Genomic DNA, 64,854 nt, shown 5'->3' on the forward strand with positions numbered 1-64,854 from the left:
GGGGGTCAGCTGAGGGTGACCCAAACAATTTTTTTCTTAGGGTAAAAAAAAAAAAACAACTGGAAACAAACTTTTTTTTTTAAATGGTTGCTGCCTAAGAATGGTTTTACAAACAATGGAAGTTTTTAACGACCTTGACTGGGTAAATTGGTTGATCCAGGGTGGGGATACGGGGGTTGGAATCCCCCCTTTTTGGGGCCGATCAAGGCATTTGAATGGGGTCATATAGTTGGAACATCCCCCCTTTTATCCTGTGTTGGGCATTTGATCGTGTATGGCACATGGGACTTCTATATAAGTTAAGAAAATATGGAATAAAGGATAATTTGCTTAACTGGTTCAAAAGTTATCTTTCTGATAGACAACAAAGGGTTGGAGTAAATGGTTTTTTTTCTAACTGGAATACTGTCAAGGCAGGAGTCCCTCAAGGATCCATCTTGGGCCCTTTTCTGTTTTTATTGTTTGTGAATGACATAGTAGATGTGGTTACAAACAAAATAAAACTATTTGCAGATGATACTTGTCTATATTGTGTTGTACATAATGAGAGATCAGCAGCTGAATCCCTATGACAAGATCTAGAATCATTAGATCAATGGGCAGGGGAATGGGGTGTAACCTTCAATGCAGACAAAGCCAAATCTATGTACTTTACGAGAAAAAGTAATATTGATGTCACATCACTATGCATGAATGATGCACCTCTAGAAAATGTCTCAGAACATAAACATCTTGGTATAACCTTATCATCTAATGCCAAATGGTCTAGTCACATACAGGATACGTATTCAAAAGCTTGTAAACGTCTTAATATTATGAGATATTTAAAACATAAGATTGATAGACAGCCTCTGGAAAGACTTTATATTGCATTTATAAGGCCTATTTTAGAATATGGGAACATAATCTGGGATAACTGCACACAAGAAGAATCAGAACTTATTGAGTCTGTACAACAAGCTGCTGCCAGAATTGTAACTGGGCTTCGAAAGGGAACTCCTAGATGGAGATTATATAAGGAATTAGGTTGGGATTCCCTCCAGAATAGACGTCAGAAAAACAAATTATTGTTTCTTCATAAAACTATTTCTTGAGATATTCCTAATTATATTGCTGCTGATGTCTTGTCATATACAAACACAAATGACCAGTATGGTCTGAGAAAAAAAAGGGAATTTAAAACTCCTCAGTGCCGAACCACAGCCTATAAAAACAGTTTTATTCCACATACTCTTGAAAAGTGGAATTCACTTGATGGAGAAGTTAAAAATATTTTAAGCTTTACAGGATTTAAAAGAAAACTGAATGAGGACATAAGTCCTTGTCCTGTTTTCTTTTCCACTGGTTCACGTAAAGTTAATATAATCCACTGCCAATTAAGAAATGAGGCTAGTGATCTAACAGATCATCTCTTCTGTGATCATTTGTCGGACAGCTCTATATGTGCCTGTGGAGATCCAGTAGAGGATAATTTTCATTTCTTTTATGTTTGTCCATTTTACATCTGGTATAATGTTAAAACACTTTGAATCTATCCTTGGAGATAACCCACCGGATTTATGTGACGAAGTTTTAACCTTATGAACAACTCTGTTTTTGAAATTTTGAATATAAATGATCTAGACACTGAAATATCTGAGGATGAAATTAAAGCCGCAATACATAAAATGAAGTCAAGAAAGAGTGCGGGAAATGATGGCATAATTAGCGAAATGGTATCTTGTTGTCCAATCTTATTTGCACCAATTTTGAAAATTTTGTTTAACTTTATTTTTTCATCTGGAATATATCCTGATCACTGGACAGAATGTTTAGTCATAGCGGTTCCTAAAACTGGTGATTTATCAGATCCAAACAACTATAGACCAATAGTTTTAGTTAGTGTTTTATCCAAACTATTCACTACTATTTTAACCAATCGTTTATTGTCGTGGTCAGAGGAAGAAGAAAAACTCATCAACAATCAATTTGGCTTCAGACCCGGACGATCTACTATAGATGCAATATTTGTATTGCATGGAATTATAACTAATACTCTTCAACAAAAGCAAAAACTGTACTGTTCATTCGTAGATTTCCGTAAAGCGTTTGACAAGCTGGACCGAAGCATACTAATGTAAAAACTCATTAAAAGTGGAATAAGCTCCAAATTTGTTACTATTGTAAAATCTGTCTATTCTTCTGTTAAAATGCGTGTTAGATCTGGTGGTATTTTATCCGATTCGTTCGATAATTTAATGGGAGTAAAACAAGGGGAGCCCTTGTCGCCTCTTTTGTTTTTATTCTTCATCAATGACTTGATTGAGGACATTCATATTGATATGCGGGATGATGCCGTTACTGTGAATAATATTCTAATATATCTTATTCTTTTTGCGGATGACACTGTGTTGTTTGGAAAATCACCAGAATTATTGCAAGAACTTTTAGATAAATTATTGAAATACTGTCATAAGTGGAACATTGAAGTTAATACTGAAAAAACAAAAGTTATAGTATTTAGAAATGGATGGCAACCAGTAAGTGCCAGATTCTAATTAAGAGCTAGATTTTTAAACTCAGTGAAAGATTTGTTCTTGTCAAAGAAGAAACAACTTGATCTATTTGACAGTATGGTGGCCTCTGTTCTTAATTACGCTTCGGAAATATGGGGTTTCAATCGAGGTAAAGATGTTGAGATTATTCACAATCGTTTCTGTCGATATATTTTAATAGTTGGCAAATCTGTCCCAAATTGTTTTTTATATGGAGAATTTGGCCATTTTCCTATGTACATTATGAGAAAATCTAGAATTTTGAAATATTGGTTGAATATCTTATCTAACAAAACACCTATTGTTTATGATGTTTATAAATTGTTACTTGATGCCAATAATGGCAAAAAAAACTGGGCTTCTAATGTACGTGACTTACTATTTGATAGTGGTCTCAATTATATATGGTATCAACAATCAGAAATAAATACTACTGGATTTTTTTATGTAATTAAAAATAGAATTATAGATCAGTATATACAAAGCTGGTTATCATATGTAGAAAAGAGCGAAAAACTTAGTATTTATAAGGATATAAAGTTAGAATTTAGGTTTGAGGATTATTTAGATTTTTGTTATAATTCACACTTTTTAGCTAAATTGCGAAGTGGTACATTTAAACTGAATATTGAAACAGGAAGATATACTGGCATGGCTAGAGAATTACGTTTATGTAAATGTTGTAACATGCAGTGTGTTGAAAACGAATACCACTTTTTACTAGTATGCCCTGCCTATAGATCAATTAGGCCTATATATTTGCCAAAATTCTATTGTTCTTGGCCAAACCTTACTAAATTACAGTATCTATTTAAATCAAAGTCTGTTTTACATATTAAAAAATTGTGTAACTACATAAAATCTGCGTGGTCAATCAGATCACATATTGTTACTTAATGTTATTTGCTTTCTTGTAATGATTTATATGTATTGTTCTCTGTTGTTTATCATTTGTCATGTTGTAAATATGTTTTTCGTTGCTATAGCATATATATGCTTTTTGCAATAAAGTATTCATTCATTCATCTATCAGAGATATGAGCTCTTTTGAAAAATAAGTAACTTTGATAATGTCAATCTTGATGTCCTACTACAGGGTTGCTCAGACTTGAATATTGATGAAAACACAGAGATATTTACATATGTACAACAATATATTCATGAAACTGGAAGATTTTTATAATAATTCATGTGATATTATACTGTTTAGAAATCAGCCTATAACCAGTGTACCACTCTTTAGTCTTAATTAAAGACAAACCAACTTTTACACAAAAAACAACCAATTGTGTTTAGCATCTTTTTGCAAATAAATTTATATATATTTTATTTTGTTTTTTGTATTAGTAATTTTATTTTCAAAAATCAAGAAATTAAAAGTCTTGTAATAAGATGGTACACTAAATTATTTATGTATTGCTAAGCAGTGCCAATCAATTCTTGTTATTCATATAAATAGAACAACTTTGTTGCAGTGAGTTTGTAAATTTGAGTAAAAATCACTTTATGATCTACTTGATTCCTTACCAACACTTATTAATGTGGTATAAAATTCGACATTATTTTCAGTAGGTCTTGATTTGACTTTGTTAACATAGTTATTTATATATGTATGTACACAAAAAATACTTCAAGAAGTGGGGGAATTGCCTCCCCTGACTCACTGCAACAACGTATGATCTATTAACATATCAGAAAATTATATACTATCATGCATGTTATCTAATCCATCTTGTATGGCACTGCCTTTTGTCCAATCCCTTTGTTTAAATGTACATTTGATATTTGAACAATAAAATATTTTGAATTGAATTGAATCCTGTGTTGGGAACCCCTTTTTTAAATGGCAGGATCCGCCCCTTGGTTATATAGCTCTTGCATGGTCGGTAATGGTTTTATGGTTTCTATAAAAATATTTATATCTGATTCAGTCTCAGACATTTATGATATAAATCAATAATATTAGGCAGTGGCTATTTTGCCTGCTCTGATTACAATATCTTAAGTAAAGCCGACTAAATAGTGTAACGTGTACACAGGGTAAGCGTGTCTGTTTCTATTTAGAATGAGTACGTTACCAGTTTGATACTGGATCCAAAATTGTTCTATTTACAAAACATATAACAAATAATCTTTATTCAAAAATTAACGTCAATGAACCAAAATATGTACAACTGCTCTTTGCAATCTTTAATAAGCTATCTATAAAATATTCTAATCAACATATATATACACTAGTACAAATTTGTACTCTTACAAATTTGTCCTGGGTCAGGAACAAACTTGTCCTCCTGGTACAGTAATGTACCCTACAAGTTTACACACTTGTCTTTGTTCCTCTGGTACAATTATGTACTTTACAATGTGGTCACACAGACTCACACTTGTCCTATACGGTACAATACGGTTCCGCTTGTAAATGTACAAGTCCGTATTTATAACAGGCACCAACCTGTTCTTTATTACTCTTAGTAATAAATTATAATATATACGAGCGAGCGATCTCAAATATCAACGTACCGTGGTCTTATGTCTCCAACGACTTCTAACAATCGACCCTGAGCTAGGAATCTCTCCTGCTTATATACCCCAATGGTAGCCGTACCAATATTGAAGAAGGGGTGTTCTACCAAAGTGTCTCATTACTCGTATCTAAGTTTCCTAAGGAACACCCCTTTACATTGAACCTGACCCAAAGTTTACCCGCGAAACATTTAACTCTTTTCTATGTTTATTAAACTAACATATACATATATAAAATAAGGCTTCTACTGAACTGTAACCAATATAAACAATCTAGCCTTAGATACAAAATCATCACATAACCCACGCCTCAAAAACACATGCGTCCCGCATGTCTAAAACTATCTTTTACATGTTTCAAACGGATAAAACATAGAACTACTATATACACATACTTCAAATAAATTTACAAAATCTATTTAACAATATAATCTGCCATCCAGGCTGGTTTTCGCCTTGTTCGACGCCCTTCGACACTAATTTCCTGAGTTTCTTCAACAGGCAACGTTGACTCGTGTACAGCTATGTCTTGCAGATATGGAGTCTCTATCATGTCCATAGGACCATCTTCAACACTATTGTTTTCAGTGTCTAATGGAACAAAAGTGTTATCCGATTCTGTCCTTAATGTCTGTTTGTTCTTTTTCTTAAGTCTGTCGACATGTATGACTTGTAGTTTCCCTCTGTACCCACAGTCAACTTTATATGTAAGGTCGCCATATTTGTCGAGAATTTTGAAAGGACCTTTCCAGAAACTAGTCAGTTTTGAAGACATCCCAGGTTTCTTTACTGGGAAATAGACGTATACCTCATCTTTTCTGAAATTTTGGTATGACAATTTGAGGTCGTGATAATGTTTCTGTCTTCGCATTTGCCCTTTTATTTTACCTCTGACAAAGCTGTGGGAGATTTCTAACTTTTCCTTAAGCTCCCAATCCCAATTATGTACGGGTATATCTTTAATAATCTCTTTCTGTAACATTTTGTCAAGGTTGTCATTTACTACCTTGTTCAAATGATAAGGTGTACGACGAGGTGGTTCTTTAAATGGCCTTGCGTTTCCCGTATTGATTTCGTGTTTTACGAGATTGGTCCTTCCCAAGTCAACATCAGAAGAAGCAAACATGTTCTGATTTTCTATCAACAAAAATTTAACTTTTTGTTTGTCTTTCGAAGTCAATTCATCTGATGTCCTGTCTAACAAATTTTGTAAATCTGGTCTAAGTCCGTCATGTTTCTGTTCATTTGAACTAATATTACCATCTAGTACTTGTTCAACACCAGACATTTGGGCTATAGTTGTACCAGGATAGATTGTCTTAGGATCTAGTTCTGTGTTCATTAATCTAACAGGGATTTTTTTTCGCCTGACCTTACCAACGTTCTAGCAGTCAAAATGTAGTCTTTCCCTGCATGCTCATTTGCTTCTAACAAAGCATTGTCAGCAGGTAATTTCTGACCTTCTGCTAAGCAAACCGTACCATTAATGACCATTTCTGACCTTTTTTTCCTCAATTCATGAACATTTAATAAATATGTGTTATTTCTGAATAAAAAAAATTGCGTATATTTTAGGATACTTATAAACTACAGATATTACCGATTATTTAACAAAAACAATTTGTATTTATCTTTTATAACAAAAAAGTTATGTCTTTCTTTCGAAAAAGAAATTACGGCCACAAATCTGAATTTTGAGCAAATCTTAAAAATTTCGACCTCATTTTACTCAAAAAGTAGCACATGAAGGTATATTTTTCATTACATATTTGAATTAATCAGGTAAAAAATAGCCTATATGCAAATGTTCATGAACTTGTAAATACAGGATCAAAACTGTATCGTATGCCCTTAAGATGGCATAATGATTGATTGTTGATTGCTTTACGCCGCATTAGCACAAAAAGGCTATATCGCGGCGAGAGCTAATTCGAATTTTTTTTACAATTTAAAGCACATTTTTGAAATATGACAAAAGGTCCTTCAATATACTAAAATTCTTGACTAAAGCATAATGATATTTTGGCTTTAATATCGATTTACTTATCATGTTATATGGTCATTTGCATCGGAAATAACACATATGTTCATGTATTCTAAGACCAGTTCAGTGTTGGCATGATTCGGGTCAGTATGTTCTTCCGTAATGATATATTTTATGAAAGTGCAGGGACCTTCCGCTATACTGGTTTTAGAAACACAATTTCACGGCCTACAATTAAGTCTTGGTATGATTTCATTGCAACAAATGCATGAAAGCTAGAATTGACAATATTATTTTTTTTCTTGTCATAAATTCCTATTTTCACTTTGAATGCAGGGAAGCTCAATATTAATTTTCAGTTCTTGTTATAAATTCCTATTTTCACTTTGAACGCATGGATGCTCAATATTATATTTTTTCTTGTTATACTGAATTCCTATTTCACTTTGAATGCTCAATAATGGTTTTTTTTCTAGTTATAAATTTCTCTTTTCCCTTTGACTGATGTCTTAGACGTTTATATGTATCTCAAATATTGTCACATTTTCATAGAACTTTTTAAAAGTAAATATAAATTCCCTCTTTACAAAGAACGGTCATCGCCGGGCAAAATAACAAGTTTGGTGACTATATTGCTGGTGCCAGTAAAACCATTCTTTTATAACCGCTTGATTCTTTTATTACCTACCAGGCCAACCAACCAAGATGGTCGCCATGGCTAAGAATAGAACAAAGGGGTAAAATGTAGATTTTGGCTTATAACTCTGAAACTAAAGCATTTAAAGCAAATCTTACATGGTTTAACTTGTTTATCTAATAAATATCTATATGCCTTGAAATTTTCAGATGAATTGGACAACTGGTTGTTGGGTTGCTGCCCACGTCCCCCCCACCACCCCCCCCACCCCCAAATTGGTAATTTTTAAAGAAGTTTAGCCTTTTGGGTTATTTTCTTGAATACTATTATAGATAGAAATAAACTGTAAGCAACAATAATGTTCAGCAAATAAGAATCTACAAACAAGTCAACATTACAAAAATGGTCAGTTGACCCCTTAAGGAGTTACTGCCCTTTATATTAAATTTTTACAAAATGTTTCCCTCTGTAACTTAAGGGCCTTGTTTATTACAGATAGAGAAAATTGTAAGTAGCAAAAACGATCAGTAAAGTATGATATACAAACACATCACCATCACCAAAACACAATTTTGTCATGAATCCATCTGTTTCCTTTGTTTAATATGCACATAGACCAAGTTGAGCGAAACAGGCGTCCAGGTAGCACAAAAACATTTTATTGATATTTCTAAAATATATTGCAAAATGTCACCAAAATATCATTCAAAAACATGTATTTGACGTGATTTGTCTGGCTGTACTCATGTGAATAGCATCTTTTCTGGAAATATTTGTTCTGAATGTTTAAAGAGCATTATTTTTAAATATTGATTTTATTTTGAAAAAAACATAATTTTGATATTATTCAGTGTCAATTGAAAATATCCAAACAGCATCTTTCAAACATCTGGACAAAATAGTCTTCTAATGTCTAGGATATGTTTTATTGTTGTCTAACAAATGTTTTTTTATACAGTGAGTCTGTAAACCATATTTTCATGATAAAAAAACCCTTGATGCATAGAATTGAAAGATTGTATGTCTCTTCATAACTTTTACTGGTAGATAATATAATACATATCGCAAATATAAAGACAAATGTTCAAATGAGCTGAGAACATTTTCAAAGCATGACACAAAAGGATTTTGGAAAACACTAAAAAAAATGTCTTACACTAAAAAAGAATCTCCACCAATAGATATAAATACATTTTACGATTATTTTAAGGATTTAAACGCGGGTGAAGAAGAAGATATACATGCACACGATCTTGACATTAATCAGATATCTAGTAACCCCATTTATGATGAAATATTGAATGGAAGTATTACTGAACTAGAAGTCTTGGAAGCTATGAAAAATAAAAAAAAAATAACAAGGCACCTGTTTCTGATAAAATACTTAATGAATTTTTGAAAAATTCACCACCTGTTTTTAATTCATTGTATTGTAAATTATTTAATATTGTATTAGATACTGGAATTATTCCAGACTCTTGGACAAATGGCATTATTAAACCTGTGTTCAAAAATAAAGGCAATCCTACAGATCCTGATAATTTTAGAGCTATTACACTTATCAGCTGTTTGGGAAAATCATTCACTTCTATGATTATTAATACTAGACTAAATTTTTTTGCGAATGAAATTTCGCTTATATCAGAAAATCAAGCTGGTTTTAGGAAAGGATATGCAACAACAGATAATATTTCTGTGTTACATGCACTTGTAGAATTATATTTTTCATTTGGAAAAAAACTTTTTTGTACATTTATTGACTTTAGAAAAGCTTTTGACACTGTTTTAAGAACTGGATTATGGCAAAAACTACATCTTAGTGAAATCAAGGGGAAATGTTTCAAAGTTATCCCTAATATGTATCAAGGTATTAAATCTTGTGTTCAATATAATGGTGAACAATCAGAATTTTTTCCATGTCTGATTCAGTGGTGTTAGGCAAGGGGAAAACTTGTCTCCTTTTTTTATTTTCTATTTTCTTGAACGATTTGGAACAATATTTTAGAAATTTAGATGGTATTCCTTTAGAACTTTTAAAGGAAAAATTTGAAAACGAACTTCATATATTTTTTGAATTGTTCGTAATTCTGTATGCTGATGATACAGTAATCTTTTCAGAAACTAAAGAAGGCTTGCAAAATTCCTTAGATATTTTCCAGTTGTACTGTGAAAATTGGAAACTGAAGGTGAATGTTAAGAAAACTAAAGTTATGGTATTTAGCAAGAGGAAAACTAAACAAAATCTGAAATTTACACTGCAGAATGATTTACTTGAAATTGTTGATACATATTCGTATTTGGGTGTCATTTTCAAATATAATGGTACATTTTTTGATACCAAGAAGAAACTTGTAGATCAAGCCCAAAAGGCACTGTTTTATATTTACAAAATTATACGGAATGAATCTTTACCTATTGATCTACAATTCAAACTCTTTGATTCTATGATAGAACCTATCTTACTGTATGGTTCTGAAGTTTGGGGCGTTGAAAACCGGAAAATTATCGACAAAAACTCACTTGAAATTCTGCAAAAGGGCGCTGAAAGTTAGAAACACTACGCCTATTTTTATGGTTTACGGAGAATTGGGTAGATTTCCTCTTGAAATAAAGGTGAAAATTAGAATGATTATATATTGGTGTAAAATTGTAAATAATGAATCAAAACTATGCAGTTTATTGTATAGACTGATGCTTGGTTTAAGGCCTAAATCTAAATACACCTTTAAATGGGTAAATTGTATAGAAGCAATATAAACGATACTGGCATTGGATATACTTTTGCCAATCAAACAGGCTACTGTGATAAAATGTACTTAAAACAGATACTTTGATACTGTGTGATCAATTTGTACAACAGTGGTTTAGTAATATTGAAAATTCATCACGAGGTCAATTCTACTCAATATTTAAAAAAGATTTTACTTTAGAAACATATCTGCTAAAACTTCCAGAATATTGCAGGCTTTGGATCACACACTTTAGGTGTTCAAATCTGCGTCTGCCTATAGAAACAGGCAGATGGCAAAATATCCCGAGGCATGATAGAATATGTACTTTGTGTACGAGTAATATTGGTGATGAATTTCATTTGCTATTAAAGTGTACTCATCAAAATATTGTTGAATTAAGGGAAAAGTTTCTGCAAAGCTATTACACAGTGAACCCTAATTATAAAAAAATGGAAGGTCTTCTTTCAATATGTAATGTACAACTGTATAAACGTCTTTCTGTTTTTATCAAAAACATTGCAAATATGTTCTGAAAATGATAAAAAAAAACATGTTGTATGCTATTGTTATATCTTTATACTTTGTCATTGATACCACATAATTACTTCGTCATGTTTTTATAATGCTATTATGTATGACCTCGTGTTACACATGTATCTGTGTCTGAGTGTTAAAATAAAATCTTGAAATCTTATATTCAGTATATTTACAACTGTTAATTGGAGAGCAAGAATATTTACTCGTGTTAATGATGTTTAGATATAAATAAACAGAAATAAATGAAAGTATATTCAAATTGTATTTGTTGTTTTTGGCTGGTTTTAAATATTTTTTGTTTGCGCATAAAATTATTCAATCATTTAGGTAAATACATTTAAATGACTACACAGATTCGAAAATGTTAGATAAAGAGAAGGAAGAGCACAATTTTTGTTAGAACATTGGAATAATATAATTTTCAAGTATGTGGTATAAAGTGGGAGATAAGTACTTAATACGTTGGCATATTGTTGGCACAATGTTGGCTTATATTTCTTTATTTGCATGAAATAGCAATGATATTTTTATAAACACTGTTTAAAACCACAGTCAGACACTGTCAGTTTCAACATCATTATATTAAATATTCAATGTGTAGCATACAAAACAGTGATTTTTCGTAATTGTGCTTTCACCCCACCGGCAATACGCCCGGATAACATACTTTTTGATAAGCTGTCTTGCAAGTTTGTCCACTGAGCAATTTTCTTACGTTTTGAACGTTTTCGATTCGGGACGCTTCACATAAATGTGTTTTCAAATTATTTCTAAAAATTTGTTCTTTGTTTTGGTGTTAAACACCACTGTATGTATATATAAGCAACATTTGTTGTATTTTATTGACCTGTCATCAAAGGAAGGAGAAGCCGGACATCAGGCGACCTTAAGTTAAAATAGTTGCAATAATTATATTAGGATCGAAGTTTAACAAATCTCGCCACGAGCGTATCTCAAAACCGCCATGATTTTTATCACTTTATATGAACTCATTAGGCCAATCACCCTCCTAGGCCATCAAATTTGAAAGCAGATCAGAGGACAAAACAAAAGAACCAAATAAAAAATTTCGAAAATAGATAGAATCATAGAAACCACGATAAGAACTGCAATATATAATAGTAGAAAATATAATTAAATAGAAAATGAATATTTATCTAAAATGAAAAAAACAAAACAAAATATGGTAATTTGTCAATAAATAGGTAAATTATAATTATAGAACAGAAGAATTTCATGACCGAGACAGAGAGGATTAAATATTGTAAAGAGATAATAAAAAAAAAAAAAAACTTAAAAGAAAAGAGCAAAAAAATTGTTAAAAAAAAGTTACAATATATATAAAGAAAAATTCAACACACGCCGAATCAGAAGTCCGAAAAGTTCATTTGCTTGCGTATCTACCAGTAGGAAATATTTCATACATATTCAAGACTTTGAAGTATCCATATCGATCAAAAATGATTTAATACAAACAAAACGAACAAAGTATACTAGATTACCGACGCAAAACGTCAAATTTTGACGCAATATCGTGCGTGACGTCTAGTATACTCCAATCGAATATTTTCTTGGATTTTAATTCTAAACAGCCCAGTATCATCGGCAAATATGAACACCTCTGATATCACACGTTGATAAAAATGACTATAGTATCAGACCCAGGACTTATTAAGTTGTGCCAGACAGTTACAGGTTTTGTGCTGTTTTACTTTTAGTTTTAGTAAAAGGTGCTCGTACCGTTGTGAGGTACCTTATGATATCAGAGGCCTTCAAAATGTCAATATAGTGAGATCATCATTAATGAGTGTATTATTCCTCCATTATGCACAATTTCAATCCATCTATCAATAGATATAGGAAGATGTGGTGTGAGTGCCAATGAGACAACTCTCCATCCAAATAACAATTTAAAAAGTAAACCATTATAGGATAAAGTGCAAGACCCTTTAAAAGTTATAATGAATCTCCAATTTATAAAACAAAATTGATTTTTACTAAATAAACATACCATGAGAGTTCACATATTCTAAAAAAAAATCAGTTAGTTTTGGCGTTTTCTGCTAACTGACTGTAACTGTTTCTCATCACGTTTTCTTTCGTTCTTAGTTACAGTAACTGTTTTAACTTTATTTCTGACTTTACCGCAGTATTTTCTTTATATTGTCCCTTGATAGTGTGTAGAGTGGGGCGCTCATTTTCGCCACATCTTTCCATGTTTTCTACAGTTTATGGGCAGGTCTAAATGTTTTGAAGTATACTGATATTTCTATATGAAGATAACTTCAAATGCAAAATATTCTTAAGCTTGAAAACGGGTTTGTTTGAAAAAAATCATCTGAAAAGTTAGATTAAAGGGGGTATGAAATTTCCGGATGTTTTGTCAATGGGGGACACATATTCGCCGTTTTTACACATCTATTTAAAACCAAATAACCGCAGCTTTCAACAATTTTTATCAAATCAATTGCATTACAGATGAATAGCAGACATTTCAAAGGTGTAAAGAATTCAAAATTAGGGCATTCAGTCAAATATTTACTTAGAAATACATCTTTGAACTCGTGTTTTTTATTCAGGAAACTGTCAGAAAATTGTCGTCCGTTTTTCGGTCATTTTCGGTAGGAGCCGCAATTTTGTTTTAGTTTAAAAAAATTTTGTATGTTTTATAAAAATATAATTTACCGGTACATTTCTTCCATTTCAGCCATCCTTTGAAGTTTTTACACCTCAAAATCCTAAAACGGCGAAAATGAGCACCCCACTTCTTACTGCTTCACTCGTTGCATATTTTTTTCGATCTGCGAAATCTTACGAATAAAATTGGTTGAACTGAAATGAGTACTACTATAGTATCTTTCGCCACTCCTTTTCTCTTATTCTGGATTTTTGGGTTTTCAATCAGATTTGCACTTCAAAGAACAAGGTAAAATGAATTGACTTCCGTTTCCGGCATTGGACCACACTGAAATTTTATTTTCAAGATAAACAAATTGTTAATACACAATGGGAGATCGATATAACATACATAGCCAGTTAGAACATTTGCAGTCTAAATACATTGGAACTGGCCATGCAGATACAAACAAATGGGAATGGATGACAAACCAGCATAGAGACAGCAATGCATCTTACATGGGACACAATGACATGTTAAACTATTTTTCTCTTGCCGAAAATGAAGCAAAGGCGCGTGTGCGATTTAATTTGATGGAAAGAATGTTGCAGCCTTGCGGACCACCCCCTGAGAGACCAGAGGATTAACTAACCATCTCATACAGCTTGAAAATTTATGAAAGACCTGTCACTGACTTTTTGGATTTTATCTGTCTTTGATATATATCCATCAGTTACATAAGTATTCGACTATTTGTGGTGCAAGGATATTATCCTATGCAATTAACACTTGAGATAAAAAAAAAAAAAAAACATTTCCAAACACTTTTTTTTAAACTGCTTTATATAACGAATTCAGTAATTGTTCAATTTGCATTCAATTTTATACTTTCTTGTTCTATATTATTATGACTCATGTTTCATTCAGTAAATTCATCATCATGTCATATAATTATGTTATTGTTTAAAAAGTAGGTTGGGTATTCTGTATGTGCCTGTCCGAAGTCAGGAGCCTGTAGTTCAGTGGTGGCGGTCTTTGGTTCATGTATGTCATTGTATGTCATACATAAATGTATATATGTTTTTGTTAAAGGTAGATATAATACTTGTACATATACACTGCAAGTCAGAGATGTTGTAGTAAGGAGGTAAACGATGAAACAACTGTTATATAAAAATTAACAAGATTTTGTAGGATTGATTGGGCGGCAATGAGACAACTCTCCATCAAAGACGAAATGATATACAAGTCTTCAACAATAAGCACAACCCATACCCTATAGTCTGCTATAAAAGGCCAAGAAATGACAAATGTAATGCAATTCAAAAGATAGAGGAAGATGTGGTGTGAGTGCCAATGAGACAACTCTCCATCCAAAAAACAATTAAAAAAGTAAACCATTATAGGTCAATTTACGGCCTTCAACACAGAGCCTTGGCTCACACTGAACAGCAAGCTATTATAGCCTATAAAGGGCCCCAAAATTACTGGTGTAAAACCATTCAAACAAAAAATCAACGGTCTAATCTATATAAAACAAGAGTGCACACGCTGAAATGTCTCTCCTTCTTTACTAATCATTGATATTATGTTGATAGACCTAAATATAAAGCTTTATTACTCAACATTAACCAAAGAAAATGAAACATTGTTCAATAAACCATGAAAATGAGGTCAAGGTCAGATGAACCATGCCAGGCAGACATGTACAGCTAACAATTCTTCAATACAACAAATATAGTTGACTTATTGTTTATCAATTAAGAAAATCAAACCAAAACACAAACACTTTACACTAAGCAATGGTCAAATAAAACCTGCGCAACAGACATAAAGATCATAAAATATTTCCATACACCAAATATAGTTGACTAATGCATAGAGTATTAGAAATATAGACCAAAACTCAAAAACTTTTGACCACTGAACCATGAAAATGAGGTCAAGGTCAGATGACACCTGTCAGTTAGACATGTACACCTTACAATCATTCCATACACCAAATATAGTAGACCTATTGCATATAGTATAAGAAAAACAGACCAAAACACAACTAGAGGCTCTAAAGAGCCTGTGTCCCTCACCTTGGTCTATGTGAATATTAATCAAAGGACGCAGATGGATTCATGACAAAATTGTGTTTTGGTGATGGAGATGTGTTTGTACATCTTAATTTACTGAATATTCTAGCTGCCTACAATTATCTCTATCTATAATTAACTTGACCCAGTAGTTTCAGAGAAGATTTTTGTAAAAGATTACGGTTAAAAATTGACTATAAAGGGCAATTACTCCTAAAGGGGTCAACTGACCATTTCAGTCATGTTGACTTATTTGTAAATCTTACTTTGCTGAACATTATTGCTGTTTACAGTTTATCTCTATCTATAATAATATTCAAGATAATAACAGCAAAATTTCCTTAAAATTACCAATTCAGGGGCAGCAACCCAACAACAGGTTCTCTGATTCAATTGAAAATTTCAGGGCAGATAGATCTTGACCTGATAAACAATTTAGCCCTTGTCAGATTTGCTCTAAATGCTTTGGCTTTTGAGTTATAAGCCAAAAACTGCGTTTTACCCCTATGTTCTATTTTTAGCCATGGTGGCCATCTTGGTTGGTTGGCCAGGTCAAAAAACACAAATTTTAAACTAGATACATCAATGATGATTGTGATCAAGTTTGGTTTAATTTGGTCCAGTAGTTTCAGAGAAGATTTTTGTAAAAGTTCACGAAGGCCAGGTGAGGTTAAAAAAAACATAACTCAAAAACTTTGACCACTGAACCATGAAAATGAGGTCAAGGTCAGATGACACCTGCCAGCTAAACATGTACACCTTACAATCATTTCATATACCTAATATAGTAGACCTATTGCAAACAGAATAATAAAAACAGACCAAAACACAAAAACTTTACTATAACCACTAAACCATGAAAATGAGGTCAAGGTCAGACAACACACACAAGTTGGACATGTACACCTTACAGTCCATCCATACACGGAATATACTTAACAAGAGTGCACACGCTGAAATGTCTCGCCTTCTTTACTTATCATTGATATTATGTTGATGGTCCTAAATATAAAGCTTTATTACAATGGTCACACCAATTTAACATTAACCAAGACAACTAAACATTTACCAATGTACCATATAAAAATGATGTCAAGGTCAGATGGACAATGCCAGGCAGACATGTACAGCTAACAATTCTTCCACACAACAAATATAGTTGACCTATTGCTAATAGATTGAGAAAAACAGACCAAAACACAAAAACTTAACACTGAGCAATGAACCGTAAAAAGGAGGTCAAGGTCAAATAAAACCTGCACTACTGACATATAGATCATTAAATATTGCATTACATCAAATATAGTTGACCTATTACATGTAGAATAAGTAAAAAAGACCAAAACTCAACTTAAATTTGACCACTGAACCATGAAAATGAGGTCAAGGTCAGATGACACCTGCCAGCTAAACATGTACACCTTACAATCATTCCATACACCAAATATAGTAGACCTATTGCATACAGTATAAGAAAAACAGACCAAAACACAAAAACTTAACTATAACCACTGAACCATGAAAATGAGGTCAAGGTCAGATGACACCTGCCAGTTGGACATGTACACCTAATAGTCCTTCCATACACCTAATATAATAGACCTATTGCATATAGTATCTGAGATATGGACTTGACCACCAAAACTTAACCTTGTTCACGTATCCATGAAATGAGGTCGAGGTCAAGTGAAAACTGTTGTGACGGCATGAGATTCTTGCAAGGTATGCACATAACAAATATAGTTATCCAATTACTTATAAGACGGAATTTAAAACTTTTTTTTTAAGTAGTCACTGAACCATGAAAATGTTGTCAAGGACAAAAAATCCGTTTTAAGATTTTGTCTCAAATATAATCAAGCTTCTGTCCAAATTTCATAGTTTCACAAAGGTTTGACATACTTATGGATGACTAAAATACTTTTAACTTCAGACTAAATCTTAATGCTAGCAGCTGTTTAAAAACACTGGCAGATCAAGAAATTGAATCACTGAAGTATGACTGGAGCAGGTACACTTTATTATCAACCTATGTGTTCAATTTATAGGAGAACTTTTCTTATAGTACATGTATCTAAGAAACTAACTTTACCATGAAATCTAAACATTGACCAATGAACCATGAAAATGAGGTCAAGGGCAGATAATACCTGCCAGACAGATGTATACACCCTATACATTTTCCTTGATTGTAGGCAGAAATTGTAATGGGGAGAAAAAGAGAGAAACAGTAAAAAGCAAAAATATTCTTCTTAAGCACGACTTCAATATATAAATTAGTCAACAAAGAATTGTTATTGGACTCCTTAAGCTTAATCCTCTGAATGATGGTTTTTTATCCATTTTTATTTTTTTTGCATTTAAGTCATCACTGTAGTGGAGAATCTATAAAAAGCAACATGTTGTCTAATTGTTTGTCAACATGGTCAAATTGTTGATTTTATAAACATATTTTCCAGCCAGCAGAAGACAATATTGCAAATAAAACAAGTTATTAAAGTATCAAACACCATCTCTTACAAAAATTAACTTGTTTGGAATTTTAACATTGAACTAATATCCTCAAAATCAATTGTGTTTTCCTCTCCCCATCGTGCATTATAAAACCAAATATGTTAATGAACTGATAAAAGCTGGTCTCCAAGCCAAAATGATTCACTATAATATAAATAAGTTCTTCTTCATCACAACTGCTTGTGATTTTATAGATATATCTTCACATATAACAAATAGTATCATGGAAATAGTGTTTTATTCCATACAAAAATGAATACTCCAAAATGGTCATTCACAAAACATTCCTCCTTAGACAACAACTATGTTAACATACATAAAACATTCATACATTTGACAGATACTCTTTTAAACAGCCTTTTGATAGTTAATTAACAATTGAAATATATAAATAGTACTCCATGTAAGAATCAGGAAATCAAAAAGACATCTTAAATTTAAAGATGTGCTATTCAACTTTTAATGTGTACATGTAGTTAACTAATATTATCCTTTTCTTTAAGGTTTATAGGGGGAAATAGAACATAACAAAGGAGTAGGTCCAGTAAACATTTTTTGGTCCCCAAAATATTGCAAATTTATAAAATTGTTAAAATGTAAACTTTTAGTTATTAATTGGACAGTAGAATGGTTCTGCTACATAAATATGGGCTGTTTTTGACAATACAATGCACATATATTGGGTACTAGCACCATTATGTCATGCTTAATTACTGAAATCTTCAAAATTCTAGCATTTTAGTTTAATTTTAGACAGCTTCCTTGTAAAGCGAAAGTGGCCACATTCGTGTTCATCCTAAATATTGTAATATAAGTTGTATTTGATGATAATATATAACATATATAAAGGTTGAGGATGAAAACAGGTGCCATCTGAAAAGTGACATTTTAGGCATATTTGGTAGATTTTTTTATATTTGAGATTGAATTGGATCATTCTTAAATGACTAAATTAGTAAAAATGTTTCATATTATTAATTGAATCAAATGAAATACACACTTTATAAGTGTTTAAAAAATGTCCAAAATCTTTCGTTAGCTGAACCTGAAATTTGAGGCCAAAATCAGCCCTTACCGAACTTACTCTTTTTATATAATAAGGAACTATTTCAATCTGCCTTATTACAAAAGTCTACAGATATTCATAAATCAGAAGAGGAATACACAGCCTGATTCTTAAATGAGGTGATACTTTACAAAATTTGTGTCAAATTTGTACATGGCAGATCTTTGAAATAATAAGATAATACTTCTTAATTGTTTGAATTCCAAGGTATAAATAAATTTTACCATTTTTTGCATAGTTAAGTTTTCAAACTGTACAACCTGATTTTTACTTGTATCTGTACAATTGAAACGATTGGTATATAATTTATATCATTTAAATCCAAGGTTACTCTCTACCTTATATAAATTATAATTAGATAATTTAAAGTGAACATAAAAACAACAACTTTAAATAACAAAGAATTTTTGTAAACTTACTTTGTTATGAAACCACTTAAACATATGTAACAATTTTGGAAAGATAGAGGCCTGGTAACAGCTTACTGGTAAATTCTCTGATAAAGAGGTAAACATTACCTGTCCGCCATCCAAAACCCTGACATTATAGGGTATCCAATAACCCTGACATTGTAGGGTATCCAAAACAGTATTTACCAGTTCTAACCATATATTTTTAAGCACAAAAAAATACAGGTATTATGGAAAAGGATTGTGTATACTTTGAAAATTACAACAAAACCCAGATCATTGACTATTTAACAAACATCCATAAAAAATAAAAGCAATTCAGGAAAATATACCTGACATAAATGTAGATGATGTAACAACAGCACAAGTGAATGTTTCTTACTGAAATCATTAAAGGTTATTAATCTTTTGGTTCCAAGAGTTAATAAAAAGATTAAGTGAGACACATTAATCCACATCACAACAGAACTTGTGATTAATCCACAATGATGTGCAAGATGTAGCAGTGAATAACATTTGTGGAGATAAATGAGACACACAGTAATCCACATAACTACAGAACTTGTGGTAAATCCACAATGATGTTAGATGTAGCAGGGATCTACATTTGTGGAGTTAAATGAGACACACAGTAATCCACATAACTACAGAACTTGTGGTAAATCCACAATGATGTTAGATATAGCAGTGATCTACATTTGTGGAGTTACATGAGACACAGTAATCCACACAACTACAGAACTTAATCCACAATGATGTAAAATGTAGCATTGGTAACATCTCTCTTCATGAAGGCATCTTTACAATTTAAAAACTAACGATCAAAAGACAAGAACGAACACAAAAAAGTAATGCAATAACTTCAGTTAAATTTGACTAATTTGCCCAAGTAGGAAAACAGTATCTAATAAACTTGTTTTTGTATAATATCAACTCGGACAATGGAAAAGCAAAAGAATGATTGCACCCAGCCAATATCAGAAAACCCCTACTTCCCCAAGAACATCTTAATCATGGAATGGGCGAACATAATAATGCCACATGAATAAATGAGGCCTTTGGTGGAGTTTATCATTACCTGACAACAGTAAACAAATCATCTTATGCTAATATTATAGGGTTATTGCATGAATATTGGGGAATATTGTTCAGAGTAGAATTTTATATTGCACAAGCTTGCGAGTGCAATATATGTTCTATGATCCATGCAATAACCCTTTTATTGTATAGCAATATAATATTTGAAAGTAAAAATAGGGTTAAACTAAGATTTTGTCGTTAATGACGTCATGAATTTTTAAAGATTTATTGCACTAGTGCAATAATAAAATTTATTGCATGCTAACTTTTGGTTACTTTCTCTTGGAAATATTGTATTGTTATGCAATAATATCAGATTCAAACTTATTTGATTTATACAAGACATTGAATTTGGCCCTTATAGGGCTGTTCCAGAATAAAACACATTGAGAGGCATGAAAGGCACTTATTTGGACTCCTACAACCCATAGAATAATCTTTTTTTTTATTTCTTTTAATACTTTAAAAATTCTTAAGAAAATGAAACATCCCTCCATGAATTTGTGCCTCCCATACTCCCACCAGGATTACTTTCGGAACAGTCCATATATCTATCTATAAGTGATATTGGAGAAGAAAAATATTTTGATTACAGTAATTATCTGTTTTTTGTAATTTGATATAAAAAATATATATAAAAAAAGATTTTTTTTTTAATTACCAGATCCTGATACCAAGCTTTATATTAGAAAGGATGTTTTTATAATTTGATTACAATGACAAAAATTTAAGGTTTGTTATTAACAATTTCCCCCCTTTATTGAGCCTCATAAATGCAATGATAATGTGATGTGTGATAATAACAATGTAATGTAATGCATGATACATAACAACAATGTAATGCATGACAAGTATCAATGTAATATAATGCATGACACCAACAATGTAATGTAATCATGATACTAACAATGTAATTTGATGTGTGATATTAATACCCATCATATTTTTTTTATAAAAAAGCGGATCATCTACAAAACATATTACAATTCCTAGACAAAAATCTCATACAAAAAATATACTATTATAAATACTAATTTGTATTGTTAAAGGGGTAGAACTTCCCAAATAATTCACTGTAGTACTCAATCTTATTTATGGACAATCTATGTCAATAATATATCAAATAATATCTGTAGATACATAGCCTTTCATAAAATAGTAACAAGTCTAGGACATTTATAAAGACCGGAATTAAACAAAAAAAGATAATTAATGAGTTTTGAGTTTTATTTTTTGGAAAAAAATAGCAGACTATAGAACAACAATTTACACAACAAAAGCCATTAGATTTTACTTTTTAATCTTAATTGACTAGGACTGCCCATCTTCATGCCAAATGTCAGTAATTCTCTCCAGCTTCCCCCACTAATAAAGAGAGGGGCCATAAAATAGCTAACAGAGGCAGATTCAGGGGGGCCCGGGGGCCTCCCCTTTTTGGGAAAAAATTTGGTTGCTTATATAGGGAATCACTGAAGTGTGACTGGAGCAGGCCCCCACTTATGAAAATTTCTGGATCCGCCACTGGCTAATAGTGCTCAAAGGGGATTTCAGACACCAAAATTCAATCAAGAGGTATACTGTAAATGTGGCCTTTACATACTTTTATCAGGTACATGCAAGAACAAAGATAAGACAGCCAAAATTATTAATCTTGAAAAATGTGAAACTCATTATATCTTTATTATGACTTTTATGATGTTTAATATATTCAGAAGCTTTAAAAGATTTTACAATATTAACCATGAAACATTTCCGTTAAAATTATTGTCCATGAGGTAGAAGTCCCTCCTAACAGTCTATAGATTTGCAGGTTTATATATATATATATTATTGCAGCGATAAATGACACAAAAATATCCAACATTAACAAACACCCACAATTCAACAATATCAATATACACATGTATAATCTATCAACCTCAAAGTTTTTAAATCAGTAATGCTTATTTCTTTGTTTATTGTTTAAGAAAGCAACAGAAATGATTGACTTCTACTGTCATAAATGAATTTCAACTCTTTTAATCCTGGTCTTCCTCACTATCAAAATCTTCTTCACTTGAATCTTCATACTCTAAGTCTTCTTCAAATTTAGTGATTGGACGTTTTGGTTTGATCACTCGGTGTTTCTGAATAAATTTGGCTTCTTTCATTAGAAGTTCGGCATTTACTTCACTTTTAACTGCTTTAAACTCAGCAACCAAAGGAAAAATATGTTCAATAGCAGACTGTACATTGTCAACACATGGAGCTGAAACAAATAGAAAATATTCATTAATAGAAAGACAGCTTTTCTCTATACATACCAAAGCTTTTACTTTGTATATTTCAAACTTTAAATATAGATATAAAACTCTACTTTCTCTGGATTAACTTATTAATTGGGAATCTTTGGAATCAGAAAGTGGTTATAATTCATGGAGTAAAAGTCTGTATATATTCAATTGAGCTAAAAAGACTAGAGACATAAAAAATATTCAGTTAAGGAAGTTTCAGCAATGAAGAGACATGCTTCAAATATTCCAATCTGATTAAAACACCTATAACTATTTAGTAACTGTTGCATTATACGAAACAGACCATTATTTGTGACAGCTTAAGTTTAGTGCAGTTGTTAATTGGGCTTTAATGCATTCAAAAACATATCATTGTCATTTTATTTATTTTCTTTGGTTACATCTTCTAACCTCAGACTCGGACTTCTCTTGAATTGAATTTTAAATGTGCGTATTGTTATGGATTTACTTTTCTACATTGGCTAGAGGTAGGGTTGAGATCTAATAAACATGTTAAACCCTGCCACATTTTTGCGCCTGTCCCAAGTCAGGAGCCTCTGGCCTTTGTCAGTCTTGTATTTTTTTTATTTTAGTTTCTTGTGTACAATTTGGAAATTAGTATGGAGTTCATGATCACTGAACTAGTATATATTTGTTTAGGGGCCAGCTGAAGAACACCTCGGGGTGCAGGAATTTCTCGCTACATTGAAGACCTGTTGGTGACCTTCTGCTGTTTTTTTTTTTTTTTTTTTTTTTAATTTCTTTTTTTTTATATGGTCGGGTTGTTGTCTCTTTGACACATTCCCCATTTCCATTCTCAATTTTATTTTTTTTATTAATTTTTCATTTTATTTTTCCGCATTTCAATATTAAACAATAAACTTAACAGTAATTATTAAAACTAAAAAAACTGTTATGTAAATAAAAATGCATATCACATTTAGAAATTATTGTTTTCCTCTAAAATAACTGCTACTGTTAATATTATTATGATGATGGGAATTTTAACGACCTTGACTGGCTATGCATGGTCAATTGGAAATATTACAAACAAATGGAAGTTTTTAACAACCTTGACTGGCTATACAGCCCTTGCACGGTCGGTGGAAATATTACTCGAGAGTGATCATTATAATGTTACAAAATAATTAAGCATTCAAAGGAAGTGAAAATAAAATAAAAACCTCAAAATATTGTATGAATAGTTCTTTTAAAAGTAGAAAAAAATAATGGGTAACTAAATTTTGAACTTACAAATTTGCCAGTATTTCAAAGGAATATCACCAAAGAAATCAGTCTACAGGATCAAGATTCTGGGTGTTAACAGATCATTTTCCTAATTGACAGGTAACTTGACGACCTGGCAGGTACTTAAAAATCCCTGGAATGGGGTGAAATTTGGGTGTGACCTGCAGGATGAAGTTCAGTTGACAGGTATGATTTTGGAAGGTAAATTAATTTGATAAAAGGTAATATTGTGAAAAACTTCTTAAAGATTTGTAATACCTGTAACAGTTATACTTCCAGTAGTAAAGATTTTCAGGGTGGCCTTTGGTTCTTTTATTCTGTATGTTGCCCCAGGATGCAGTTCTGGTTCATAACTGAAAATCAACAATTATATATTACAAGTTGAAGTACAAAATTCAGGTAATTCAAGTATAATGTCACATCATAGATTAGATAGTCAGTTGTATCAACAAGTGTATGTTAAACATATAAATAAAACAAAAATAATTTGTAAAAGAATTAAAAAAAATGTGTATTTTTATGCTTGTTAATATGTCTGTCATTTTGGGCTTTATTTTGCTGGCATTTCCAATTGATTCTCTTGGCCAACTGTACTGTTTCAAAACATGTGTTTGACCAATGCAAAGTTAGAAAGGATTTAACTAAAAATCTACTGGCAGTTAGAATTTATGAATATGTATCAAATTAATTCTATGTTAATTTTGACAAAGTCAATTGACTATGACTGAGGGGGCTGCGAGGGCCAAATAATCTCTATGGAAATGAGATGTGCAAATGCTTATATACCTTCATACCAAATATCATTTACCTACCACCAGTGTCTAATACATTGTTGATGTCACAGCATGTTCAACTCTTTTTTTTAAGTATAGACAATAAACCTTTGTTACATCTGAATATCAATTTTGTATTACCACTTAATGGAAATAAATACCTGACTTCTCTTGGATATTTTCTCGCCATATCTGCCACTTTGATTTTAAATGGCATAGAACATGTTCCTAGTACATTTACAACTTTAAAATTAGTAAACTTGACATCAAAACCTATCCTTTGTAATTGTCTGGCAAATTTTCTGGCAGCTATTTTTGCATATGGTTCACTGAAATTAAAACAGGATAAAAATTGAAATTTATTTCACAAATTCCTTTTTTTCTTGAATGTTAACAAATTTATCAGCCTAAGCATAATTTTTAAATAGAAGATACAGTCTTTTTTTAAAGTCTTATCCCTTTTTTGTTGACTACATTGACAAAAACACTTACATTTAATAGTTCAATGAAGTTTCCATGCTGTCAAAGAATCATTAATATCATTGGCTAGGTTCTTGACTTTCACTTGTTAGATTGTGTATACATTTAACTTTTTGGGGCTACTTGAAGAATCATGAATTATTTTTTTATTGTCGATGATTTTACCATAGTTTAATGAAACAAAGTCTAAACATGAAAATCAAAGAGATACAAACTGCCTCCCAAAAACAATGAAAATGTGTCCGTATTCAGTAAAGATGCACACCTTTTTCAAAATAGGTAGGTGTCTGACCTAGACCGAAAACATAATGCTCCTCCTCTCTACTTGGTAAGTTACTTAGTCAAAGTAAATAAACAAATATTCATAGTATGCACCAAGTCTGTCAAATGACTGTGTGATGCGCACCTGTATGTGTGTTGTTGTGTCTGTGCTTGTCACTCTCGCTTTCAGCATGCATCACTGGCTAGCAGCTTGCTGTGAAAAGGAGAGCCGAGTGCGTAAGTCTTTCCTGCCAGTTACAGCCTCTCATGCAGTAAGACCTATGTGGCCCAGATATGGGATCCTCCACGAGGTGATAGATGCAAACTGGGCAACTCACGGCCCCAGGCAAAACCACAAGGTCTCGGAGGAGGTTTGGCCCCTAGATGCACGGCATGCTAGGCCCACCAGTGAGTGGATACGCCCTGGTGCCTGCAAACCAAACCCAGCTATGGGAAAATAGCCCCACTGCCTTGTGGGTGACTGTGGAAAGTCAAAGGCTATGGGAGACAACCCAGAAAGAAATCCGGACAGATGCAATCCGTTAGCATGGTAATGCAATCATCTATGGGAAGGACTACCCAGAGAGAAAACCCGGCCCACCAGAGTGGAGGTTGGACGTTGGGCTAACTACCCAACTCTGTAAAAAAGAACTTGTTACAGAAACCAGAAACGCTGAAGAAACCCAAGATTGGTGTACTGCTGAGGAACCAAACATGACACATTTGGGGGAAAGCCGAAAGGAAGCCCAAAAGCCGAGCGGTTCCATAGTAGCGCCAAAACAGAATATATATATAGGATGTTGGAATGTTAGAACAATGGCAGACATAACAAAAGCAGCACAAGTAGCAAAGGAAATGAAAAATTATGGTATGGACATACTAGGTATCAGTGAAAGTAGATGGAAAGGATCAGGTGAAACCAAGCTTCAAAGTGGAGACACAGTGGTCTATGTCGGCGATAATGAACATCAAGTCAAGGGAGTAGCCATAATGATGAATGAAAGAGCTAAGAAATCATTGATGGAATGGACACCAATCAACAAGAGAATGATAAAGGCAAGATTCTATTCAAAGTATAAAAAGCTGACAGTTATACAAGCATATGCTCCAACAAACGTGGAAAAGAGGAAGAGAAAGAAGAATTTTACCAACAACTACAAGACAATGTTTCATCCTGCAATAAAAATGATATGCTTATAGTTATGGGTGACCTGAATGCAAAAGTAGGCAAAGACAATAGCCATTTGCAAGAGGTGTTAGGAAAACATGGATGTGGGACAATAAATGAAAATGGTGAACTATTATGTAATTTCTGTCAAATCAACGGCCTCATCATAACAGGCTCCATTTTCCCACATAAGGAAATACATAAAGTAACATGGAAATCCCCTGACGAAAAAAACAACAAACCAGATAGATCATATAATGGAAAATGGTTGATGAAAGAAAATAAATTAAAAATAAATTAGAAGGAACCAGATCGGAAAGATTAAAAGTGAGACTCAATGAAGAATACAAGCAGAAAAATAAAGGGGTTAAGAAAAGTGCCAGAGAGGATAAAAGGAAGTGGTACAATATGATGGCTGAAGATGCAGAAAAAGCAGCAGAAAATGGCAGAAGCAAAGAGCTTTATAACATCACTAAAATACTAACAGGTGAAAGAAAGAGGCAACACACAGGAGTAAAAAGTAAAGATGGAGAACTGAAAAGTGAAAGAAATGATATATTGAATAGATGGGTAGAACATTTTAGTTAAGTTTTAAATAGGCAAGATCCTCTTCATCCAATTTCAGAGGAAGATGTAGATATGGCCGAAATTATAATAGAGGAGATTGATCTAGGAGAATGGACAGTAGCTGAAGTTAAAAGAGCACTGAAGAAGACACAAAATGGAAAGTCAGCAGGAATAGATAGTGTAACACCAGAGCTTATAAAGGCAGACATCGACCTTACAGCAGAGAAAATGGCAGAAATATTTAACAGCCTATGGGAAGAAGAAAATTGGCAATCAGACTGGAGAAAGGGATTGATTTGTAAGATCTTTAAGAAGGGCGATATGACAGATTGTAACAACTGGAGAGGAGTGACTCTTTTACCTGTTTTCAGTAATGTTTTCTGCAGAATGCTAATAGAAAGAATAAAAGAAGGAATAGACAAGAGATTGAGGAATGAGCAGGCAGGATTTAGACCAAAAAGAGGAACAACTGAACAGATTTTTATCCTTCGAAACATACTCGAGCAAACAAATGAATGGAGAGCAGCTTTAATAATACTTTTTATAGACTTCGAAAAAGCATTTGACTCAGTCCACCGAGAGAGTCTATGGTATATCATGAAGAGCTATGGAATACCAGACAAGATCATAAGAACCATAAAGGAGATATATAAAGGATTTAAGTGTTCTGTCATCGATCAGGGAGAAACATCAGAATGGTTTGAGATAAAATCAGGAGTGAAACAGGGATGCGTAATGTCAGGTTTTCTTTTCCTTCTAGTCATAGATTGGATCATGCGGAAAACAACTGCAGACAAAGCAAGAGGGATACGATGGAACTTTAATACAGTTCTAGAAGATCTTGACTTTGCGGATGACATCGCACTCCTTTCCTCAAAATTTAGCGACCTTGATGAAAAAACACAGAAATTAACAACTGAAGCTGAAAGAGTTGGAATGAAACTAAACCCCAAAAAGTGTAAAACTCTGAGATCCAAGCAAACAAAGAATAAAGAGTTGATAACGTTATACGACCAGAAAATAGAAGATGTTGATAAGTTTACATACCTTGGAGCAGTCATGGACAAAGAGGGAGGAGGCAGTTGTGACATCAAAAACAGAATACAGAAAGCAAGAGGGACATTCCATCGCCTAAGAAATATATGGTATGCAAGAGGAATTGGCCGAAAAACAAAAATTCACCTTTATAAATCATTAGTAAGACCTGTATTATTGTATGGATGCGAAACATGGAAATTAACAAACATTGAAGAAAAGAAACTTAATACTGTAGAACACCAATGCCTAAGAAAGATCCTAAAAATAAGATGGCAGAGTAAAACATCAAACAAAACAGTTAACGAAATAGCTAACACCAGAAACATCAGTTGTGAAATCAGAAGGAGACGGTGGACATGGATAGGACATACATTAAGACTTGAAAGAGACAACAACAGCTATGTAGCTCTACAATGGGCACCTGAAGGGAAAAGAACTAGAGGAAGGCCAAAAACTACATGGAGAAGAACAACAGAGAGAGAAAGGAACCAACAAGGATGGACAAGTTGGAACGAAGCCAGAACAGCGGCAAAAGATAGAAAAGGGTGGAAAAGCAGCGTGGAGGCCTTATGCGACTTCTGGCGCGGAGAGAATTAAGGTTAAGGTAAGGCACCAAGGCTTCCAAAACGCCTTTACGGTCATATATTCCGGTCATTTGTATAATGTCGGGTAAAAGATCGGCTGGGCAAAGCATGAAACGGTCATCTACTTTTTAGTTTCAAAGGCTTTTTTCGGTCATTTTAACATATAAATTCACGATCTTTTTGACCCAACATTTTGCCTTTAACAGCCATACATTTCCTGTCATAAAAGTGACATGAAGATTAATTACTATCAAAACAACCCCTACTTCAATACTTTCTAATTTTAATCAAGGCTAATTAGTTGTTGGACAGCTGAAAACTACCTGTTCAGGTGACAGGTAAACTATTTTCAGTACCGGACATTGTATAAATTAATCGGTCCATTCCCAATTATTTTCGTACATTTCAGCAACTTGCTTCTAATTGATTTAAAATATATAATAAATACATTTATAAACATGATTTGATAAATCATTTAAAAAGGTTTTTAATGAAAAATCGTCAGAACTACGTTGTATGAACAAGAACAAGTGTGCGCATGTGCACAGGTGGGAAATTCAATTATGCATCCTACATATCTTCAAAAATGCTAAAACTATCATTAATACCTGTATCTAACGTTCATTTCAAGTATTTTGTTGAAGAAATAACGTGGAAAGAGCTTCTTCGCTCAGTAGTTCTATGTTACGTACACGGATTTTACGTATCCGTTTATGGTCCATGTTTTACCATTGTCTAGTCAACATCCGGTTTTGAAAAATGTGACTTTAAAAACAAAAATAAAGTTCTAGACAACTTCATTTTGTACAAATAAAGAGTCTAATGCAGATATGAGCACGCTGATGTGCACACTTTGAATGATGCAATGCCAATTTTAACAGTTTATGTCAGAACATCAAATTCATATCAAAGTAAAGTTTAATATCGATTTTAATTTAATGTCAATCATATGGATGGCCATCTGATTACCATAATTGCCTTTTGTGACTGTCTTAGGGATTAAAATTCGGATCAGATATAAAATGTCCGGCTGGCTCAGAAAAATTTTGGAAGCCCTGGTATGCACTATAATCCACAAAATATTTATTTACATTGTACATGTTACCTGTATGTTTCAATTGGTTCAAAGATTACCTAATACATGTACATATGAACACATCTAATCCCTTTTAACATAAACAGTTAGGGGAATTGATGGTTGGGTACATATTGTATAATATACAAGTCTTTTAAGTTTTACATTACCTGGTAGCACCTGTACAAGTTATCTTTCCTGAAGACCAAATACTGGCAGTTGTGTATGGTCTCCTTATCCTCATATTGCACATCTGAAATAATCCATTAACATTTTATATAATTCTTAAAATCAGTACATCTGAAAATCTATAACTCTATTTACATATTATGAATAAATAAACAAAACAAATTAATTTGAGCTCTATTAGCTGGTTAATTAAAAAAGCAGAAATTAATTTTTGCATTCAGTCAAGGCAAAAAGATAATACACATTGAAGCGGTTTCTTAAATAACTGTTAAAGGTCAAAGGAAGGATAAAACAGTTTGCAACACTTTTTAATGTAGGATGAAGCATTGACATGCAAAACTGGTAATCAGATTACCGTAATCTACTTATAAAAAGTTTGCCAGTTCATGAAATTAGCTTAATAAATCTTATAGAAACATGGTAGGTAAGGTGTCATAAGGTAATTTTCAGCTACTGCTAGCATCCAATTGGTTAAATTTTTACAGTAACTGGTCAAAATATCCTTATTGTGATACGTCAGCAGTCTCAAATTAAATATCCTCACCGTAATTTTTTGTCAAAATTAGTTGATTTTTTTCATCAACTAAAGGAAAGTGTACATTTTATCGTCATGCACCAAAAATTACCCTTAACAATGTTAACGTCATTTGGCTAGAATTTTTATCATTATTAGTCATGAAGTTATTCTCATTACCACCCTCATAGGTATGTAAATGTAGTGATCAAAGATACCAGTGCCAGAAGCATCTCAGTGATCAGGATTTTATTTTGTAGCACCAGTGTAAAATTTAAAAAAAGGATTTTAATTCCACACAACATGATAAATAAAGATGGGTTCACATACATAACAAATGTGTTAAGACTTGGTGATATGTGTATGTTTGCAGCTATAAAACCTATTCAGTTCTTCGACTAACTCAATTGTTTTGGTCCTGAAAGGACTATGGTGATACATGTAATGACAGATCTTTGTGTCTTTAATAACTAAGCCACCCCTATTGAGCATTGTCCCAATGTGATATGATTTTCAGTGTAAACGATAGTCAGTGTCCACTTTCAGATTTATGAATGATTTGTCTCAATTGAAACAAGACCATTTGGAGAATATGTATAAACAGATATGATTGAACTTGTTCGACTAACTCTCAATTGTTTTGGCCTGAAAGGACTTTGGTGATAAATATCAGATCTTTGTGTCTTTTAGACAGCGTCCACTTTCAGTTTCATGAATGGACTGTCTCATTTGAAACATGAACATTTGGAGAGAGGAACATAGGACATTGTGATATTTGTTTTGTGACGATCATTAATTCCAGGAAAATGCATTAATTGTATAACATTAAATGATGTAAATACATACACCCTGTTCTCTTTTGTACTCTACATTAACACCTTCCATCGCCACAGTTCTCAAGTTCAAATGACATCTTGTACTAAAAGTACACACTACATTGTTTATAATGATGTCAATACATGGAGTGTCATCCTCAGCTTCTTCAGCTTCGGTCTCCAGGCCATTTTGATTGTTATTTGTGCTATTCTCTACCTTCAGTGAACTAGGATCCAATAAAGGGACCGCCCCTTCTATTTGGACGTCTGTCATTTTTAACAGATCATTAAAACACATATAACTGCACAATCATCACAAAGTTATTAATAATCTATTGTTCATTTGTGTTTTGTTGACAAAAGTGCTTGTAGAAGGTTATGGGATTTCGTTTTTCCGTAACTTTTTCATGTCAAGCAGGCATTATAAATGTTTTGAGCAGGACATAACTCCAGTTTTAAGACTGAATCCTTATAATTGCATTAACAGGCAACTCTTATATTTTTTTCTATCAGACGAATTTTCAGCATTTGCAACAGCAGCCATGCTTTCCGGTTTTTTGACTACCCAATCAAATTCCGTTGCTACTGAAAGGGAGACGACCATAGAATAGAAGAAAATTTCGCGGGAATTTTCATTTTTTTTTTTTAATTAAACAATCTTTAAAGGGTCAACTGTATGTTCATCGATTTGTCTAAAATTACCATATTTGATTTATAACCATGTAATACATTCATCAAAATAATAAAAAGTCTAAAATAAACAATTTACAGGGCATGGGCTTCACTTTGGGCGGTGTGTATTTTTAAAGTCTTGACCCGTCCGTCACCATCTAATTAACTATCGAGTTGACCTTTTGAATACCTCATTTAAGCAATATAAACATAAATATAGATAGAAATTGAAACGAACTCGTCAGTCACACCAACGATTTATATAGGACGGTTACATTACAGTCCTTGGTCACACTAGTGCAATTGTATTTTCCAGGTCTGATTAATTTCATATTATAGATTCAAAATATATATGTTAATCACCGTTTAAACGTATGCACTCAAATATCATGTCAGATTCCTAATCTATGGCAAATGTGACGTAACAAACTTAGAACAATTCAAATCTATGGCAGATTTTTGTTTTCTCCTAAAAAAAAATCTAGTAGATCTATTGCAGATCTTTCAAGTGCGTCATATTGCCGCCGCCGCTAACGATAACAGAACCCAATGGAATGATCGTATATGTACTGCCTTGTTCTCCATTTCCACCTAATCTGCCATAGATTTGGAAACAATGAAAATCAGCCATAGATTAGGATTTTAAAAAATCTACCATAGATTTGGAAACAATGAAAATCAGCCATGAATTAGGAAATAACAAAACCATAGATGTGGATTTAAAAAAAATCTACCATAGATTTGGGATGGCACGACGTCATATTAACCATAGATTAGGAATCTGCCATAGATTTTGAACCCACCATTGATTTGAGTCCTACGATGATATAAGATCATATAAGAACACGGTGAATGGGACTTAAGGGCATACGATACAGTTTTGATCCTGTATTTACAAGTTCATGAAAATTTGCATATAGGCTTTTTTTTACCTGATTAAATTAAATATGTAATAAAAAATATACCTTCATGTGCTACTTTTTGAGTAAAATGAGGTCGAAATTTTGTATATTTGCTCAAAATTCAGATTTGTTGCCGTAATTTCTTTTTCGAAAGAAAGACATAACTTTTTTGTTATAAAAGATAAACACAAATTGTTTTTTGTTAAATAATCGGTAATTTCTGTACTTTATAATTATCCTTAAAAAATATGCAATTTTTTATTCAGAAATAACTCATATTTATCAAATGTTCATGAATTGAGGAAAAAACGTCATTTTTTACTGCAAGTTTATCAAAATTTAAAAAAATCCTCTATTTACAGTTTTATAAAATTTGGGTCATATAATCTCCCTGCAAAATGAAACAAAATGCCGTTTTGAAAAATAGGGGTCCATGAACTTGTTTTCAAATTAAATCAGTTTGAATGATAAAAATCAGTCGAAAAAAATATCTTTTCCCGATATGTCACAGATACAGTTACAGGGACGGCAATGACGTTGCTAACGTAATTTGTTATTTTCGCGACGTCAAACTGTGACATATCGGGAAAAGATGCATTTTTCGACTGATTTTTATCATTCAAACTGATTTAATTTGAAAACGAGTTCATGGACCCCTATTTTTCAAAACGGCATTTTGTTTCATTTTGCAGGGAGATTATGTGACCCAAATTTTATAAAACTGTAAATAGAGGATTTTTTTTTTATTTTGATAAACATGCAGTAAAAAATGACGTTTTTTCCTCAAATCATGAACATTTGATAAATATGAGTTATTTCTATATAAAAAAATACATATAGTTTTATGATATTTATAAAATAGAGAAATTACCGATTATTTAACAAAAAACAACTTGTGTTTATCTTTTATAACAAAAAAGTTATGTCTTTCTTTCGAAAAAGAAATTACGGCCACAAATCTGAATTTCGAGCAAATATACAAAATTTCAACCTTATTTTATTCAAAAAGTAGCACATGAAGGTATATTTTTTATTACATATTTGATTTAATCAGGTAAAAAATAGCCTATATAGAAATTTTCATGATCTTGTAAATACAGGATAAAAACTGTATCGTATGCCCTTAACTTAGGCCGGATACTTCCAAAAATGCAATAAAGCTAAACGGGTTGAATTAAGCGTCATAACAGATGAACAATAAGCATAAATATACCACAAAACGCCTATACACATGATCACACATCTCATTTCAGATAAAATTTAGAATGAAAATAACTTGATGTGTACAAAAGACAAGTCGACCAAAGGGCAGATAGCATGCAGACGAAGTCCACCAATGGGTCTTCAACACAGCGAGAATATCCTGAACCCGGGTGCGAGCTTTATTGAGTTGACCCCTAAACTAAAGTGTGTACATACATTACTTATTTATGATAATTGCACGTCACACTAAACACCAAAAATATAGAAATGAACTAAAACTATATATAAAAACATACAAAACTAACAAAGACTTGGAACAGGCGCAAAATGAGGTGGGGCTAAATATGTTATCCGTCATATCTAAATCCCTCCCCTATACCTCTAGAAAGCCAATGTAGTGTACACAGCATTTACGCACAGTAAAACTTAGTAAAAAAAAGTCCCGAGTCCGATGTCAGACAGAAAAGTTAACAGAAGAAACTAAGCAAAATGACAATGATAGATAATACATAAATTAACAAAGGACTACTAGCACTTATTGACATGCCACGCGGCAGCTCCAGACATCAATTAAACTGCTTAAAACATCATGTCTGGTCTTCAAATCTTCTTGTTTCCTCTAATATTTGTCCTGAGTGTCCTCTTTAATTTTGCCTCGTAGACGTCCCAAATCAACCATGTACTTTCTTTCCTCAAATCACGGTGTGTATTTAAAAAAAAAAATGTCTTGACGTAAGAATCAGCAAAACATCATCGAACTTAAGTATATTTGATGTGCTTTCGGAAAAGGAGTGGTGGCGGAGCAGGAAACTATCGAGAGTAATAAAGGAAGTGTAATAAAGTGGAAACACACACATTGATATGAGAAGTCGGATAAGGTAGGTTAAATGCTAATAGTTTGTAAAAAAATAATTTTAATTTTCTGGCAGTCTATGCGTACAGGTATCTGACATTGCAAGATATTCGTTTACAAATATAATAGCACACGAAATAGGGACCCACAGACAAAGATTGAAGGCCACACTTTTTACACGGACAAAGATTTGAAAGCACACTTTTGACACAGAAAAAGATTTCACATGCACTACACTTTTTATACAGAAATAGATTTGTGGCCACTCTTTTTACACAGAAATAGAAATGAGCTCTCTCTTTTTACACAGACAACGATTTGAGACCACACTTTTTACACAGGCAAAGATTTGTGATCACACTTTCGACACGGAAAAGGATTTCACACTACAATTTTAACACAGAAATAGATTTGAGGCCACTCTTTTTACACAGAAATAGATAATAGCCCTTTCCTTTTACACAGACAACGATTTGAGACCACACTTTTTACACAGTAAAAGATTTGTGATCACACTTTTTACTCGAACAAAGATTTCACAATACACTTTTTACACAGAAATAGATTTGAAGCCACTCTTTTTACACAGACAACGATTTGTGATCACACTTTTTACACGAACAAATATTTAAGACCATGCACTCATTTTACAAAGACATTAATTTCAGGCCTCACTTTTGAACTACAATGATTTGACACCACATTTTTTTACGGACAAAGATTTGAGGCTTCACAGAAATGAATTTGAGACCATAATTTTTACACGGACAAAGATTTTGAGACCACATTTTTTAATCGGGTAAAGATTTTTACACAATTTTTTACACAAAGATTTGAGGTCACTCATTTCACACGGACAAAGGTTTCAGCCTCATTTTTTACACAAACAAAGTTTTGAGGCCATATACACTTTTTACTCAGACAAAGATTTGAGATTACACTGTTTACACCGACAAAGATCCAAACCACACCTTTTATACGGACAAAGATTTCGATCACAATCACAATTTTCACACGGACAAAGATTTGAGACCAAATTTTGTACACGGATACAAATGTCAGGCTTTACTTTTTACACAAACAAAGATTTGAGACCATACTCATAACACGGACAATAATTTGAGGGTACACTTTTCAAATAGACATTGATTTGAGACCCACAATTTTTAAACGGACCAAGACTTGAGACCACACTTTTTATACGGACTAAGATTTGAGACTTCAAAGATTTGAGACTTCAAAGATTTGAGATAACACTTTTTACACGCATAAAGATTTCAGGCTACACTTTTTACACAGACATCGATTTGAGACAACATTTTAGAGACAAAAGATTTGAGACAACATTTTAGAGACAAAAGATTTGAGACCACTCTTTTTACAAGGACAAAGATTTTAGACCACAATTTTTAAACAGACAAAAAATTGAAATCACGCTTTCTACACGGACAAAGATTTCAGGCTACTCTTTTAACACAGATATAGATTTTCGAATGATGTTAACGACTTATAAAGACACAGACTTCTGAAAAGGATAAAGATTTGAGGCCATACTAATTTTGAAACTGGTCGCCTGGTAGATTTACCAGTAAAGTGACGATTGTTCACATTTGGGACAATTGAGACTAGAAGTCTCAGGTGAAAAGAACATTTATTCGAGGCCATACAGGGATTGTACACATTTGGGACAACTGCGACAAGTAGTCTCACACGAAAAAGACACATATTCGAGGCAGTACAGGGATTGAACACATTTGAGACAACTGGGACTAGTAGTCTCAGGCGAAAATGACACATGTTCTAGGCAATATAGGGATTGTACACATTTGGAACTAGTAGTCTCAGTTGAAAAAGACACATATTTGAGGCAATACAGGGAGTGTACACATTTGAGACTAGTAATCTCAGTCGAAAAAGACACATATTCGAGGCAATACAGGGATTGTACACATTTGAGACTAGTAGTCTCAGTCGAAAAAGACACATATTCCAGGCAGTACAGGGATTGAACACATTTGAGACAACTGGGACTAGTAGTCTCAGGCGAAAAGGACAGGTGTTCGAAGCAATACAGGGATTGTACACATTTGGGACTAGTAGTCTCAGTCGAAAAAGACACATATTCGAGGCAATACAGGGAGTGTACATATTTGGGACTAGTAGTCTCAGTCGAAAAAGACACATATTCGAGGCAATACAGGGAGTGTACACATTTGGGACTAGTAGTCTCAGTCGAAAAAGACACATATTCGAGGCAATACAGGGAGTGTACATATTTGGGACTAGTAGTCTCAGTCGAAAAAGACACATATTCGAGGCAATACAGGGAGTGTACATATTTGGGACTAGTAGTCTCAGTCGAAAAAGACACATATTCGAGGCAATACAGGGAGTGTACACATTTGGGACTAGTAGTCTCAGTCGAAAAAGACACATATTCGAGGCAATACTGGGAGTGTACACATTTGAGACAACTGAGACACGTAGTCTCAGGCAAAAAGGACATATATTCGAGGCCATACAGGGATTTGAGACTTACGTACATATATGACGCCAAACACAGACAGTTAAAAGATTGCAAAGCGCAGCTGTAAAATTTGATACTATTATAGATTTTCGGCGTTGTTTTTCTCAAATCGATTATACAAAAGAAATAAATATTGATTCCGACTGATAAATAAGGGGTTGCTATGTTATAACAAATCAAATATGAATTTTAACGATAAGCCCTAAATTATACGATTTGAGGGTATCAACTTAGCACGTACTGTTGTACGATTTAAACATGTATTATTGATATATAACGGTGTTACTTGTATATATATAAACTTATAATTCGTCAAAATATTTGCGTGTAATATATAAAATGCTACATAAAGATTTCAAAATTATGTAAGACATTTTTACAGTCTTTTGTTCAACATACCTACCGCAGCTAATCGGGTTATAAAACAATTTTAAATTCAAATTCACTTCACAGTTTGGTATCGTACTATCTTGTTTTATATGACAAACAACTAACATTTTCCAAAATACACTAATATATAATGCACCAACTAAAAGTTTGAAAAGTTATATAAACCGAAGCATAGAAATATGCATCAAATACTATGATTTTGCAGTTTTTGTGGGGTGTTTGTATGCATGTACTTTTAATATTTATTTTGTATGTTTTTGTTTTGTTTTGTTCTTGTCTTTTTGAAGTGTTTTTTTTTGTGCTAGGTTGTTTGTTTGGGCATTTGTGATCTTCTGGTTGTTTTTTTTTTTTTTTTTGGGGGGGGGGGATGTTAAATAAAATACATATCTTTATGGTCTTGTAGAAATATAATTCAGTTAACTGAAATTGCACCATATATGCATTTTTTTTGGTGTTTGTATGTGCCTTTAAAATCTAATTTGTATGATTTTGTTTTGTTTTGTTCTTGTTCTAGCCTTTTTTTTGTTGTGTGTTTTGGGTTAATTTGTTTCTTTTGGCGTTTGTGATTTTATTTTTTATTTTTTTTGGGGGGGGGGTCAATTTGTACAGTCAGTTATTTTTCTCTTCCCGTTTAATTGATTTAAAATGGAAGATGTACTAGGAAAATGAAGATATCTTAATTATATGTTTATATCATCAACCTTTATACAGATATCTTATAAAAATTTGGACACTTCAACAGCAAATTAAAAAAAATATCCTACTAAAGCAAAAGAAATACCTCGTTTATAATTTAAGGAAATATTAACAATTACATCGTAAAGTATTCTGATGAAGAAAATTGCAGTAAGAACTGCATCTTGATTATAAAATTTAATTAAATTTTCGTTTATAAAAGGAAATTAACAGTTACATCGTAAAGTATAATGATGAAGAAATGGTAATAATAACTGTATCTTGATAATCAAATTTATTTAAATTTTCAGATCTCTGCAATATAGTTAGGTAACTCTTTATATTTCAAAGTAAAAATATCAATGTAAGGTAAGCGTTAGTAATTTTTCTGCTAAATGGAATTTAAAAGGATCTGTATTGAGTTTGACATTTGGTGTTGTCTAGGAGAAAATTAATAGCTCAATCATTTCATCCAAGTTTAAGTACTCTCGAGTCTCTTGATCGAACAACACTGTTAAAGGACTCATGCGCTATGCGAATTCGTTCATGTATACATGTACGTGTTGTTTTGCCATTCGATGAATATTTTTTTCTATTTTTCTATTCTTGGATAAGTTAGTCTATTTATGAAACTATTGATAACACTTATACAAGAGGGTGGTTGAATATTCACAGATTTGCCTCAATGTAGTTACGGCCCTGGATTACACAAAGTTCATATCTTTGCATCTGATTAATACCAAGTATGGCGATTTGTGAATTTAAATCACGGCTAGTCTCAGTGAATTGTCAAAAGTTAAAATAATTCAATCATCAATGTGCATATAAATTGCATTCGTAATAAACGCAAAAAGATAATAGTTGTAATGGTTTATATGATAATGCGAGGCCAAACCAAATAATCTTAACTTAATCTCTTTTAATTTGATCCCCGAGTTTTCCTGTAAATCCTGTGAATTTGTTCCAAGTATTATAGATATGTCTTTCAAATGATATCATATACGAAAGAAAATAATTTGAACGGGCGTATCTTTGATTCTATCTTTAGGCATTGTTTGGCCCATTGTTGTAATTGCACTTCTTCAATGACAAAACGTGCCTGGTGACAGGTAATAACTGAACTTAATCAAACCTGTTCGTAATAAAAGACATGTCTAGAGATTTTAATTAAGTAAAACTATAGATATATATGGTAACATTTTTTAATAAATACTTTTAATATTTTTCAATTTTACCATGGGTAATCATTTTTCTCACATTAGCATACTTTCAACTCAGTTAACAAGTTTTGTTTATTTGAAACAAATTGCAAGTTTGAAATGCATGAAATCGGTAACTTATTAGTATTCAATAGTATTTTTAAGTGCATGTAAAGTATACTTATCTTAGATTTGAGTGATAAAAATGCGACAGAAATGAATATTCGTTCACATATTACTGAGGATGACATGTGAAATCGGTCAATTGCTGATGCATTTATTTAGCAAAACAAATTTTGTTACATGATTAAAACTATACAGTCAATCAACATGCCCAACGTATCCTACTACAGAGACAAGCTTAAGTTTTACATGTATTTGAATCAATTCTTTCTAAATTATTCACCCATATTTTACACTTTCTGCTAGCTCCCATCGGCTGTCTATTCAGCTCAATAAGTAGTTTAGAAAATGTTAAATTTTTACGTCGAGGTTTTTGTGGTTGTGTTATGTATTTTGGATACAAAGGAAGTTTCTGTATAACTTCAACTGATCGTCTGCCTTTAGAATACCGTACATTCGAATTGTTACTTGGATTGACCTCCGTGAGGTCAGAAATTGAAGGTGGTGGGGACCCTTCACACTCTTCGTTACTTGAAGTTAATTCCATTTTATCTGTTTGTTGCTTGAATGGATCAATCATTTTGTCCAATCTGTTCATGAAAGCTGTTGTCCTTTCCCTTTGAAGAAATTCTGGGTCACGCACGAACGATTTTTGTCGTGATTCGGCATCCATCTCCGGCCATTGTTCTAAATCGGGATTAATATTGACTACTCCGTTCCTTGACAGAAAGTTTGTATGCACTTTTATTTGACGATCTTTCTCATGGGCAGCTCGACTCATCGGCATATACTGCTTCGGTGTTGGTTTGTGCACATGCTTTACACTGTCACGAAAGCGAAAAGGTTCAAATTGAGGCATCAAATCGCTATTAGTTAAGGTAACCTTTTCGTCCAAAGGATGAACACCGGATCCCCATTGATTAAAAATACCTAATCTTTCACTTATCTTTTCGGCATGTCCGTTGCGAAAATATGGAGAATGATTTCTGGAGTCTAATGGCACTTTCTGTCGTGGTGTTGTCGAATTGACTAGAAACAACTCTTCTTCGACTATACGCTCAGAGCCTCTTGGTCTTTCAGAATGAATGCGTTTTATCCCTTTGTTGAGCATTAATTGTCTGTTTTGTGATTTAGTATTTTGTGTATCAGTTAGCGGTCTAATAGTAACAACCTGTCGTTTGCCTGCACTGTCATGTGGAGTATTTTTATTCCATTGTCGTTCCGCTAAACTATCGATCTTTTGAAAGTATGCCTGTCCTCTTCTGATATCAGCAAGTCGTCGGTTTCTGGCCTGTATTTCTAGAAATGTTGGTTTATGTTCATTTCGAATAATTTGAACATTTTCTGATCCCATCGTTTTATCCTTGCAACGAAAGAAAAAATCACAAAATGATATATATACCAAGCATCATATCCAAAAAAACATTTTTGCAGTCAAGTTCTTTTTTAATTCTTTTTTTTTTTTATATATAAAAAGAAACTATAGACCAAAGTTCTATATTCAGACTTCGATTAATCAAACACTCGACGGTCATGTAAATCTTCCGTGTCGCAAAAATAATTATAATCAATAGTGACTATTTGATAAATATCCCGGGCTTTAATATCCGTTATCAACAAATTAAAGTAGGAAAAGTTGACTTTCCTTAATATGTTTATACAAATTGATAAAATGTATATTGTCAAAGTATTTATAACACATGCCTACTCCACTGAATATATGTTTAATGAACAAGATTGTTAACAACTACTACAAATAACTTTATTGACAATACAAACGAAAAGTGCAAGTCAAAATTGATAGAAATCTAAATTTAAATAGAAAGAAAGGCTTAAAAGGATGGTCTTTGACCTTTGGTGAAAGAAGATATTTCCATATTAGTGACAGAACTTTTAAATGTATACAAATATAATCTATATCAGGTGACATGTTACTAGTGACTATTGGCATTGAATATGAAATTAATCATATCGTTTTACCATTGCTTAATATGATTGTAAATAAAGTTCAATAGAATTTATGCCATTACAAATATCAACGTAAATTTATTGGTATTAAACAGATTAAAGTATAAAAAGGGGAAGGGAGTATTAACCGAGTCATGCTGACACTTTTATAACAACAACATTCCAACATGAAAAGTTCAAAATCCCCTGACCAGGTCTTAACTTATTTTTTTCTTTTGATAATCCTCACTTAACTCGTTTTATCTTACTTCTTAATTTGTACTGTTATGATCTTCAACTGAACGGTGTGTAAATCTTGAATCTCTCCGTATATATTGTTTGAACTTTAATAATTCCTCATATACTTCCGAAGATATAAGATATGTTTTTAATCGGAAGTCAAATATGGCTAAAGATGTAAATATATAAAGCACGTTATAAATAAATTAACTAAGGATGTTGACAGTTTGATACGCTGTTTCAAAATATGAATCGTTTTAAAAAGACTGTTAAAGATTGAAGTTATACAAGTAAAAGAAGAAGAAAAACCAGAACATATGAAAGGTCAGGCCTGTGTCTTTAGACATTGGAAATGTGGTGAGAAATGAATCTCTCTAGACTTTTCATATATTTAACATTGGTACCTTTCTTCTTATAAAACTATGAACACATAACAAGGATTTGACAACATTTGTTTTTATTACCACTATTAGATATTGTATTGTATAAAGCAATGGTTGTAGTTGATCACCTTCAATTCTGGACAAAGGAAGATAACTCATTTTTTTAAAGATGACTTTAAAAATGACATTAATGATATTTTTAGAACAGATACTAGTATTAGATTCTACATGTTGTAAAAAATATAAAGGACTTTTTACTGTAATTGTTTGAGTGAAACTAGGACAAAACAACTATAAGACTAAAGTTAAGAAAAAGCAAAACAAAACACGCTTATTACCCACCCAAAAAAATAGTCAAAAATGAGTAGGGAGCTGGCAGCATAGAAATAACCTATAATGCAGATGGCGTTGGTGTCCTTATTTGATTTTTTTTCGTACAAAGTCAGGGTCTGATCCTATGTACTGATGATTTCCTTTAGTAAACTGCGCGCCTTGGAAGCTTATAATCATGGGATTTGTTAAACTGTCAAGTTAAGCATATAAAACTGATAAAGTGTTTTGCTCTGTAAAACTGGCCTCGAGTTAAAAGTAAAGCTAATCTGTAAAAATGTGTCCAAGAGTCAAGTAAATCTTATCATTGCTCTGTAAAACTGTGGCCATGTGTCAAGTTTATGATTGCTCTGTAAAAATATGGCCTTGAGCAAGTTAAGCTAGCTTATGATTGCTCTGTAAAACTGTGGACATCTGCCAAGTTTGTTATTGCTCTGTTAAACTGTGGACATGTGTCAAGTTTATGATTGCTCTGTAAAACTGTGGCCATGTGTCAAGTTTATGATTGCTCTGTAAAACTGTGGACATGTGTCAAGTTTATGATTGCTCTGTAAAACTGTGGACATGTGTTAAGTTAATGATTTCTCTGTAAAACTGTGGCCATGTCAAGTTTATGATTGCTCTGTAAAACTGGACATATGTCAAGTTTATGATTGCTCTGTAAAATGTGGAATATATGTGTCAAGTGTATGATTGCTTTGTAAAATTGTGGACATGTGTCAAGTTTATGATTGCTCTGTAAAAATGTGGACATGTGTCAAGTTTATGATTGCTCTGTAAAACTGTGGTCATGTGTCAAGTTTATGATTGCCCTGTAAAACTGTGTACATGTGTCAAGTTTATGATTGCTCTGTAAAACTTTGGACATGTGTCAAGTTTATGATTGCTCTGTAAAACTGTGTCCATGTGTCAAGTTTATGATTTCCCTGTAAAACTGTGTACATGTGTCAAGTTTATGATTGCTCTGTAAAACTGGGCATGTGTCAAATTTATGATTGCTCTATAAAACTGTGGATATGTGTCAAGTTTATGATTGCCCTGTAAAACTGTGGACATGTGTTAAGTTTATGATTTCTCTGTAAAACTGTGGCCATGTCAAGTTTATGATTGCTCTTTAAAACTGGACATATGTCAAGTTTATGATTGCTCTGTAAAATGTGGAATATATGTGTCAAGTGTATGATTGCCATAAGTTAAGTAAAGCTAATGATTGCTCTGTAAAACTGACCAGAAGTCAAGTAAAGCTAATGATTGCTATGTAAAAGTGGCCAGAAGTCAAGTTAAGTTAATGATTGCTCTGTAAAACTGGCCAGAAGTCAAGTAAAGCTAATGATTGCTCTGTAAAACTGACCAGAAGTCAAGTAAAGCTAATGATTGCTATGTAAAACTGGCCAGAAGTCAAGTAAAGCTAATGATTGCTCTGTAAAACTGACCAGAAGTCAATTAAAGCTAATGATTGCTATGTAAAAGTGGCCAGAAGTCAAGTTAAGCTAATGATTGCTCTGTAAAACTGGCCAGAAGTCAAGTTAAGCTAATAATTGCTTTTTTAATAATGTGACAACGAGACAAGTCACTCAACCATTGCTCTAAAAAACTGGCTATGAATCAAGTAATGTTAATTATGGCTCTTTTAAGTTGAGGCATTGAGTCAAATCAACAAATTTGATGGCTCTGTAAAACTGTTGCTACGAGTCCAATTTTATAAACATATCTTCCCATGACAAAAGAATACAAATGTATATTTTTATTAAAATACATAACATATAAATTGTACAATAAATCAGATAAAATTAAAATAAAGATTTTTTTTATATTACGAAATGTACTACATAATGCAATTAGTTAAATTAAATTAAAAAATTAAAATCAGTATTCCAACAACCAAAAGATGACAATAAAATTAATTTGTCAACACAGTTACTAAAGCATTGAACTAAGTGTGTAAAAAAATAAGTTTGATCTATAATGTTTTCAAGATTTCAACCAAAAACTGAGAAATTACTTTAGTTCAGGGGCAATAACTCAATTTGGACTGTCTGATACATCTTAAAATTTCCTTACATATAGATCTTTACCTCTTATTTTACGTAGGAGATGGAGGCGCTAAATTTTTCAGCCAAGAAATTTTATATATTTTCCCTTTAAAATAATAACAGGAATTGATTGGTCTCATCACATTCAATACAAGTCTAACTGATTTCACTTATGTGTTAAACACTGTTTGTCAGTTTACAAAAAAGCAAGCATTTTATAATACAGCAACCTGGTTACTTGATAACGAAATCAATGATATGTGAGTAGATAATATGATTCTATAAAAATGAAACATAATTATCAAAGCTCTCATGTTTTTCTGGTTACATATTAACATTTTGTTATAAATTAAAGCTTATCATCATTTGTATGGTTTAAACTAATACATTATAATATAATTTGTGATTACATGCTTTAAGCAAAATTGGTGTATAATTTGGAAACATTATTTCATGTAAGCCAACCATGATTAATCACAAGTTATTCGTTGAATTTTGATATATGGTCTGACTGGCCTCTGAACAATAATAATCCAATAGAAGTCAAAAAGTCTTTTAAATACCTTTTGACCTTAAAGGAATTATAATTTCATTTTTTGAAAGATTTAAATGATTTTACACTGACATATAATTGGTTTTCCAGTTTTATAGTTTATGCACCACTGATGGAACTAATGTAAAACTAAAGATTCATTAATTTTCTGATAACTATTTGTATGTAAATAATGAAGGAAACCGACAATAAAGGATTGAAACAATTCAGATGAAAAAAAAAAGTCTAATGCAAAAGATTTCAACCTCTTGAGAATCATTTTGAAGAGATTCTAAGATGAGAAAAGGATGAATCATAAAAAGTACAACTGAAAAAAACCCAGAAGGTATATCTAGTTTAGGAAAACATTGTCTAAATCTCTTTACAAATGTATTTGTAAACTCATATTAACATGATGGCAACTTTCATGTACTAATTAGAAAACCCCTGTAATTGCTTTTTAAAGCATAAATTGAATAAAAGAACCAAAGTGTTTTGCAAAGGAAAACCCCAAATAAAAATAATTCTTATCTAAAAATAATAAGTAAGATTAGCAATGCCCCTAAGTCCTGAAAATCTTAGTTTCCTTAAATTCCATTGGTTGAGAAGGAGATGTGTACTTGACTTTTTTCCCTGTATAACATAATTTGATTGATTTATTTGCTTTCTTAACATCCAGTGGCAATTTAAAATGCATATAAAAATAGTTCGAAATATAAATAAGTAGCTTCGATAAGGCCCAAATACTGGCCTTATTTCTAGGATTTGGCTTTTATCACAAGTAGTGTTGTCAAATCGTACACTTTTGCCTAACCGGTTACTCGGATAATCATTCGACCGATTAACCGGTAATTTAAGTTGGTGTTTGAAAGCATTATCAATAGAACCCTACACATAGATATAAGATGTGGTATGAGTGTAAATTTGACAACCTTTCATCCAAGTCATGAATACGCTTTTAGAATTTAAGTTTTTCCTTAAGCATTATAAGGCTTGTCTGTGAGGATTCCTGGCGAAGTTTGACTTTTAATAATCAAATACAAAGTAGCAACTATAGCATTTGTACCAACTTCAGACAGAAAAATCAAAAACAAAAATCTCGTAGAATTGAATATGTCATTTGTCTGAAACCCATTATTCTTTCCTTTTCTCTTGTTGTCTCCGAAACTAATGGGGTGTGTTTCAATTTGAAATGATTAATTATAAAAAAGAAGATGTGGTTTGATTGCCGATGCGACAAATCTTCACAAGAGACCAACATGACACAGAAATTAACAACTATAGGTTCATTGTACATGCTGTACGACCTGTTTCTTCACTGTGTTTCTTTTTTTTCTTTAAGCGTGTTACTGGTACTATCGCATATACATTTAATACATTCACATTGGTTTACGTTTCACAATTTATGAATTTAAAGAAAGACTAACCCTTGCACTACGGAGGTGGCACAATTAATGTAGGTTTACACAATATCAGATCGAAAACAAAATAATGAAGTAATTAGTAAAATTAAATCTCATTACTGATTTAAAGTTTTGGTTAAAAAAATATGTTTACTTTAATATTATGTTTCTTAAAGATCCTAACCCGAACTTTAATTAATTTTATGTTTTAAGGATTAACAATAGCAATCAATATACTGGACAATTGATCTGTCAAACTAATTACCACCACGACAATTTTTAAATAAAACATAACTATTTAATGATTTAATTTTCAACACAAACTTATATCAAATCTATCGAAATTGAAAAAAGTCTGGTTAACCGGTTAGCGTTTTTGGTATTCGGTATTCGGTCATTCGACCGTTTAACTGGTTAACCGTTGACAACACTAATCACAAGATGTTGATAGGAACAGAAGCATATTTGCATTCTTTTTATGACACCAAAACAATCAAACAAAATGCAAATTTTCACCAAAATTAAAATAGGGGCTATTTCCATTGGTATTAGATACCAAAATACAAACACATCAACAACAAAAATACAATAACATAATGTTTGCTATAACATGTAACCTATAATATGACTTTAATATTGAATTTTACCAAACCCTGCACTGTGTTCATTGAATGTACAAAAATATTTTTTTTGGCTTATTTGAGGTTTTAATCATATTGAAATACAAAATATATTTTCCTTAAAATTTAAATAATAATTCAAATTTCTACATAATTGAATGTAAAACCGACATATTCAAATGAAGAATATATATCACATTTTGATATTGTTCAAATTATGCTCAAATATAAGTTAACTCCTATCTGTCAATATAGTGATGATTCTGCAGTTCTGTCTCTCACAAGACAAAGTCCAAGTGTAGTATGTCACAAGATTTCATTAGAATTCTATTCAACTACATGAATTGACTACCAGTATCTCCTTCAACATAATCTTGTAAACTCTCAAATGGATCTGTATGTGGAGTCCTGCAAGATAAATACTCATTTTCAAAATTCATATTATTTTGACACCTATGATAAATAAATTGCCATCCAACAATTTCAACAATCCTTCATTAACATATGTTATTAGCTCTGTGACAGCAACTACCTAAGACAGAAAATTAAAATAAATGACAGTTTTCTAGCCTTACTGAGATGGTTAGAAAACTCTTGTACAGAATGTTCGCACTTTTCTATAGGAAATTAGACTTTATCAGCATACCATTTGGGTTATCATAGTTAAAAGTTTAAAATCTATTAACTATCAAAAAGACAACCAGTTACCTTTATCTATCTGTTAGTACTATCAGGAGTACAAGATACTACAGTAAACTTTTAAGAGTTCAGTGGAATGAAACAGTAATAATATCATTTCTCAATTAGTAGAACAGAAAAATATGTATTCAACCTTTGGTTTGGTGTGACTGTCAAAACTGTTACATTGTATCTTAATAATTTATAAAAGGTAATGAATGCTACATTGGTTAATATATACAAATTATCTAACCTGAAAAACTATTGTAATATTGTCTTCCTTGACAAAACCTGTACAGAGTGATATATATACACTTACCTGAGAAAGTTTTGTAACCTCCTTCTTCTTTGGTGTCGTCTGTACAAATATAATGATGTAACAGCCAAAATACAAAGGGCAACAACTCCAAACAAAACACCAAGAACTACATCTAATGTTGTCGCTGAGAACAACTGACTTTCTTTATATACAACCTCCGGTCCAGAGGATGTAGTACTGCCTTGTTGGATTTCTGATAAATAAAAATATGTCATTCTTATTCTGAGGATTTTCTATTAATATGTGTGCAGACTACATTCTGTATGTGCCTGTCTTAGTCAGGAACCAGCAATTCAGTAGTTGTTGTTTGTTGCTGTATTATATATTTGTTTTTCATTCATTATTTTGTACATAAATTATGCCCTTAGTTTTCTCGTTGGCAAATATACCACATCTTCTTTTTATATTCCAATAACTAAATGTGTGAGGCTTCCAAGAATGTGTCTTGCCTGTTATCTCATAATATAAACATATTTACATCTAAAGGCATACCAAATATCAATTATGTCTGTGCAATTAGCACAATCTAGTTCAATGTAACAATCTCACAAGCTGCAATTAAAAAAGATCTTTTTAAATTTTAAATACAGTACATGTGCAGTGAAAAAAATATCTTCAAGGAAATATAAATAGCCTGTCTGATTAATAAGTATGGTTTTGTCTTTTCAAATGTGTAGCACAATATACATACATGTAATCATTACCTGTTTTGAATTGAAGTTTATTCGATGATAGAACATCACCGCATTCTACAAATACATTATAATTTGTGTCTGGTTGTAAATGTAGGATGGTAATATTTGTATGTCCTAAAAAATCTGTCTGATCTACACATTTTTGTTCTTTAGTCACTATTTGAACATAACAGAAACGGCATGGTAAGTTCAGTGGCTGGTTTGGCTCACCAGGCTTTTTTATCATCAAGGTCACTTGGTTGGTTTGTGTTTCTGTAACTGAGACAACCACTTCAGAGGCAAATTTGCCAGCTGCAATACATATATATGTCACTGAAAAAATAAAGATAATTTAATGTTAAAGCATGTACATGTATCATATTATTAATTAACTAAAAAAGTCATGATAGGAGATTTACAAATAATGATATCAGGTACTCATTATAATCAGAGCTACATGTACATGCAAAATATATAGCTGGTCATGATGATAGAGTGGATCTGTAAAGTCCTTTTAAACAGATTTATGCAGATAGATGTCCCACAAATTGTTGTTTATTGGCTTATTGCAAAATACAGATTATAAAATTCTGATTTCATCAAACATTTTTGGGCTTCCTTAACCATTGTTACTTCACAATAACTAAAACTTACATGATTGTTATTAATAATCAAGTTATTTCACCTTCAAAAGAAAATATTCAGAATACAATGTATGTAAATATTTTGCCAAACTTTGAAGACAAAATTAATCGATTATTTATATCATTAAACAATCAATTACAAACACATTTTGGATATATTTATTGAAATAGAGCACAATTGCAGCCCAAATTATTCTTGATAGGAGAAAATTAACACATAATCACTAATGGTGCTTGCTCTATGGTATATATCTAAGCCGAAAAGTCATGATTTCGTGAAATTTTGTCAATTTGCTGCATTAAACATGAAAAGAGCATATTTCAAAACCAATACTGTTATGTTTTATTTCAGTACAACGACTTTACATTTAATTGTTCTAATTAGAGATACAATGTACCGGGTACTTGCAGTATAACAAACTTTTGATTGTTCAAGTATGTCATCATGACACAGATTCACAAATAGCAAGGTCTATTTTGATTTGAGCGTCACTGATGAGTCTTATGTAGACGAAACGCGCGTCTGGCGTATAAAATTATAATCCTGGTACTTTTGATAACTATACAGTCCTTATCACTTTTTGTCCGCCATTATGATTACTGGTCATCACACAGGTTCTCATAAAATTTTGACATCATAATACAAAATATCTGACGCCACAATGGAAATGTGATTGTTGAATGGCATCAATAGTTTAAGCGGGACAGATTTTCAGGTCAGCGGGGAATAGCGACCAGGTGTATTGAAATATGGTTGTTCAACTTCAGTGTGAGCTAAGGCTCTGTGTTGAAGGCTGTACTTCGGCCTATAATGGTTTAATTTTCAAATTGTGACTTGAATGGAGAGTTGTCTCATTGGCACTCAGACCATATCTTCTTAAATCTATAGTTTTATGTTCATTGAAAGTTCAAAGAGGAAGAAGAATTTTATAGTTCGAAAAATATCCATCATTATATCTGTGAATCAATTATCTAAAAGTTAGAACTTTATTATATATTATATTGTTAAATGAAATAAATGCTTAGTCATATTTACTACATGTAAATAACTGATGAATTTTCTAGATACCTATGAACTGAGTGACACAGAAATTTGAGAATTCCATGTTGTTACTTCGTTTGCAGGAATATTTCTATGGAGGTTTATGGTTCTTTTTAGACATGTTCAATTTAAATTTCACATTGCTGTTATGGTGATGATTTACTGTTGGTATGAATTGTTAGATGCAAGAGACAAGGATTTATGCAAAATTGCAACAAACTGCTTTGTTTACTTCCGTTGAGCATACATTCGGAACTTCTCGTTACTGGTCGATTATTTATCTATGATAACTCAAAGTATGTCCCGAGTGTAATATTTTGATGAAATACTGAGAACCAAGTTGTGGTAATTGCAAGGTTATTTTCTGTATGTTGTCATGCTTATTTAGAATATTGCAAAGTTCAATTTCGGTGTATCAGATAAAGCAAACCCTATGATATGCAATTACCTTATTGACAAAACAAGGATAATACCCTGCATATCCTGGTGTTATCTCTTGGCCCCAAAACCACTAAGATCCACCTTTTGACCTTTCACTTTGATCTATTTGTGAAGGCATCTATCTGTCTGAATCTGTATTTCCCACTTTTGAAATTAGGATGGGTAGGTCACAGATTCATTTCGGCTATTGTGTGACCGGTTGGTCTGCGCACAATTAGTCACGCTTGCTGTAAAATCGCTGACTTTTACTTTTCAGGCTAAGCATATAACATTTTTTGGCGTTGAAGCGCATACCCCAGTCTTCGGCCCATTTTTCTAGTGATTTGAGATCCTCTTGTAGTTTGTTATGGTCATTTTGGTTTTTGATTTCCCGGTAAAGCAAACAGTCGTCTGCAAATAGTCGGACTGATGAGTTTACTGCCTCTGGGAGATCATTTATGCGACACAGGAAGAGGATGGGTCCTAGTACCGTTCCTTGGGGGACTCCGGATTCAACTGAAGCATTTCTTGAGTTTTCTCCATCAAGTTGGACTCGCATTTTTCTTTCCGTTAGGAATGAAGTTAGCCATTTGTGGATATTTCCTCTAATTCCATATTGGTTTATTGTGTGCAAGAGTCTATCATGAGGTACTGCGTCAAATGCTTTTGAAAAATCCAGAATCGCAATATCTTCTTGGTTTCCTTTATCGTAGGATTGGATCATATCATTGATTGTAATGGCAAGTTGGGTCTCACAGGAGTATCCAGATCTAAAGCCGTGATTTTGTCTTGAGGTGGCGGTCCGATGTAGCAAGGGATATCCTTACTGATTGGATTGGTTATAGTTTATGTTTAATAGATATAGCAAGGGTAATCCTTACTGATCTTGTTTCCAACAGTTGATTAATGCATGTTTTGTTATTTTCATTAGCCAGACTTTAGCTAGAAGTGGTCCTGGGTGTATCCCGTCAGCGTATAGCCAAAAGCTGAATGTTTTTCTTGTAGTTGATGTCCTAGTTCTTTTGTTTTTGATTGTTATCTATTCTGTTCTCGCAGTATTCAAAGCTGAAAAACACCATAACTTCCTACTAACTGCATGTCATATTGATGCCTTACTTCTAACTGACTTTAATCATGCTAAATATGAGGGTGGTAATACACCTTATTGCTAATCCCGACTGACCTGGGGGTCTGAACTTTTGACGCATTCAACAATCACTTTTCCATCGTGGAGTCAGATATTTTGTTCCATGATGTCAAAATATTACGTGAACCTGTGCGATATCCAGTAATGGCGGACAAATAGCAATAAGGTGTATGCCCATTATGTATGTCAGGCATCAAACGGTAATTTTCGACTACCTTTAGCTTGACATGTTAAAATTTTACTGTGATTCCTCAAAATATCCTTATTGTGATTCGTCAGATGTCTCAAATAATTATCCTTACAGTCAATTTTTGGGAAAAAATAGCGTGATTCATCAAATTCAGCTGATTTTTTATCATCTGAAAGAAATTGTATATTTTATCGTCATGCACTAAAAATTACCGTTAACGTCATTTGGCAAAGTTTTTACTGCTATACGTCATGAAGGTACCCCCATTACTACCCTAAAAAAAGTGTTGCTATTTAACTTTTTAAAAGGGCAGCATACTATAATCACAACAAGTATTTATAAGGGTTCATAAAAGTAACATGTATAATAAAATACATGCAAGTAAAGCATGTGGTATAAACTGCTAGTTGTCAGTAGGTGAATGTGGATGAAGGGATTTACCAAATTGAAAGTATGTAACATTGTTAAAAAAGATAATTGCATATAGAACGGAACATATTTTATTTCCAATTAAGGGTCCACAAGGGGCATACAGAGCATACATGAATAAGTAAAAGGAATATTGATTTGCATAGATACATAGATACAAACACTTTTTACATACAGTAACAATACAATTACTAACTCATATTCACTTTAAAAAATTTACCAACAGCCTTAAGGACCTGATTGTCTTAATAAATAAATTTATGCTGATTATCAAGTATAGAAAAATTGGAATTCTTTGGCAAACAAAGTCAAAGAGAGCATCTCTATCTGATTTAAAATCTTCAAAAATGGATTTCATCTTCAATACAGCCAGAGGAGCATTTTTTGCAAATTCTTTCATTTCGTGGAATATTTGAAAAACGTCCAACTTCAATTTGAAGCTTATGAGCAGAAATACGTAATTTGCATATAGATCTTCTAAAATCAAAGTCCTTAATTAAAGAAAGATAATTTTCATAACCAAAATTTTGCTTTAATTTCACAAAATTAAACAGTTTTCCATCAGAAGCTTTATTTTGGCTAGCATATCATATATGTAGCTGTCAGTATTTATTTTAGACATTTTTATCAGCCTTATATTATGTTTTATAATTATTTAGACTCTTGTGTCTGAAAAAGATAGTTTATATTTTTTTTTTTATCATGTTGATACCAGAGTTTAATTAGACAAGAACTTTAATACATGACTTATAAACTAATATAATACATCCATAATACCTAAACATTATAATCATGAACCTTGACCAATAAATGACAGTGTTCAGCATAAGATCCAGAACTTTTTGTAAGGAGGGGCCCACTGACTGACCTAAGGGTGGGCCGCTCAAGTCATGCTTCAGTGATTCCCTATATAATCAACCAAATTTTTCCCACAAAAAGAGGGGGGCAGCCCCCACACCCCACCCCCCTGGATCTGCCTAAAGTGATAAGTTTGCACAATTCAGATAACATTTTTATATTTGTATTTTTGTAGAATATTGTTTCAATATGGGATCTGTGATTGGAAAAGCAATGGATGACAATATGAAAAAGCAGCAAGAATTCATGTTGGAGACACAAAGATTAACGGTAATAAATTAAAAACCTAGACTCATGAATTATATTTGAATTCATTGAGCTTTGAGTTGGAAACATTAAGCTAGGCAAGCTTTTCTTGCGTGTTTCAAGTAACAAAAGCAAATAATTTTGAAACTGCAAACAACACAACTACACCATGCACACATGTATATTGGGTTTATTCTGTAACATCATGTTTATACAAAAATGCTAATTTAAACAATGTTCATTTGATTATTGATTTTCTTGTTGGGTGTCTTCAGTATGTTCTGTGGTCAACCAATATTGTTTTGACTTGACACAATACTCAAGGATACATACTTTAAGTACATGTTCATGTCCATGTAGTAGCAATATTAAGTGGGTCTCATTTAGGGGCTTCTGATCCCGGATCCCGTTACTGTTTTTTCAGATTCCTATAACCCCGCTTTCTCTATGTATGCAATTCTCAATTTTTTATAATTTCTCGGGTCCACTGGACTTCATTACCCATTTTCACAGCATAATAATTCGACTTTCACGTGTCAAGCTTACAAAAAATCAGCAATCCTGTGTCACGCTTAGACCCCAATGAGACCAACTATTAAAGCAAACTTTGGTTTTGTGCTTGTTGAACCAATCCCAAAGTATTCTGAAGAAATTACTTACCACATTATTGAGGGCAAACACTTTTTGATAGACTATTGTGATACATGTACATGTATGTATTTTAAAATTCTAACTCATCTTGTGTTAAGCTGTTTCGTAACTGTGTACATTTTTTCCATGGGATAACTGATTTGTGAGTTATTGAGGGGATAACTCTGAAAAAAATATTTTGTAGAGACTAACTTCAATCATAGGATGGAAACAATTTTTATAAGATATGTATACATGTAGATGAAGGTATAAAGAGTAGGTGGTCCTTCAATTTTGTATTCTTCAATTTAATATTACCCATTTTTCTCTATTCTTATTGACTGATTTTACTCTATTCTTAATTTTTTAGGCATTTATTCTGCACATTTTCTCCATTATTTCCTTCTTTTTTTATACCCAGATGGGTGGATGTAGAGAGACAGACAGAGGGAAAACAGTATATCCCCTTTTTTTAAATCGGGATATAAATATGTATAGTAAATAACATTCACCAAATCAGTCTTTTATCATATTTATAGCCATTTTCTTAATTTAAGATTCAGGGAAATAAATAAAAATAAGATTGCTAAGAGTGATCTTTTATTTTTTACCATCTAAAAGTACCTGTTGAATCATGGTGACTTACAGTTTGGTATAATATGATACAAAGTTCTGGTTTAATACTTCAGATGGAAAGACAAATACACATGCAGAACCAGATGAGAGAAAGAATGATGGCCATGCAGATAGCTGGAGCTAGGGATATGTTTTTGTGGTGTGCTTCTTTCTATGCAGTAGCAACACCTGCAATGATTGTTGGGTAAGTAATAAATATTTAGTATGTAAGCTTTATAAGCAACCAATTCGCTGTTCAAAATTTTAATGCATGCTGGGGGGAAATATTTCCAAAAGCGTACACTTAGACATTGTAATTGGTTTAAAACGTGATAAACAATAGAAATTCAACCAATGACATAACATTATTTTCCTTTTGATATAAGAACAATGAGATTACTCATAGTTCTCTAGATTATGAACACCAAACAGGTGGATTCAGTAATATTATGCTGTGGTTTTCTGTAACGATTTTTTAGAAAGATACAAGTAAAGAAAGAGTATGGTGACCATATAGAGTACAGAAGCAGGCTATATAGTATTGCTGCTGTTTTTCACAAAAGACTATTTTCAAATTACCAATCTTTTGACGCCTGCATATCTAATATTTAGACAGGTTACTTACTCTGTGGCAGGACATCTGGTGCTCTGTCAAGTAAGATCAATTGGGGGGAAAAGTTATTTGTTTTACGTTTTCTATACACGACTAAATCATCAGGCCATACTAATAAAATGTTCTTTTGGTGTAATTTTTTCAGACAAGTCAGTGTGAGGCCTACTGTTGTTGTACATGTAAACATGGAAGTTGCTAAAACAGATAAACTTATTTTGCATTTTATTTGAGTTTTGATTAAAAACGAAATTTTGGGGTATTATATTAAAAGTTTAGTTGGTTTTGGATACATACATGTTTAGATGCTTTGGTATTTGATACACTTAAGTTTATATATCTTAGTTTAAGTGCACACATGCACATACATGATATATTAGTGTAAATGAATATACTGGTAAAAGAAAGTAAAACTGATCATATAGGGGTGTCAATATAAGGAAAAACCAAATTAATTTATATATGCTGTCCTTCTTTAACTATAAGTAAGCTTATATTATTTTGAGTTTATAGCTCTCATATACTAAGTTTGTCTGTATCTGATAACTTAACACTTTTATATATGTTAGATACATTTACTTTGTAAAGGCTCATAGTGTATATAACCTATGTGAGAACATTATGTGAACCAACATTCTTTTAAATTGATTATTTTTACAGAGCAGCAAAGATGCAGTCTAAAGCACCATTAGCTCCCATCTTGCCTTTGACCTTCCTTGTAGCTTATCAGTATGATATGGCATATTACTCAAAGATAGAAAGAATCAGAGGTAATATTATTATAGCGTTATTAACTGTCTGTTTCTGCATTGGCCCCGTTATAGATTCAGGGTTAAGAGGTAAGATTATTATAGTGTTATTAACTAGTTAGTTCTGTATTGGCCCCGTTATAGATTCAGAATTAGCTGTATAAGACCCGAGACTAAAAGAGTTTGTGGCCAATACAGCTAATTGAGAATCTATATTAGGGCCAAAATAGAAACAGACAATTCATAACACTTTTATTAAATGATTCTGATTTCAATCAAAATAAGAAAAGTACCTTGAAGAAGATACAGAAATTAATATCTGAACTTGTCTTTTTACTTTCAAGATGGATTTTTGTGAACATTCTCAGATGCAACTTCTGATTTTTCTGCCAAGTACTTAATCTTATGCATGTAAAATTCATTTATTCTAGCAAAATTGAAGGAGATGGGAAGAATAAATCAGACATTTTTACTCTTGGACCTAAATAGTCGTGGTTCTGTTGAATGAATAATGGAAATGAAATAGTGATAATAATTGAAAGTCATATTCGAAAAAGCTGTAAAATATTTCCATTTTAAGATGTTACAAAACACTGAACACCAACTAAATTTTATGATTATAATTTTCGAAAATATAATACAAATCTATCTATGCATAATGATAAGTCCTAATGTTAAGTTAGCTTAGGCGTAAGAAAAATGAATCTGGAAGTCCAATATTAGCCCATGGACCAATACAGCTTTTTCCATTTTTGCCCAGTCCGAAAATAAATAAACTCTAGATTTATATCAAGGGGACAACGTCAGCAGTATTTCATATATCATATCATATCATTTCATAAAGATACTTAATCACCTGACCAGAAACAGAAATTGTGCTTTTCCATCCTCATTTTCAATAAGTTTTAGACCAGTTCCTTATGGAACAAAAAAAACACTGTGAGAGAAATCATTTGCTTATGAGAGGACAACCTGAAATTGACAGGTTGTATAGTTTATTCTAATATTATTTAAATTTCAGCTGAGGCTGACAGAATAATGGATGATGAACAAGGATTATTATGTATTCCACATGGTGTTCCTACAATGCAGTCTATAGAGGCAGCCAGACTTAAACAGAAAGACAAGGAAAGATTGTTAGGAAATGATATCTGGATGTAAATAAGTCATGTGATTGTCATGTGATTTACAAATCTGTTAGACACAGTTTGTTATTCTAGATGAGTTATATGTCTGTCTGGTTGTTGTAAACTGGAACATTCTCTGTGCTCTGTTAGATTTTATATTTATATGCACTTTATATGAATGTTTGAAGGGAATATATGTAATTGATGAAAGGAAGCATCATTTTATGAAAAGTATATGTATGTCCTTTTTTAAAATGTATAGTGCCATTTAACTGGTGTGGTGTAATAATCAAAGTATTTGCAGTGAAATTAAGTCTCCCTTACAAAGTTTGGTGACCTCTAACCCCTCATATTATAAGTATTTATTTTCAAAAAATCTACTTTGATACTGTTTTGAGAAATTTCATTTCTTTTAAATTCAACTAATTTTTTTCTAAATCTACATTTTGTTTTTCTCAATTTACTGACAATATCTTTTTATACGACCGCAAAATTTGAAAAATTTTCGTCGTATATTGCTATCACGTTGGCGTTGTCATCTGCATCGTCGTCCGAATACTTTAAGTTTTCGCACTCTATCTTAAGTAAAAGTGAATAGAAATCTATGAAATTTTAACACAAGGTTTATGACCACAAAAGGAAGGTTGGGATTGATTTTGGGAGTTTTGGTCCCAACAGTTTAGAAATTAGGGGCCAAAAAGGGCCCAAATAAGCATTTTCTTGTTTTTCGCACAGTAACTTTAGTAAAAGTAAATAGAAATCTATGAAATTTTGACACAAGGTTTATGACCACAAAAGGAAGGTTGGGATTGATTTTGGGAGTTTTGATCCCAACAGTTTAGAAATTAGGGGCCAAAAAGGGCCCAAATAAGCATTTTCTTGTTTTTCGCACAGTAACTTTAGTAAAAGTAAATAGAAATCTATGAAATTTTGACACAAGGTTTATGACCACAAAAGGAAGGTTGGGATTGATTTTGGGAGTTTTGGTTATAACAGTTTAGGAATAAGGGGCCAAAAAGGGGTTCACATAAGCATTTTTTTTGGTTTTCGCACCATAACTTTAGTTTAAGTAAATAGAAATCTATGAAATTTTAACACAAGGTTTATGACCATAAAAGGAAGGTTGGTATATATTTTGGAAGTTTTGGTCCTAACAGTTTAGGAAGAAGGGGCCCAAAGGGTAAATTCAACTTTGTTTGATTTCATCAAAAATTGAAAAATTGGGGTTCTTTGATATGCCGAATCTAACTGTGTATGAAGATTCTTAATTTTTGGTCCCGTTTTCAAATTGGTCTACATTAAGGTCCAAAGGGTCCAAAATTAAACTTAGTTTGATTTTGACAAAAATTGAATCCTTGGGGTTCTTTGATATGCTGAATCTAAAAATGAACTTAGTTTTTTGATTATTAGCCCAGTTTTCAAGTTGGTCCAAATCAGGGTCCACAATCAAACTTAGTTTGATTTCATTAAAAATTGAATTCTTGGGGTTCTTTGATATGCTGAATGATCAGAATCCAAACATGTACTTAGATTTTTGATTATGGGCCCAGTTTTCAAGTTGGTCCAAATCAGGATCTAAAATTATTATATTAAGTATTTGCAATAGCAAGTCTTTTCAATTGTACAGTATTGCGTAATGGCAAGAAATATCTAATTGCACAATATTGTGAAATAGCATTTTTTTTTAAATTAGAGTTATCTTTCTTTGTCCAGAATAGTAAGCAAGAAATATCTAATTGCACAATATTGTGCAATAGCAAGAATTTTTATACGACCGCAAATTTTGAAAAAATTTTCGTCGTAAATTGCTATCACGTTGGCTTCGTCGTCGTCGTCGTCCGAATACTTTTAGTTTTCGCACTCTAACTTTAGTAAAAGTGAATAGAAATCTATGAAATTTTAACACAAGGTTTATGACCATAAAAGGAAGGCTGGTATTGATTTTGGGAGTTTTGGTCTCAACATTTTAGGAATTAGGGGCCAAAAAGGGCCCAAATAAGCATTTTCTTGGTTTTCGCACTATAACTTTAGTTCAAGTTAATAGAAATCTATGAAATTTTGACACAAGGTTTATGACCACAAAAGAAAGGTTGGTATTGATTTTGGGAGTTTTGGTTTCAACAGTTTAGGAATTAGGGGCCAAAAAAGGGCCCAAATAAGCATTATTCTTGGTTTTTGCACCATAACTTTAGTTAAAGTAAATAGAAATCAATGAAATTTAAACACAATGTTTATGACCACAAAAGGAAGGTTGGTATTGATTTTGGGAGTTTAGGTCCCAACAGTTTAGGAATTAGGGGCCAAAAAGGGACCCAAATAAGCATTTTTCTTGGTTTTCGCACCATAGCGTTAGTATAAGTAAATAGAAATCTATGAAATTTAAACACAAGGTTTATGACTATAAAAGGAAGGTTAGTATTGATTTTGGGAGTTTTGGTCCCAACAGTTAAGGAAAAAGGGGCCCAAAGGGTCCAAAATTAAACTTTGTTTGATTTCATCAAAATTGAATAATTGGGGTTCTTTAATATGCCGAATCTAACTGTGTATGTAGATTCTTAATTTTTGGTCCCGTTTTCAAATTGGTCTACATTAAGGTCCAAAGGGTCCAAAATTAAACTTAGTTTGATTTTAACAAAAATTGAAACCTTGGGGTTCTTTGATATGCTGAATCTAAAAATGTACTTAGATTTTTGATTATTGGCCCAGTTTTCAAGTTGGCCCAAATCGAGGTCCAAAATTAAATATTGTTTGATTTCATCAAAAATTGAATAATTGGGGTTCTTTGATATGCCAAATCTAACTGTGTATGTAGATTCTTAATTTTTGGTCCATTTTTAAAATTTGTCTAAATTAAAGTGCAAAGGGTCCAAAATTAAACTAAGTTTGATTTTAACAAAAATTAAATTCTTGGGCCTCTTTGGTATGCTGAATCTAAACATGTACTTAGATTTTTGATTATGGGCCCAGTTTTCAAGTTGGTCCAAATCAGGATCTAAAATTATTATATTATGTTTTGTGCAATAGCAAGTCTTTTCAATTGCACAGTATTGTGCAATGGCAAGAAATATCTAATTTCACAATATTGTGAAATAGCAAATTTTTTTTTAATTAAGAGTTATCTTTCTTTGTCCAGTATAGAAAGCAAGAAATATCTGCAAGAATTTTTTTTAATTGGAGTTATCTTTCTTTGTCCAGAATCAACTTAAATCTTTGTTATATACAATATACAATGTATATTCACTTTTTACTACCAACTGATAAATTTAAATAATCTTTACCATTCAGTGATAACAAGCAGTTTTTTTACATCTTACTATTTTATGATGTATTTAAATGAGTAGTAATTGTTGCAAACTCCATTAGAATATTTTAATTGAAATTAGTTTTGGAATAAGGGAAAGGGGGATGTGAATAAAAAATTGGGTTCAATTTTTCTCATTTGAAATTTCATAAATAAAAAGAAAATTTCTTCAAACATTTTTTTGAGAGGATTAATATTCAACAGCATAGTGAATTGCTCTAAGAGAAAACAAAAATTTTAAGTTCATTTGAATACATTCATTCTGTGTCAGAAACCTATGCTGTGTCAACTATTTAATCACAATCCAAATTTAGAGCGGAATCCAGCTTGAATGTTGTGTCCATACTTGCCCCAACCGTTCAGGGTTCAACCTCTGCGGTCGTATAAAGCTACGCCCTGCGGAGCATCTGGTTTTTAAATGGAGTTATCTTGCTTTGTCCAGAATCAACTTAAATCTTTGTTATATACAATATACAATGTATATTCACTTTTTACTACCAACTGATAAATTAAAACAATCTTTACCATTCAGTGATAACAAGCAGTTTTTTTACATCTTTATATTTTATGATGTATTTAAATGAGTAGTTATTGTTGCAAACTCCATTAGAAATTTTAATTGAGATTAGTTTTGGAATAAGGGAAAGGGGGATGTGATTAAAAAAATTGGGTTCATTTTTTCTCATTTGAAATTTCATAAATAAAAAGAAAATTTCTTCAAACATTTTTTTGAGAGGATTAATATTCAACAGCATAGTGAATTGCACTAAGAGAAAACAAAAATTTTAAGTTCATTAGAACACATTCATTCTGTGTCAGAAACCTATGCTGTGTCAACTATTTAATCACAATCCAAATTAAGAGCTGGATCCAGCTTGAATGTTGTGTCCATACTTGCCCCAACCGTTCAGGGTTCAACCTCTGCAGTCATATAAAGCTGCGCCTTGCGGAGCATCTGTTTTTTTTTTAGATTAAACTTGGCATAGAAATAGTTTTCCTGCATTGAACAAAAAAAAGAAAACATGAAATGTTAATTTTCTATTTGGTAAAAAATCTACCAAATCATTTTTGGCCAAAAATGAAGTTTCAGACTTCTTTTACATCCACATTATATGTACGAAGGTCTGCATCTGTGCCTCTGGAATCAGAAAACATAGGCTTCTTTTATTTGTTTTGTATGCATATGTATCATGTTATAAAGAGGCATAATATAAGTAATAGGATATAAAATATTTACAAAAGTGTTATGAAATTTAATAAAGTCAAGTACCTAAAGTCATGAGAAATATTTTGAATTTGCATATTGGTGCAACATGATTCTAGGCTTAAGTTTAAATAACTTTAAAAAAAAAAAAATTTGTGGTTCATGTATGTAAATCATAGAAATGTAGTGTGATTTTAAAATGACAATTGTATTTATATAAAACAGTGTGTTTATAAATGCCTTTATGATAGAAGGTCATTGTGACCTATATTTTGCAACTGTTTGATCTCAGAATGCCATAGTGATAATTATCAGTTTGTCAACTAATTTTGGATTTTATACTTACTTCATGAATAATCGGTAACTTAATTGCATAAATTTGATGTTTGGTTTCTTGTAACTTTTTTTATTCTTTTTATTTACAAGTACTACATGTAAAAGTCATAATGTTCTTTTTATTCACAACATGACTACTACTTTCCTTGATGATATTACAAGTATATTGTATACCAAATTAAACTATGACATTGACCTCTAATTCAAGGTGTTGAAGCAAGGACCTCAAATCAAAATACCTAGGTATCTACTAGATATATCATCATACAACTAATTTCAAATATGAGAGAAGAGACAACTCATATTTAATGTCAATGTACCCTTTCAACCAAAATTTACACGTAACAGAGAGCCACAAAAGGAGTTTCTGTATCTTTTTTCAATCAAAAATGAATAGAATAATATAGGGATTTAACTCCCAAATTGGATTTTTCTTTTAAATTTCTGTTACAGTTGGGCTTACAAGAAAATGTGTTTGGGGAGATAACTCTTACAACAAAAAATGTTCAGTTGTGTCATGTTTTTAATATGTTTTCAGATATGTTTTGCAAAACAAAATACTACACAATTAAAAGGGGCATTTAAAATAAACCAATCAGAACAAAATCAAAAAGCCTTACTATAAAAGGCCTAAAGACCTAATAAATAGAGATAAAATGGCCTTAATCTTTTACTTTTATATTGTTATTTTTATTAGTGGATCTTTGTGATGCTATTGTTTAGAATTATATCATATTTTTGTTGTTTTTGCAATTAGTTTTAGTTTTTCATCTGACTTTACCATTAGCATCGTCAAATTATATGTTATTTTAAAATATTTATAATAATAAATCATATTTATATAACTTTTTTTTTTGTGATTTAAAAAAAAAGAAGAAAAACCCAACAGACAACAGATTTACAAAATGTATACTTTATGAGACTATTCAGTAAAAGACAATAGTTATGCCCTCCATTTTTACTAGCCACAAAGTGAGAAAAATCACTCATCACATTATCATATGCTAACAGGCACCTATACTTTGGATTCATTTATATTCATGGAGTGCGACAAAATCTGCATATTCGTGGATACTTGATTTTGAGGTATATAAAACCTATTGACAAAATGTCCGGTAATAAGTCAGGAATAGGGTAGTTGTTATCTAGTTTGTTTCTATGTATGAAGACTGAAGAGATGTGTTAGCCTTTGTTGCAGTTCAGTGTTTCTGTTGTTTCCCTCGTTTTCCTCTTTTAGTTGATGTGTTTCCTTGGTTTTAGTTAATTTCCCAGATGTGTTTTTGCTTAATCAAATTAGGACTAATCCACTATTGAAATGTCAGATACTACTGTTGCCTTTAATTGTCATCCTTTTCACACAAGTGATCATATTGTTTTCAGGATTGTGTCTACATCAAAAATACCACCGACCTAGTATAAAAATGATGCCCCTTACAGTGACCTAACCATGCACAAATTTCTTACTCAAAAACTTCGGTGTGTGACTAACTTATCTCCATGGAAAATGGATGTGCAAATTCTATTATTTAACAAGAGTGCACACGCTGAAATGTCTCGCCTTCTTTACTTATCATTGATATTATGTTGATGGTCCTAAATATAAAGCTTAATTACAACTGTCACATCAATTTAACATTAACCAAGACAACAAAACATTTACCAATGTACCATATAAATATGGTGTCAAGGTCAGATGGACAATGCCAGGCAGACATGTACAGCTAACAATTCTTCCATACAACAAATATAGTTGACCTATTGCTAATAGATTGAGAAAAACAGACCAAAACACAAAAACTTAACACTGAGCAATGAACCGTAAAAAGGAGGTCAAGGTCAAATAAAACTTGCACTACTGACATATAGATCATTAAATATTTCATTACATCAAATATAGTTGACC

The 64,854-nt window shown here is 32.2% G+C and overlaps 4 protein-coding genes across 6 annotated transcripts; 1 reads left to right on the forward strand and 3 right to left on the reverse strand.

The window, feature by feature from the left end:
- Positions 1-19,027: 19,027 nt before the first annotated feature.
- LOC134695809 (TATA box-binding protein-like 1) lies at positions 19,028-32,269 on the reverse strand. Its single transcript, XM_063557229.1, has 5 exons — positions 31,732-32,269; positions 30,353-30,435; positions 25,171-25,338; positions 24,495-24,589; positions 19,028-22,963 (listed from the first exon to the last, which is right to left on the reverse strand). The coding sequence occupies exons 1-5, from the start codon at positions 31,996-31,998 to the stop codon at positions 22,734-22,736; spliced, it is 843 nt and encodes a 280-aa protein (XP_063413299.1). The 5' UTR covers positions 31,999-32,269; the 3' UTR covers positions 19,028-22,733.
- Positions 32,270-40,261: 7,992 nt separating this feature from the next.
- LOC134695817 (uncharacterized) lies at positions 40,262-42,011 on the reverse strand. The gene has a single exon (XM_063557242.1). The coding sequence runs from the start codon at positions 41,596-41,598 to the stop codon at positions 40,483-40,485; it is 1,116 nt and encodes a 371-aa protein (XP_063413312.1). The 5' UTR covers positions 41,599-42,011; the 3' UTR covers positions 40,262-40,482.
- Positions 42,012-44,873: 2,862 nt separating this feature from the next.
- On the reverse strand, positions 44,874-51,339 carry LOC134695824 (uncharacterized). Its single transcript, XM_063557254.1, has 4 exons — positions 51,117-51,339; positions 49,434-49,736; positions 48,730-48,922; positions 44,874-48,140 (listed from the first exon to the last, which is right to left on the reverse strand). Exons 1-4 carry the CDS (start codon positions 51,151-51,153, stop codon positions 48,068-48,070), a joined length of 606 nt encoding a protein of 201 aa, XP_063413324.1. The 5' UTR covers positions 51,154-51,339; the 3' UTR covers positions 44,874-48,067.
- A 5-nt stretch (positions 51,340-51,344) lies between these two features.
- LOC134695832 (plasminogen receptor (KT)-like) lies at positions 51,345-59,892 on the forward strand. Of its 3 annotated transcripts, none has more exons than XM_063557274.1 (5): positions 51,345-51,434; positions 54,309-54,403; positions 55,699-55,829; positions 56,895-57,004; positions 58,005-59,892. In XM_063557274.1, the coding sequence occupies exons 2-5, from the start codon at positions 54,323-54,325 to the stop codon at positions 58,142-58,144; spliced, it is 462 nt and encodes a 153-aa protein (XP_063413344.1). In that variant the 5' UTR covers positions 51,345-51,434; positions 54,309-54,322; the 3' UTR covers positions 58,145-59,892. The 3 variants fall into 3 exon arrangements, with proteins under 3 accessions (XP_063413344.1, XP_063413353.1, XP_063413336.1); XM_063557283.1 differs by having other exon boundaries at positions 51,367-51,455; positions 58,005-59,891; XM_063557266.1 differs by having other exon boundaries at positions 51,369-51,445.
- The last annotated feature ends 4,962 nt before the right edge of the window (positions 59,893-64,854 follow it).

This window comes from Mytilus trossulus, chromosome 1, assembly GCF_036588685.1.
Source record: "Mytilus trossulus isolate FHL-02 chromosome 1, PNRI_Mtr1.1.1.hap1, whole genome shotgun sequence".
In the NCBI taxonomy this organism is placed as follows: Eukaryota; Metazoa; Mollusca; class Bivalvia; order Mytilida; family Mytilidae; genus Mytilus; species Mytilus trossulus.

Coding starts and splice junctions, on each gene's coding strand:
- LOC134695809 (XM_063557229.1), bottom strand. CDS start 31,998: ATGTGTTTTAATGATCTGTTAAAAATGACAGACGTCCAAATAGAAGGG. Junction 25,339..30,352: donor ACTTGTACAGGTGCTACCAG/GTAATGTAAAAC, acceptor TTTTAATTTCAG/TGAACCATATGCAAAAATAG. Junction 22,964..24,494: donor TGGAAGTATAACTGTTACAG/GTATTACAAATC, acceptor TATTTGTTTCAG/CTCCATGTGTTGACAATGTA.
- LOC134695817 (XM_063557242.1), bottom strand. CDS start 41,598: ATGGGATCAGAAAATGTTCAAATTATTCGAAATGAACATAAACCAACA.
- LOC134695824 (XM_063557254.1), bottom strand. CDS start 51,153: ATGGAATTCTCAAATTTCTGTGTCACTCAGTTCATAG. Junction 49,737..51,116: donor CTGTGTCACTCAGTTCATAG/GTATCTAGAAAA, acceptor TTATTTTTTCAG/TGACATATATATGTATTGCA. Junction 48,141..48,729: donor AGGTTACAAAACTTTCTCAG/GTAAGTGTATAT, acceptor TTTATCTTGCAG/GACTCCACATACAGATCCAT.
- LOC134695832 (XM_063557274.1), top strand. CDS start 54,323: ATGGGATCTGTGATTGGAAAAGCAATGGATGACAATATGAAAAAGCAG. Junction 54,404..55,698: donor TGGAGACACAAAGATTAACG/GTAATAAATTAA, acceptor TTAATACTTCAG/ATGGAAAGACAAATACACAT. Junction 55,830..56,894: donor ACACCTGCAATGATTGTTGG/GTAAGTAATAAA, acceptor TTATTTTTACAG/AGCAGCAAAGATGCAGTCTA.